Source organism: Asterias rubens, chromosome 2 (assembly GCF_902459465.1).
Source record: "Asterias rubens chromosome 2, eAstRub1.3, whole genome shotgun sequence".
Lineage (NCBI taxonomy): Eukaryota > Metazoa > Echinodermata > Asteroidea > Forcipulatida > Asteriidae > Asterias > Asterias rubens.
This window is the reverse complement of record NC_047063.1, coordinates 12639641-12711729: the sequence shown is the minus strand read 5'-3', so window position 1 is coordinate 12711729 and position 72089 is coordinate 12639641. Positions and strand designations below refer to the sequence as shown.

At 39.8% G+C, this 72089-nt stretch overlaps 4 protein-coding genes across 6 annotated transcripts in view; 1 reads left to right on the top strand and 3 right to left on the bottom strand.

Annotated features, from left to right (window-relative positions):
- The window catches only part of LOC117306810, a 2457-nt gene extending 280 nt beyond the window's left edge, over window positions 1-2177 (bottom strand). Inside the window, exon 1 of the mRNA XM_033791333.1 lies at window positions 1-2177. This exon is cut by the window's left edge and continues 11 nt beyond it. Within this exon, the coding sequence (XP_033647224.1) occupies window positions 277-2166 (1890 nt within the window). The 5' untranslated portion in view covers window positions 2167-2177 and the 3' untranslated portion in view covers window positions 1-276.
- Window positions 2178-2186: 9 nt separating this feature from the next.
- On the bottom strand, window positions 2187-6860 carry LOC117303277. Its single transcript, XM_033787440.1, has 3 exons — window positions 6654-6860; window positions 2320-6445; window positions 2187-2237 (listed from the first exon to the last, which is right to left on the bottom strand). Exons 2-3 carry the CDS (start codon window positions 6349-6351, stop codon window positions 2187-2189), a joined length of 4083 nt encoding a protein of 1360 aa, XP_033643331.1. The 5' UTR covers window positions 6352-6445; window positions 6654-6860.
- A 2669-nt stretch (window positions 6861-9529) lies between these two features.
- LOC117306851 (isoleucine--tRNA ligase, cytoplasmic-like) lies at window positions 9530-29794 on the top strand. The gene is made up of 26 exons (XM_033791406.1): window positions 9530-9702; window positions 10828-10964; window positions 11178-11334; window positions 12301-12420; window positions 12717-12851; window positions 13417-13501; window positions 13781-13926; window positions 14426-14496; window positions 14777-14837; window positions 15238-15333; window positions 16579-16698; window positions 17469-17659; window positions 18594-18794; window positions 19331-19423; window positions 20047-20151; window positions 20709-20879; window positions 21438-21582; window positions 22180-22300; window positions 23360-23451; window positions 23883-24082; window positions 25250-25436; window positions 26067-26360; window positions 26764-26859; window positions 27231-27404; window positions 27972-28275; window positions 29017-29794. Exons 2-26 carry the CDS (start codon window positions 10840-10842, stop codon window positions 29085-29087), a joined length of 3561 nt encoding a protein of 1186 aa, XP_033647297.1. The 5' UTR covers window positions 9530-9702; window positions 10828-10839; the 3' UTR covers window positions 29088-29794.
- A 7501-nt stretch (window positions 29795-37295) lies between these two features.
- On the bottom strand, window positions 37296-69757 carry LOC117307273 (plasma membrane calcium-transporting ATPase 1-like). 3 transcript variants are annotated; one of them, XM_033791984.1, is made up of 18 exons: window positions 69578-69757; window positions 67183-67368; window positions 65201-65443; window positions 63622-63747; window positions 61458-61592; window positions 60093-60278; window positions 59171-59373; window positions 58358-58600; window positions 57084-57325; window positions 56113-56347; window positions 55089-55268; window positions 54448-54642; window positions 53810-54001; window positions 53277-53490; window positions 50721-50932; window positions 49762-50046; window positions 47021-47029; window positions 37296-39425 (listed from the first exon to the last, which is right to left on the bottom strand). In XM_033791984.1, the coding sequence occupies exons 1-18, from the start codon at window positions 69747-69749 to the stop codon at window positions 39243-39245; spliced, it is 3441 nt and encodes a 1146-aa protein (XP_033647875.1). In that variant the 5' UTR covers window positions 69750-69757; the 3' UTR covers window positions 37296-39242. The 3 variants fall into 3 exon arrangements, with proteins under 3 accessions (XP_033647875.1, XP_033647877.1, XP_033647876.1); XM_033791986.1 differs by having other exon boundaries at window positions 37296-39401; XM_033791985.1 differs by lacking the exon at window positions 47021-47029.
- Between the last annotated feature and the right edge of the window lie 2332 nt (window positions 69758-72089).

Genomic DNA, 72089 nt, shown 5'->3' with positions numbered 1-72089 from the left:
ACGCACGGGACTTTGGTGATTAATAGAAGTGATTCGATGATTGGATTAACCTGGATATTTAGGAATTATTTGAGGAATTTACGTGATTAGTTTGGATTTGGACTTGTAAAATGGCGATTGGTATGATCATGGAAACATTGGAGATTTTGATTCAAGAGAGGGCGCTATAACAAAAACTGTCCTGATGCGGAGACTTTCTGACAGCCACCCCAAATTTAGGCTCTAAATTTTATCAAACAGAGAAAGTCTTCAAAAGTCCACGATAGGTGTCCAACTCTAGGGGTCTTCACTATCGGTGATCTCAGGTAGGCGTATCAGACGCGCAACGGGTCTGGTGTATTCGCGATCAGCGACTTTAACTCTGGCTGCTCGGATGCGATCATCAACTCCAGGAAGTGTCTCGATGACTCTACCAACTAGCCAATGAGCTCTAGGCTGCTGAGGGTCGGCAATCATGACAACATCGCCACAGGTGAGGTTACGGCAGTCCTTTTGCCATTTTGGGCGAAGTTGGAGGCTTGGCAGGTAGTATTTCAGGAAATGTGACCAGAACTGGTCCGCTAGTACTTGGCTGTGGCGCCATCGGCGTCGTCCTATCAGCTCGTCGACAGGGTATACTACTTGCGGAAGTGACTGGTCATGGCGTCCCATCAGTAGGATATTCGGAGTTATGGGATTGATGTCTGCAACATCAGATGAGATGTAGCCCAATGGCTTGGAATTGAGGATGCCTTCAATTTCTATCAGGACGGTGCGGAGTACGGCTTCGGTGACTGATTGGTCCTTGATTACAACCTTGAGACCGTCTTTAATGCTCTTGATCTCTCGCTCCCACACTCCGCCGAAGTGAGGTGCACTGGGTGGATTAAACTTGAATCTCACTTTCTGGTCGCCTAGTTGTGCAGCAAGGTCAGGTTTCATGGCATGGAATGCTTCCTGTAATTCAGTTTCAGCTCCCTTGAAATTGGTTCCGCAATCAGATAGCAACTCATAGGGCTTCCCTCGTCTGGAAATGAAGCGCCGAAAGGACATCAAGAAGGCATCGGTGTCCAGGCCTTCTAAGAGATCTATATGAATAGCTCTGGTCGTCATACACTTGAAGATCACCCCCCACCTTTTCTCGGAGCGGCGACCAATCTTGACATGCATCGGACCGAAACAGTCAACACCGGTAGAGTAGAAGGCTGGCTTAAATAGACGGAGACGGGACGGAGGAAGATCACCCATCTTTGGTACTTCGGGTTTTGCGCGCCATTTGCGGCATTCAAAGCATTGATGCTGATGACGACGAATTGCCTCCCTTCCCCGGAGTATCCAAAACTTGCGTCTTAATTCAGCTAGAATACGTTCTGGACCATAGTGAAGAAGCTTCTCGTCATAGTCACGTATTATCAGCTTGGTGATGTGGTGATGAGGATCAAGGATGATTGGGTATTTAACAGCATCGGAGAGGATTTCTGCCCTACGTAGTCGTCCTCCAACTCTGATGAGCTTTGCGGTTTCGTCATAGGCTGGGTCCAACTGTGAGAGCTTGCTCCCGGACGGTATTCCTCGTTTGGCCTTTAAGGCAGACAGCTCTTCAGGGAAGCTTTCGAGTTGACATTTTTGGTACAGAAGATTTTCGATGTCCTCCCGCAACTGTGCTGTGTCATCTCCAGGTTTGGCCACCCCGTGAAGGGATAGTTTGAAAGCCTCTACCAGAGCGTCCCAGCTGTTGTACTGATGGAGATCGGGCTGCAATGGGTTTTCTACAATGGCAGTCTTACCACAGAAGGTTGCTTTCTTCAGCTCTGTTGCATCCTCTGTAGGGTCAGTGATTGGACTTTTCGGCCACTGAGACGGAGGTTGACGAAGATAGAGTGGGCCTGTCTTCCATCGGGATTCTTCACTCAGTTCTTTGAGTGACTTACCCCTGGTAATGTCATCGGCAGGGTTGTTCTGGGTGTCCACATAGCGCCAGTCCTGCACATCTGTAAGGGTCTGTATTTCGGTGACACGAGTACCAACGAAGACCTTATATCGGCATGATTCTGACTTCAACCACTGCAGGACCGTGGTCGAATCGCTCCATAGGGTGACCTTGTTGATCTCTAGGGTAAGTTCCTTACGAAGGAGATCGGCTAGTTGTGCACCGGTGAGAGCTGCTGATAACTCGAGTCGTGGCATCGATAGTTGTCTTTTCGGTGCTACTCTGGATCGAGACATGAGAAAACTGACGCTGACGTTCCCCTTGTCATCTTCAGTGCGGAGGTAGGCAACTGATCCGTATACTCGTTCAGATGCGTCACAGAAAACATGTAGTTCTCTATTGGAAGTCACTGTGTTGACATCAGGCGGGGTGTAACATCTCGGCAGTTTAACCAGAGGAAGGTCGGAGAGCTCCTCCTCCCAAGTGAGCCACTGATCACGGATCTTTCCTGGTTCCAGAGGGTCGTCCCAGTCTCGTTTTGTCTTCCAAAGGTCTTGCACTAGCACCTTAGCACGTGCTGTGAAGGGAGAAATGTAGCCAATTGGATCATACTGGCTAGCAAGAATCTTGTAGATAGTTCGTAGGTTGAGCGTCGAGTACTCAGTTGATCTGTGTTTATAACTGAGTTCGTCTGTTGAACATTGCCATCGAAGTCCAAGGGTGCCTTCGGACAAGTCGTTCTGACCAAAGGCTAACCAGAGCTCGTAGCCTTCAGATCTGGCATTAGATGGAAGTTCATCAACTACTGAAGGGATGTTGCTGGCCCATTGTCTGATGTTGAAACCACCAGTTGAGAGTAGCTTTCGCATCTTCATAACGAGCTCCTTTGCTTCGGATATGGTAGGTTTACTGTCAAGGCAATTGTCGACGTAGAATGCCTGGTCAACTGCACTGCAGACATCCTTGTCATCGCTGACGTGTTTGCGTAGTGCAAATGTGGCACAGCATGGGCTGCACGTGGTGCCAAATGGTAAAACTTGCCATTCGTAGATATCTGGCTCAACGTCTCGGTTCATCTTACGCCATACAAATCGAAGGAGAGGTTTGTCTTCAGGGAGTAGTCTCACTTGATGGAACATTGCCTGAATATCCCCAGATATGGCAACAGGGTGTTGGCGGAATCGCAGGAATACGCCGAGCAGTGAAGCACCTTGTGTTGGCCCTGGTAGTAGGTGATTGTTGAGGATCTTGCCTTCATACTCGTAAGAGCAGTTGAATACCAAGCGGTGTTTTCCATTGTGCTCAACTACGTGGTGCGGAATATACCAGGACTCTTCAGTTTTCAGAGCTTCTTCGTTGCTGATGATTTTCACAAAGCCTGTGTCGACAAGGGTTTGGATAAGCTTGTTGTGAATTTCAGCTTTATCTGGGTGTTTTTGGAGGCGTCTTTCGTTCCGCTTCAGGTTTTGCATGACGGCTTCCTTAGTAGCTCTGAATTTGTTGTCGTCTTTGGTGCGAAGTAGAGGAGTGGCGTAGCGCTGAACTCCGTCAATCTCTATTCTGATGGTTTTCTCTTCAAGTGTCGCTATGGCTTGCTTATCTTGTTTCGAGCGAGTGACTTGCTTTTCAGAGTAGGGTAGGATGTCTGCTTGCCAGAGTCGTTCAACATTTTTAAGCAGATCTGTGGTTGGCTGAAGGGTTGTCGTGAATAAGCACTGTTGCTCTTCTGATTGGCTTTGAAGGAGATTGGCTGGACCCTGTAGAGACCAACCAAGTTTTGTGCATACAGCTAATGGTGCTCCTCTGGGGCCAAATCGAACTGGTTGTATCGGGTGAATGAGGTCAGCATAGTCTGAACCAATCAGGATTAGTGGGCAAGCCTTATTGATCGGAGGCAAAGGTATCTGACGAAGGTGTGACCATCGTTTCTTGAGGGCTTCAACAGGATACGAGTACTCAGAGAGGCACAAGTTGTTGGCAGCAAAGGCACCATTGATAGGATATCTGACGTCAGAGTTGTCCCTGGGTGACACTTGCAGGTTAACTGATTTTCCTGCACATAGGAATGGCTCACTGCGCACTGTAGCCAGGAGTATGTTGTCTTCTACCCCAGAAAGCTTCAACGCTTGAACAGCTGGCATTAGGATCATGGTTCGCATTGAACCGTCGTCAAGGATGGCATAGGTCTCTATCATCCCTCCTGGTCCGTGAAGCAGAACTTTTACCACCTTTAGCATAATATGATGTGGTCGGGAGGGTTGGTCGATGAAGAGGGCTTGCGTTACTGCTTCTGTGACGTAAACCTTACTAGCTCCGCTCTGGATGGCAGCATGGAGGGCAGTCAGGTGCTGTTCTTTGCAGGTGTTACAAGGTTTCTTCAGGGTGCAGTTTTCTGGCTTGTGGGAACGCCCACACCTCCAGCACCTATTCTTTTCCTTGATCCAGTTAATGATCTGTTCGGTTGTCAACTGTTTAAACTCTGTACAGCTGTTGAGGTAGTGTGTTGTCTCGTTACACTTGGGACAGTAGGCTTTGGGTCTGTTTGGGCCCTTCTGTCCAGAGTAAGTGGTGTTCGTCGATGGGGGCATCGTTGGTGTTTCGTTTGTGACGAATACTGCTGTTGCAGGAGCATTCCTCTTCTGAAAGTGTTTATCCTTCTTATCAGTAGAAGGGTTGTCACTCTTCTGGATAGCAGTAGCCTGACTGACAATTCGCCTCGCTCGGGACTTCGTTTGCAACCAGTTTGCAAAGTGGAGTAGGGTATAGGTGTTGTTGGAGTCTACCTTAATTATGTCTCTACTAATGCAGTGCTCCACAAATCTATCTCTGTAGCTTGATGGAAGTTTGCTTAGGAGTCGGTCGACATGAGAACCGCACTTTAATTCATAGCCATTCTCTCCCTCCAGAGATTTAAGCATCCCTACCAATGAATGCACGGAGAGGGAAAAGTTCTCAAAGGCGTCATTGTCGTTGTACTTCACAGGGGGCATACTCAGGATGGAGTTGATTTCACTCTGTATCAACTGCCGTGGTTGACCGTACCTTTCTTTCAAGGCTTGCAGAGCTGCAGTGTATGGCTTGGCTTCATGGATGAAAGCTTCGGCTAACCTCTTGATGTTCCCGCTGAGTTTACCCAGCAAAACCTGGTACTTGTACGGCTCGGTTAAGTGGGGATGAACGTCGATCAGGTTATCGAGTGCCATTTTTAGGAGGGCAAAGTCTTTCTCCTTTCCACTGCTGAAGGTAGGTAGTACTGGCCTTGGTATGCCATATGAAGAGGCAATCAGCATCTCCGTGGAGTTCGGCATCATCATTTGTGCTGGAGCTGGCCCCATTGGATGTGATGGAGCCGGGTACGGTTGTGCGAAGGGGTTTGGAAAAGGTGGTGCCCAACCAACCGACTGTGTTGGTGCAGTCATAGGGTACGGATTGGTAACTGCCGGCTGCATGGATGGTGGTGTTACTTTAGATGGAGAATAAACAGCCGGAGTGGTGACATCAACTACGTGTACTTCAGCTTTGTGCTTATGAGCTGCAGTATTGCTGTATGTAGGGACATCACTCAAGTTGTCTATGTGAGTATTCTCAGCACTGACTGTGATTGTTTGACCCTGGGTTGGTGAGTCAGACAATGTTGTTTGGTTGATAGAAGATGGGGTCACAGTTTGATGCTGTTTCTCTATCTCTGGTTCTGGATCACTGTTGACCATGGCTGTGATCAGTCGTGCTTCATTTAGCTGTTGTTCCACTTCTCGCAATCTTCTTTGTCTTGATAGTCGTGTGTTCAGAGACTCGCGCTGACGAAAAGCATTTCGCTCAATTTCTTCGGCACGTCTACGAGCCGCAAGGGCTTCTTCGTCTGCGTGTATCCGTGCGGCATATGCCTCATCGTCTAGCCTTTGTAACTCTTCATCTGCTGATTGATCTTCCTCAATCTGGCGTTTCATCTCTTCCAGTTCAGCCTGTTTGCGTTGCTGTTTGAGTTTCGCTGATTGGGAGTCACTCAGTATTGACTTGAAGGAAGATTTACTGTGACGGGACTGTCCGCTGTAGAGTGAGTTCGATGAGTGAGAACTCCTCCGTGAACGAGATGTTTGTGTGGTTACAACGCTATGTTCATCTGTTCTGCCGGAAGTTGAAGGATGGTGGTCAATAACAAAGTCCTGAAAGTGGGCCGGCATACGTCTGTCACGAGAGGACCGAGAACGGGATTGGACGGTAACAGCACTTGTCTGTAGTCCAACTGCTGCAGCTGTAGCTGTGCTGCAAACCCCGGTAGAGGAAGGTGAGGTCTCGACGATGGTGACAGTAACTGGGACTGGATGTGTACTGGTAGCTGGACTTGCAACTGGAATAGTAACACCGCCAATGGTAACTGCATGGGTATCATCGAGAGGGGTTGTCTGGTTAATGTTCTCGGTCTCCATTTCATTCGTAGCCATAGCCGTAGGTCGCTGGTTCAAATACGGGCTCGAAGGACCATGAAAAGAAGGTGTACTTGAACTTTGATTTATTGGTGATCATATACCCGTGGTTCTATAGAGAAAGCAGAAATTAACCCCAATCAATTATACATATTGGGCTGGTAACAGTAATCATCGTTATACATTATACGCTATGATATGGGCCTACATGCATTTATATGCATTGTCACAATGTGGATGTAAACAAATCGAAACGTGAATTACATGGAAAACCAACTTCCCTTAAAATCACCCTTTGTAATAATTAAAACAGTACTCACGATTAGGATGCACGCACGGGACTTTGGTGATTAATAGAAGTGATTCGATGATTGGATTAACCTGGATATTTAGGAATTATTTGAGGAATTTACGTGATTAGTTTGGATTTGGACTTGTAAAATGGCGATTGGTATGATCATGGAAACATTGGAGATTTTGATTCAAGAGAGGGCGCTATAACAAAAACTGTCCTGATGCGGAGACTTTCTGACAACTTTGATCAAGTTATTTGCCTCATTATACAACTACAAAAGTTGTGAAAAATTATTACAACAATTGGTCTTGATCTGGTAGGTTGCTTGATCAACAGTGACATTAAAATTAATAACTTTAATCAAGTTATTTGCCTTTAAAAACACTAGTTTTCATTGACATGGAAATGACACATTTACCAACCTGGTCAATGGCTGTAAGTTTGTAATAATTATAATAATGTTGAAGTGGACAAATTTTCATAAAAAAAATGAATTCCTCCAAGTTCCTTCTTTCATGACAATTCTTTCTTTGTTTTTTGTCCACTAATTTTTGTGAACAGTATTTCAATAACTTGAATTATGCACTACTGTTAAATTAAGAAAATTGTGTTCCATTGTTCCAATTCTCCAAATAACAAACTTTGGTTGTAGTTTAGTCGGGGACATATTTTGTAAACAATTTATATTTGTTCGAGTTAAATAACTCTTTACCAGACAAGAAATTCCTCCAAGTTCCTTTTTTTCATGACAACTCTTTCTTTTTAACTCTTTCTTTGCTTTTTTTCTACTTTTTTTAGTAAACAGTATTTCAATTACTTTGATTATGCACTACTGTTTCATTGATAAATTTGTTCAATTGTTCCAATTCTCCAAATAACTAACTTTGGTTATAGTTTAAGTCGGGGACATATTTTGTAAACAATTTATTTTTGTTTGTGTTAAATAACTCTTTGCCAGACAAGAAATTCCTCCAAGTTCCTTTTTTCTTTGCGTGTTTCTACTATTTTTGGTTAACAGTATTTCAATTACTTGGATTATGCACTACTGTTTCATTGATAAATTTGTTCAATTGTTCCAATTCTCCAAATAACTAATGTTTTTTAGTTGTGTTTTTTTGAGTTGGGAAATATATTTTAAATAACAAAATAGTTGATCGACAACAAATTAAATGGCTTCACTGCTCGGCGAAAAAATCATAATGATCGACAATATTGCTTGGGTGGAAATCAAATCAACAACCTTTCCATACTATGTTCAACAGTTGCGATCTACATCTACATCTACGCTGGTACTCCCTCCTCTCAACGCTCGAAGGGAGGAGGGTTAGGTAATATCACAACTACATGTTCGGGCCGTCTTCCTGCCTAGACCACCAAGCGAAGCAGAGGCAGTTTGATTTACATTATATTTTAGCAGGATGTAACAGTAATAATATTTTTATATAATAAAAATAAATGTTTCAGAACACCAACAAGAACAATATGATTAATATTATACATCTTCAAAAACTTCTTCAATAATAAGCATGCGTGTCAACATCAATTTTCCCAAAAGGATACATTATGATGTGAGAATGGTGTCCATATCCTCATTCTGCTGTCACTGAAGCAAAGTCTTGATGAAACCATAACGACAACTGCAACCATGACAACTGTCATAATGTGTGTATCACGGCAGCAAGATGCGTTGAACTTGAAGTTCGTAAGACGTAACCGTTTCTGACTGCCACTTTATAATCTTCCTTTTAATAAGTAAAATAACATCCGAAAATGTTCAGAATGAATGAAAGACTATGTGGAAAGGATGGAATTAAAAAATTGTTCAAAGTTGCGAAAAGTACAGCTTGTTTTGCTCTACGGTGGTCATTTGACACTCCATGGGTAGACGCTATATGTTTTAGTGTGTTGTTGAAACACGAGAGCGAGTGCGCGTGAGTTCCGATCTTACAACGGAAATGTCCGCTTTGATTTTCTCTTAAACTTTCAGTAAATTTCAGACATTAGCATTTCTTAAAACTCTACGAACCAAACCCTTACAAAGTGGCAGTCATGTGGAAATGGTTTTCGCAGGGCAGTGTCGAGTAGTTCCATCTTGAAGGTGCCCGGCCATTTTGTCACTGATGTTTGTACACACAGTATCATATTACACGGCGTCCGGTTGCTGGTTGGTTTCCAAGACCGAATCTGCATACAAATAGTGAATGTCTTTTGTGTTTTTGGGTGGACCCTGGATTGGAATTGTATGCCCATGTCAGAATAAGCGTGTATACGGCTTTTGGCTGCGGCTGTATCACGGCGGCATCATGCGTAGAAGTTAAGTATGACGGTCTTCATGCAAAAGTCGTAGCTTTGTTACTAAGTTGCGACAGTGTAAAAGAATCCATATTAAATTAAATTCAGTTGATAGGGTGGACCATACGTTGGACCCAACTGGGACCAGGGCCCAATTTCACAGAGCTGCTAAGCACCAACATTTGTTTATAGTTATAGTATGAAACTTTGCATAAAAAAAGGTTTCCAAACAAAATTCCATTTTTTGCATAATCCTGAGTACTATCTAAGGTTTTCTTATTGAAAACAACAATGCAAACAAAAATAAATTAATTGCGGCTCATTTTCTAACAATTTTTTCATTAATTCTCCTTCGTTTTTTGCTTTCAAATCATTTATAGTGATAAAATTGTCGTAATTATCATATAAAAATGTGTACTTTATGGCTTGTTTTTCAGAATTCGTTCGAGAAAAAAAAAACGGGTTTCACTCAGAAATTATCAAAATGTGACATTTAGTAACCTCCCTGTACTGTATGTGTTTTATTTTCTGTATACGCGGCTGGCTGTGTCGGGAACTAATACGCGGCTTGCCAGCTATTTCGGGCCCAAATACCGTGTTAGCTTCGCTTCAGTACCACCGGTTGTATTGTGTACACGTGCCGAAACAAGGTTAATGCAGTTTGGAACGATAGTTTTCGATGATCAGAAATGCACGATTTACATGAAATGCTGAAAAACGTAGTTCACTAAAACAAGAGATCCACCTACAATCGTTTGAGCTGAAAAGACAACGTTTTTCAAGTAAGTTGCATTAAAATATTGTTCTACGGTTGTCCATGTTGTCCACCCGGCCGGCCATACACAATAATTTCGTGCATGATGATGCAATCGCTGATCAACGTGATCAAGACGGCCGGTGATGATTTGTTGTAAATAGGGACTTTTAGAAGGTTTAATTAAAAAGTTAAACACAGTGGTACAGTGGTTAGACTGCAGGAATTGCAATCACAAGGTTGTGGGTTCAACTCACAACAAAAGCTTACCGCTGATTTCACAATTCCCAATTGAGTTTGATTTTGACTATCCACTACGTAAATGAAGTAGGCCTACCATACATAAACTTACATTACATGACTTATTATTATTCACAATCTGTTACTCGTATACCCAGTTACTCATTATTGTGCAAATCATAATCATACATAGACGCTTTAACCAATGTTTATGAGAGAGATTGGCTGTTGGAGTTGCTGCCTGCCAGCTTGGTTGGTGTTTTAACTTTTATGTAGTTGCGAGAACGTAACCCTCCTGCGGACGGCGAAGCCGGTGGCGCCGTCGGCAGGAGGGTTACGTTATCGCAACTGGGGGATGGAAAAGGAAAAACGAGATTGGGGATGAAAAACGAGAAGTGATCGATTCCTATCCATGATCGACGCAGGTATTCTCAGACACTGGACGCACAAAAGAAGAAGATAAGCAAAAAGGGATACTTGAATGTGATCGATATTTCTAAATTCTATTTATTAGAGGAACAAATCATTCATCAATTTTTAAAGATAAATCAAGCCAAAAGTCTGTTGTTAAAATATTAATAAATCCCCTAGAAAATGGTGGATTTTGTTCCACAAAATTAAAATCTCTACTGAACAAAACCTATGTTAACATGTCACAAGTTTTCAAGGACTTATTTTGTTTTTTCTGTTTTGTTTTGTTTTGTTTTTGGATTTACTGCTCCTTGAACACCCAGCAGGTTGGATATTAATCTTAGAACTATGAAGTTTGTTCCGCTATTGTCTCCACGTGGAGATGATTGTAGAAGGAACCTCATAGGTCAAGGAGTAGGTGGATATGTGCACATTACAATTGTTGTTTATTGTTATTATTATTATTATAATATTATGTCACGTCTTTGTTTACACTTGACAGGAAATATTCGGCATGGATCGTATGCAACCTGTACCAGATGTGATTAATTTCCCAAAAGAAGAAGAGAAGATTCTAGAATTATGGAAGAAACTAGATGCATTTCAGACGTCGCTGAAACAGTCAAAAGGAAAGCCACGGTAAAGATTCCTTCAACGTTTGTATCACTTTATTGTCTATTTCTAAATCAGTGTCATTTTCCTATTTCGTCAACATAGGGCTAGATTGCTCATTCGGTAGAGTGCTGGTACGTCAATCCAGAGGTCGTTGTTTCAAACTGCTCTGGTAAATGTGTTCAACAATTTACATTGGTTTACAGAAAGTTAACTCAATTGATGTTGTTATCTTTTCAGTTATGCATTCTATGATGGCCCACCATTTGCCACTGGTCTTCCTCATTATGGCCACATTCTAGCTGGAACCATCAAGGATATTGTGACGAGATATGCGCATCAGAGCGGCTTCCATGTCGACAGACGATTTGGCTGGGATTGTCATGGGCTACCAGTTGTAAGTCTTAAGGACTGAGAAATGTCCGAAGTTCAACCGAATGTCAGATTTGTTATTGTCTACCTGGTGACAATTTTTGTTACTGAGGTTATAAGAAATCCAGGGTCAATTTCACAGGGTCAATTTATTCATGTTTAGATATGGGGCTATCATTGCTAAAGTGCAATCTGGGGGAAATCTGTACTGGGCAGCACAGTGTATTTTGCTCAGCTAGAGTGCCAGCTCAAATTTGTAAGTTCTGGCATGGGCATGCCCGCCCAGCACTGCCCACTGTGGCTACAACACTGGATGTTATGCTTAGCGTAATTTGAACTAAGTTTATCACAGTTGATAAGTTTGACATTTGTCGGACCTATTGATGGGATCAGTTCAGCCACAATGGAACATTCCTATTGTTTCACTATTTATTGATTAAAGTCACCTGGAAGTGGTATTTTTTCAAAATAAAGCTTTTGTCACTAATACATGTGTTTTGATGAGTGGAATGTGAATAAACAGTTAACTAATGTTTAAAAAAATCAGTTCTTATGTTATTTACAAATGTTCGTGACGTCAATCGAGGCAGACTTTGCCTGTAATGCGTAGAGTAAACACAATTGCAAAGTACATGTACGGACCAAGTCGTGAGTTTGTACGTTTCAAAAAAATATGCCGACCAGGTGTATTGCTGCTGAATGCAGAAAAACACTTTTTGAAACATACCAACTCACGACTTGGACGTACATGTACTTTGCACGTGTGTTTACTATACGCATTGCAGGCAAAGTCTGCCTCGATTGACGTCACAAAAGGGGTAGGCGGAGTCAGCCCCCCAAACAACTTTATATATTTTTTAAACATACAAATCGTGACAAACAATTACTAAAAAAATTGTTTTATTGTTCGTAAGCATATACTCTTATGTTTGAATGAGAAAAAATTCTATTTCCAGGTGACTTTAATCATTATAACTCTTGTTATCTGCAGGAGTATGAGATTGACAAGACTCTTGGCATCAAGGGACCTGAGGATGTGGCTAAGATGGGAATTGAGGCGTACAACAACGAGTGCCGTAAGATTGTCATGAGATACTCCAGCGACTGGGAGGTAAGAGTCTACCGTTGCATCGCTAAAAAAGCCCGTTTCATACTTCATGCGAATGCGAGTGCGAAGCAAATTTTGATGTCACATGACCATTTTCCTAGCCAATGTTTTGCAGGAGTTGAGCACAAGTCATGACTCCAATTATTGGTTTTGAATTTGTGACGTCAAGATTCGTATTACTTTCGCAGGAAGTACGAATCGGTGTATATGGGTAAAACTGAAATGAAGATTCTGCTGTTGCTTCACTCTGCTGTTGTTTATATATTACTTGATATTTAATTTTGACGTATTTCTTGCAGTACATCGTTACGCGCCTGGGTCGATGGATTGACTTTAAGAAGGATTATAAGACGTTGTACCCATGGTTCATGGAGTCCATCTGGTGGGTTTTCAGACAGTTGTTTGACAGCGGATTGGTCTACAGAGGCTTCAAGGTAGGCATAAGGAACACACACGAATAAACTTTTACTTCTGGCTCTTCGGGAATCAACAAATGAATATCGGACACAAACATTATTTGATGATGGGAACAAAAAGTGTTAGGAGGGCCAGAATTGTTCCACTCTCCCAACAATTATACAGACGGTGTCACTAGTAATATTTCATTCTCAATTAGAGCAAACTGGTCGAAGATTCAAGTTTAAATTGGATCTTCTCAGAAGCACCACTACCCAAATATGATCTTTATCACATTGTCCACTGAAGCCTTAAGGAAGGCGTAAGGAACACACACAAGATTTGACTTCTGGCTCTTCGGGGAATCAACAAATAGGCCTAAATATATTTGAAACAATAAATAATTGATGAAGAGATCGAACAGTATTAGGAGCGGCAGAATTGTTCCACTCTTCAAATAATTATACAGGCATGGTCATTAGATAGTATTTCATTTTTAATCAGAGTTTCAAGTTTAAATTGTATCATCTCAGAACCGTCACTTCTCAAGACTGATCTTTATCACATGGTGTTGCCTCAAGTTTTTAAATCGTTTCTTTTTAGGTGATGCCATTTTCTACAGCATGTAATACTCCACTGTCTAACTTTGAGTCCGGACAGAACTACAAGGATGTTGTAGATCCTGCTGGTAAGTCATTGCTCAAGTCGGGGGTCATAGGTCAAGTTATAGGTCAGGCACAGGTCAACTCAATACCTCACTGAGTTAGTCCATTTCCACACTCTGGAACTCAACTCATTCATTGGCCAATGTGCCTTCCGCTTCCCAGTTCAAAAAAGCATTTCTTGAAACTCAAGTGTTCAATACAGTTCCTCTGTAGTTTTCATTTGTATGTTGTAGTGCTGTGTAACCTCTGGAAAATTGCTAAAAGCTGATTATCGATATCGCTATAATTATTACTTTGAACAGTGATTGTGAGTTTCCCATTGGATGAAGACCCGAATGTGAGTCTCATAGCCTGGACGACAACACCATGGACTTTACCGAGTAACTTGGCTGTGTGCCTAAACGGTGACATGGACTACGTCAAGATTGTGCATAAGAAAGACGACAAGGTATTAAACACCAACTACGTACATGTTTTGACTCTTAACATAGTCTAGTCGTTTTGAAACGCTTTCCACATAATCAAAGTTAATCAGTCAACTACAAATGTGCCGATCCATGGAAGGGCGCCCTCATACCTGATGGCTTCCCATTGGTAAATCTCCACGGACAGGTACTAACAATTAGCTATTTATGGACTGTCGTACTTATGGATTCCTAAATAACGTCACAACACAACACAAAAGCAAAGAAAAAAGAAATATTGAAATTGTTACTCTCAAGAATAGCCATACACTATCCTTATAATGACTGCCAGGCTACAACTAGTGTGTCTTGGTTATGTCAGCCAGGCTACTTGTGTCTAGTTAATAAAATAGGTGTACATGATAATGGAAGACAAGCTAAAACATTTGTCTTGTTTTCAATCTTAAAGTAAGCTTTGCTGGAAGCCAGGCTATTTGTTGTAATTAAAGATGTAACAAGTTAAATTGTGTGTCTAATATCTAGGTGTACATCATGATGGAAGCCAGGCTACCTGCGCTGTTTAAAGGTGAAGATGAATATGAGATACTAGACAAGTGAGTACAAATTTGTTTCATTGCAAATAACACTCACTAGAACAATATAATATAAAAGGGTAAAATACAACATGTAAAGGTCAAAGTTGAACTTTGATAATCTTAAAAAGCATGGCTTCATAAATTTAGGTACCTGCTGTCACCTCACCAAACGTAGATGGATTCAATGTTTGTGTGACAATACTGTGAATTTTTTTTGCTGTTTATAACTTTGCTTATAAACCAGCATACTTAAAAACAAAACAATCTATGACCCTTTCTTTAATTCTTTGCACCTCAGGTTCAAAGGCAGCGTGCTCAAAGGCAAGGGTTATAAACCGATTTTCAACTACTTTATTGAGGTAAGATTAGACAGTAAGGTCCATTATGGCAATCTAAGGTTGCGTTTGAATTAGTGGCTATGGCTGCAGCTGTTGCTATAGGGTGTTGCTATGGCCCTTGCTTAAACCCCTTGGTCATTTGATGATTAATCCGCAGCCGCTGATGAAATGCAAATCAAAGTCGGAAATACAGAACAAAGGATGAAAGATTGCATCAGAGTGAGGGTTCAATTTCTGGTCGTGACGCTTGTGTCCTTAAGCAAGACACTTAACCATGATGCTTCGTCTTTCGAATTGGATTTAAGTCAGCACATGCGATTCTAAAGCTTTCTCATACCTGTGTTTAAAAAAAATTACTCTCATTCCTCGTAAAGATGTCCGACTTAACATTGTGTTGTAAATATTATTCTTTTATCTATAGCTGAAAAAGACTGGTGCCTTTAGAGTTCTGACTGATGGATACGTTACCAATGACAGTGGTACAGGTGTCGTTCAGCAAGCAGCTTACTTCGGCCAGGTACAAATATGACATCATCTCTTTATACATTGTATCAAAGAAATTTTCAGTCAGGTCAGACTGATTGCTGATTGTATGTTTTGAGGTTTATTCATGTTCCACATTGTCAAAGTTAATCAATCAACCTCAAAGGTAGTTGAATTTGTTAGAAATTTGTTGATTAATTGAAGGGGGCCCTCATGCATGATGGCTTTTCATCGGTAATTCTCAATCTACCAAATTGACAGTCCTAACAATTAGCTGTTTATGGCGGTCCGGCTTTGAAAACCATAATGACACTCACTGTCAAAACCAGGCACTTCCTTGGTAATTGTCAAAGACCAGTATTCTCATTTGGTGTATCTCAACATATGCATCAAATAATAAATCTATAGTGAAAGAAAAAACATCCTTTTTGCACAAATTTGTGTGCTTCCAGATACCTAATAAAATGGCTAAGGCCTGGAGTCTTTTAATATTTAATGAGAAGTTACCTCTTTCTCAAAAACGATGTTACTTCAGAGGGAGCTGTTTCTCACAAAGTGTTATACTCTCAACAGCTCTCTATTGCTCGTTAACCAGTGAGTTTTTATGCCAACACTTATTTTGAGTAATTACCAATAGAGTAATTTACATCAGTATGGACTGTAAAAGGGGTAACCCTGTTTCAGCCCAACAACGGCCTCTGGAAAAAATAATTGTAGCCCACACTTTGAAGTGGCCTTCAGGCCTTGTGTGTCTGAAACTTGCATAAAAAATAAAAATAAATAGAGTCCACTGCCATTTAAAGGGTACATGTACTTTTTCCTAACAAAAACACAATGTCCACAGACTTACATTAAACTTACACAGTTTGAAGATTATGATAGTAGAAAGCTTCCATTGAAATTTTACTTACTGAGGTGCTGTAGTTTTTTGAGAAATGAGTAAAAGTAACAATTTTCATCTCAGTTTTAGCATGTAAAAACGTATTAACCAGTTATGCTATGGATTTGGTATAATATCATTATATATCTGATTAAGAGAATTTTACATGCTAAAATAATTTTGGTCTCATGAGCCCAAAATTAATTTGTGACTTGTTTTACTCATTTCTCAAAAACTACACAACCATAGTTAGTAATATTTGAAGGGAAGCTTTCTCCTATCATTACCTTCAAACCCTGTAAGTTTAATGTAAATCTGGGGACATTTTAAAAAAGTACTCAAATCCTTGAAGCGTTATATACTAATTACTTTACTCTACTCTGATTCTCTTCTTGTCAGGATGATTACCGCGTGTGTTTAGAGCAAGGGATCATTACCAAAGAGATGGTGGTGTGTCCGGTTGACTCTAGTGGTAGATTCACCAGCGAAGTCACTGATTTTGCTGGTCAGTACGTCAAGGTATGTCTTTGCTTTGCATTGTGTAATTACTGTAATTACATCTGATTTTTCAAGGGGGTGGGCATTCTGAACCTAAATCTTGCAATTTTGGCCTTAGCACGCTAAATTGAAATGAGGTCCTTGGAATGTTTTTACTTTTTTTTCTTCTTTTTGCTCAGTTTAAATGGATTTATGTTTGTGAATTTGATCTTAAATAAAAAAAGAAAAGAAAACGAGAAGAAAAATACATCTCTTTTTGATACACACTTGGCCCAGTTCACGCATATCGACTAGCAGTTCGCATGTTTCAGGCGACAAACCAGCCCTGCTTACTGCACATCTACAATTGCTGCTATGGCATATATGACAAATATGTATATTAGACCATAGGATTTCTATCGCTAAGCGATAAATACTATGAACCAAAATTAATATATGTGCACCAAATATATTTATTATCTCATGTTACTGTGTTACTTGGGTAATTTCAACTTAATGTGCTTTTTGTAATGAATTGCAGCATTGAAATAAATGTTACTGAATTAATATCCCCGATGCAAATTTAACATCAACTACTATGAAGTTCAAAATAAGAAGAAGAAAAAAACTGATGCAGATACAAGTCGATGTACAAAATGAAGGCAATTAGCTCATGAGACTATGAGATTTGACACAAGCTCACTCATGAGAGATGAGCCCTTATCTACAGAAATTAATTACTACATGCCTATTGAATGCTCGTCATTTAACGTGGATGCATTTTTTGACGACCATCACTTTTACCCCCTCAGGATGCCGATAAACAGATCATCAAGTGGCTAAAGAACCAAGGTCGTCTGGTAGACCACAGCACCTGCAAGCATAGCTACCCATTCTGTTGGCGCTCAGAGACCCCCCTGATTTATAAAGCCGTACCCAGCTGGTTTATTAGGGTGGAACCCCTGGTGGAGAAGCTTCTTGCTAACAACCAGGAGACATACTGGTAGGCAATGATTTTGTTAATCTGTCTTTTTTTGTTTGGTTTTGTCCACCTGCTACAACATAATCAAACAGCTTATAAACCAGCTATCAATTGCTATGTATGTGTGTGTGCTCATATTCGGTACCTACTGGAGACCAAGGACAAGTGCATGGACAAACGCAAGAGCAAAAGAATGCTCCACAAGGATGCATTTTTGAGAATGTGTGTATTTATATTTTGTATCGTTTTATATTTTGTAAATATAAAAAAAAAATCAGATTATTTTTATTTTTACAAGTTGAATAAACCATGAATAATAATAAAATAATATAACAATCTAACAGGTAACATAGTTTATCACTCATAACAACAATGGATGGTATTGAATGGTCAGAATGGTCAGAATGGTCAGAATGTACAATGATTGACCGTGTACTGTATAGATACGTCCCCCTGACATCATATTGCAGGCTGGCATAGTGCATCTATCATTAACACTACAGTGGATAATATTGAATGGTCAGACAGTAGGAGGGTTGACTGTGTACTGTGTAGATACGTCCCCCTGACATCATATTGCAGGCTGGCATAGTGCATCTATCATTAACACTACAGTGGATAATATTAAATGGTCAGACAGTAGGAGGGTTGACTGTGTACTGTGTAGATACGTCCCCCTGACGTCATTTTGCAGGCTGGCATAGTGCATCTATCATTAACACTACAGTGGATAATATTAAATGGTCAGACAGTAGGAGGGTTGACTGTGTACTGCGTAGATGCATACATATCATAATTGCAGGTTGGATAGTTTATACTTCAAAACTTTAGTGGGTGATATTGAACGATCAGACAGTAGGAGGGTTAACTCTCAAATGTGTAGACACATACACCACATGATCTCATACTGCAGGCCGACATTCTAAATCTCCATCTTGCTATTTGTTCCCAATAGGGTACCAGAGTTTGTGAAGGACAAACGCTTTGCCAACTGGCTACGAGATGCCCATGACTGGGCCGTAAGTCGTAACCGTTACTGGGGTACACCGATCCCGTTATGGTGCAGTGAAGATCTAGAGGAAGTGGTCTGCATTGGTTCCATCGCAGAGCTTGAGGAACTGACCGGAGCTAAGATCTCTGATATTCACAGAGAGAGGTTAGACTTTGAAGAAAGATTTCTTGTCAATCATTACTTTGGATCATTTAATTAAAAAAAAAAATTTTTATTGGAGTGTCTTTCTCAAAACAAAACAAAATTTATATCAGGCCTGATACTTCATGGAGGCAACAAATGTGATTGCCTCCATGCCCCCTGGTCATTGCCTTGATGCCCTTGAAATGCTCCAGCAGAAATTTACAATGTCCTCATAGGGTGCCCTTCAAGGAGAAAATGCCTTGGTGCCCTTGCCCTTTTAAAAACAAAGCAAACGGGCCTGTCATACCTCCTTAAAGCCACACCAATTGGAAGCACACACAATTGTTGATGTAGAGAGTACAGCAATTGAGTGGTTAACTGGAGAAGCCACCAGCTGTGCTCGATTGCATTGGAATGTGAGCCACTCTTGAAAGAGATGAGGTTTAATATCTGCTTCGGCAATTTCTGGCAATAACTTTGTTTGTTTTCACTAGTTGAATTTGTTTTAAAATGTTCTTCCGTTGCTTTTTTTTTCTGTTCTTGTGCGATTGTGATAGTGTTGACAAGCTGACCATCCCATCCAAGAGACCTGGTATGCCACCCCTGAAACGCGTTGATGAAGTCTTTGACTGCTGGTTTGAAAGTGGAAGGTTAGTTTCTATATGATCCATCTTGTAGATGGTGTCAGATTAGTTATTTAAAATCATGTAGATGTGGTCATTTATTTTTTTTGAGCGGCTTGCAGCCAATCTTTTGTCTGTTTCTTGTTCTGGCCAAGTTGTTAAGTTTCAGTCAAATCCGTCATTTGGAATCAAATTTTTAGTGTTTTCTTTTGCACAATTAGTTATATAGACGATGTGACCTCTGACGTCACTCGAAGACCAAGATTTGCGGGCATACCGACGGGCAAAACCTTTGTGTTTAGGCAGCCAGCTAGAAAGTGTATGTAATCTTACCATGACTACGCATCTTTTTGCCTGGCAAAACATGACATGTAAAGTGTTTGAATGTAAACATGGGTCACATCGTCTATACCTTCCAGAACAACCAGTTCTAGAGCATCCTTAAAATTGTTACAGCTATTTCATGCTTTACATGGGATCAGAAACACCATCATAATCAGAGTCAGGGTGTTGCATTTGTCAAAATGACTAAGGATCCTAGTATAACCACTCAAGGTTGTTTGGGTTAATTCATGCACAAGTACAGGGGCCCTGAATATGTATTGATTAAAAAGTATAATTCTATAATTCTTCTCCATGTTTGATTACAGCATGCCGTATGCACAGGTGCATTACCCATTTGAGAACAAGAAAGAGTTTGAAGAATCTTTCCCGGCTGATTTCATCGCTGAGGGGATCGATCAGACGAGAGGATGGTAGGTCCACTGGTATTTTTATTTTATTTCATTTTGCTTTCCTTTTGTTTTCATTTTAAATCTTTAGACATAAAGACAATTATTAAAAGTTGGACAGGGGTTGTCAAGGTTATAACAAAAGTATAGAAACTGTCATCTTGAGATGTGTACAACCAGACCCATGTCCACTATAAAAAATATGATATAAGTAGTCCAAAAGTTCTTTGGATAAATGCAGGGCTTAAAGTGTACGCAGGCGTGAGGCTTGTGACTTTAGCCTCTGACCAACTTAACTCATGCAAGTCCAGCAAGTTTGTGTTTTTCAATTCAGGTTTTTTTTTCAACAAGTCCTCCAAGCTAGCAAGATGTTTGTTTAGCTACATGAAGCTTCCATTACATTCACAAGCCTGCTAGGTTTTTTTTCACACACACTCCATTGCTTCAACCACCACAAGAATCAACTCTCCGCCTTCCATTTTGATTCTGAAACTTATTTTAATTTTGTTGTTAATTTTCGTACAAGAAACACACCCCTGCAATTCCTAACATCCCAGACTTTTACTCGATCTTAACCTTAGGTTCTACACACTCCTAGTGCTCTCTACCGCCCTCTTTGACAAGCCACCGTTTAAGAATCTTATCGTCAACGGACTTGTCCTGGCAGCGGATGGGCAGAAGATGAGCAAGAGAAAGAAGAATTACCCAGACCCTCTCGAGGTTGTCCACAAGTTTGGAGCGGACGCGCTCAGGTGAGAAATTGTCAAGGATTGTTTTTGCAAGTCAGAAGAGAAACCTTGCCTTGAGCTTCTTTAAATAATGTGATTCAAGGCAATAGGCAGTATTTTTTTCTCTTCAGCTTTTAACGGCATCTGCAGCGTTTCTTTTAGAGACATCAAATATTTACTGGGGGCTGAGTTACAAAAACAAAAAAAAGGGGTTCCAGTAAATAACAAATATTAAATAAACAACAATTAAATAAAAATAACATCGCCACAAAATCTAGGAAATCACCAAATTTCACAAAAATATAATTTTGTAACTATTATACTTTCGTTAACAATTTCCAGCAATTAAACTAAATTGTTTAAACCATTTTTTTTATAAAATAAACAAGAAATTAGTGAATAAATGAATTTAAATAGTAAGGTATAGATTCTATGTATCCAGTTTTGTAGTGCACTGTTTTAGACATTGTTTGGTACTTGAAGTAAAAATTTTAAATGAATTTTCATTTACATTTTATCTGTCTATTATATTAATGTAGGTGGAAGTGATGATTTCAATTGTTATTCTTGTTATCTGTGTAGGTTGTATTTGATCAACTCTCCAGTTGTGAAGGCGGAGACTCTGAGATTCAAGGAGGAGGGCGTCAAAGACGTCATCAAAGACGTCTTCTTGCCGTGGTACAATGCGTATCGCTTCTTCATGCAGAACGTGGAACGCTTTTGCAGGGTAACTATAACATTGTTGTTGTTTTTTTGGATGCTCACACCGATGTGTGATATGAACAGCGCCTCCCCTGGCCTGCTGAGTAAATCTAAAACTTCCGCTACATGAACCCATGACCACTTGCATTCTAGAATATTCCAAATTTCCGTAGCCTGGCTACATAGCAGTTAACAGTTGCATGGCTTCTGACTGGTACCTCTGAACAAAGATATTGACAAATAGGGACACCGCCAACATAGGGCTAGATAGCTCAGTTGGTACAACACGTTAATCTGGAGGTTGTTAGTTCAAATCCTGCTATTGTAAATTAACTGGGTTCAAATCGCCTCTCTAAAGGCTTAAGGTTATGGGAAAGTCTTTTTTCATGAAAAATACAACTTCTGATGGATGAAAATGGTTGTTTTTGAAAATCCTGATTCAAATGCAACTCTGGATGGTAGAACTTTTTGTCATTTTAATCTCTGTAATGTCTTGTCATGTTTATTGTGCTTAATAATTTTAACCATCCTGTTTTTGGCGCTTGCCCTGTTGGATGTGGCTGAAATAAAGAAACAATAGAAAATAAAGTCTGCATTTTATTTCCGTTGTGTATTTTGACAGGAGGAGGGAATAACGTTTCTCCACAATGAGCAGACTTTTCAACCGTCTGATAACTACATGGATCGATGGATTCTATCTGCTTGTCAGTCGCTTATTGTGTTCGTCAAACAAGAAATGGCAGGTACGCTAGTGGTCAAATAAAAGTCTTAACTATAGCTGGATACTACTTCCTGAAAACATGCACATGTTATCTCTGTCAAATTAATTAACCTCATTTGGACACAGACAACTAACTACCTGGGGATCAGGGGTGGATTTCACAAAGGTAGTACTAACTTAGGACTAGTCCAAGGCAATGCTAAGAGCTAGGACCAGTCCTCTGTTAGGATGAGTTACTGGTACTAACTTAGGACCAGTCCTATCTCTCAGCATTGCCTAGGACTAGTCCTAAGTTAGGACTACCTTTGTGAAATCCACCCCAGGTTGGCTTAGTGTTGTTTTACCCTGGCCTTTCACATTGGTAGACGCGGTTGGAATCCTGCCTTGTTACATAGGTTTCTCTAGTTTACTTTCTTCAGGTCTAACATTTCTTCATCACCTTGTCCACACATGTATCTCACAGGCCTGTGGGTCGCAGTGGTAGTAGATTTTGAGGGTCTTTAATTACCGGAAAGATTTGAAAATTAAAGCCATTGGACCCTTTCGGTTCAGGAAAAAAAAATAAAAGTTCACAGATTTACAAATAGCTTACAGGGTTTACAGAAGGCAATGGTGAAAGACTTCTCTTGAAATATTATTCCATGAAATGCTGAACTTTTTGAGAAAACAGCAAAACAATATAAATTCTTGTTAACGAGAATTACGGATTTATTTTAAACACATTTCATGACACGTCGAAACGCGCGGAAACAAGGGTGGGTTTTTCCGTTGTTTTCTCCCGACTCCGATGACCGATTGAGCCTAAATTTTCACAGGTTTGTTATTTGATATAGAAGTTGTGGTACACAAAGTGTGGGCCTTGGACAACACTGTTTACCGAAAGGGTCCAATGGCTTTAAATAAGAACATGTATAGATAAACAGCTGTCCAGATGCATGTTGCATCAAAATACAGCAAATAACTTTAAATGACTGGATGTCGCAAATACTCTTTATATCTGTACATGTAAAGCTAATTTTTGACATTATCTTCATAAAGTTGACAATCTATTTTCCCTTTCTGCACTCTATACTCCATCCAGCCTACCGTCTGTACACTGTGGTACCTAAGCTCGTCAAGTTTGTTGACACCCTGACCAACTGGTATGTGCGCTCTAACAGAAGACGAATCAAGGTAGGTAACACAGTGACTGCTGAATAAGAAGATTGATCCCCTCCCCCCACCCTAACCCAACGCCAACCTAATCCAAACCTAACCCCACTCAATCTAATTCGACCCAACCCTACCCTATCCTAACCCAACCCCATAACCCTACTCCACTTAACCCTACCCCATCTAACCTGAGCCTTACACACCCGACCCTACCCCCCACCACTTTAAGCTTGTAAACGCCTGCAACCAGGATCAAAACCTGTTTTGTTTATACCTTTTTTTCGCAACAGCTCCCATTGATTTTGTACTCAATCTCCTACTGTGGACCTTTCCCGAACCCTGGACTCTATTGTCCTCTTTTGTTATAGGTCCCCAGTTTGAATGTGTGTACCTACTCTTGCTGACACACTGCGGACATATTCCTCATCCTGTTTTTATTATCTACCATTCAGGGTGAGAATGGATGTGCAGACTGTGAGAGCGCCCTCCATACGCTCTACAGTGTACTCTTCAGCATGGTGCGTGTCATGGCTCCTTTTACGCCCTTCTTAACGGAGCAGATGTATCAGAACCTTCAGCACCTGTTGGAGCCAGACGCATCGCAGGGTCCAGACACGGCTAGTGTGCACTATCTCATGGTTCAACAACCAAGGTGAGCTAACAAAGACCCCCTAGGCTTGGTACAGAAACACAAATATTCCTTGAAAAGACTCTCTGGCCTCTGATAAAAACCAACCAGCTTGATAAAGACCCCCTAGGCTCTTTACAAAGACACCTTATTTCTTGATAAGGACTCCCTAGCCTCTCAAATATTACCAACAAGTCCCTTGATAAGGACCTATCAGCCTTTGGTAAAGATTATCAAGCCCCTCAAAAGTACAAGCAGCCACTTGATGAAGACTGATTACCCCCTGAAAAAAAATCCATAGGTCCTTCTTAAAGCCATTGGACACTTTCGGTAAACAGTATTGTCCAAGGCCCGCACTTTGTGAATCACAACTTCTGTATAAAATAACAAACCTGTGAAAATTTAGGCTTAATCGGTCATCAGAGTTGGGAGAAAATAACAGGAAAACCCACCCTTGTTTCCGCACGTTTCGCCGTGTCATGACATGTGTTTAAAATAAATTCCGGATATCGAGAACTGTTATTGTTTTAATGTTTTCTCAAAAAGTAAAGCATTTCATGGATTAAAATTTTAAGAGAAGTCTTTCACCATTACCTTCTGTAAACCCTGTAAGTTATTTGTAAATCTGTGAAATTTTAATTTTGTTTGTACCGAATGTGTCCAATGGCTTTAAAGACTCCCTAGCACCATAACAAAGACCCCATCACCATATTTAACACTCACTAGCCCTTGATTAAGACCCCCGAGCACCACAACAAGACTCACTAGCCCTCAATAAAGACCCCCCAACCCCTCTGTAATTACTCAGTTCTTAAAGGGAATGTACACTGTTGGTAATTGTCAAAGACCAGTCTTCTCACTTGGTGTATCCCAAATAAGCATAAAATAACAAGCCTGTGAAAATTTGAGCTAAATTGGTCATCGAGAAAATGATGAGAGAAAAAACACCCTTGTTGGACGAATTTGTGTGCTTTAAGATAGGAATAAAGGACTTCTGGCTAGAAGTCTTTTATTATTTTAGTGAGAAATTGCCTCTTTCTCAAAATATATGCTACTTCACAGGGAGCCATTTCTCACAATGTTTTATGCTATCAACAGCTCTCCAATGCTCGTTACCAAGTCAGGTTTTAAGTTAATATTTGTTTTGAGTAGTTACCAAATGTGTACCTTCCCTTTAAACCCTTGTTTCAGAGCTGATCTGACAGACGCGACCATTGAGAGAGCCGTTGGTCGAATGCAGAGCGTGATTGAGCTTGGTAGAGTGATCCGTGATAGGAACACAATGCCCACCAAGTATCCGCTACGGGAAGCTGTGATCATCCACACTGACCAGCAATGTCTGGATGATGTGGTGTCTCTGGACAAGTACATCAAGGAGGTGAGTCTCTTGATACTTTGGCTAGTAACTCCTGGCAATATGTCTTAAAGGGTTTCGGTATCTTTTGTAGATCTATGTGTATTGAGTGAAGATGTGCATGTATGTAACATAATTTAATTTTGAGGAAAAAAGGTCAAAATCACATAGCAATGTTTTCAGGAGGGTCTTGTTTTCAGGAGGGTCCCGTTGTACATGCTAAAATAATTTCATCTCAGAACGTTCAAGAAACAACAAAAATTTGAGAAGACATTTCATTCCCAGACAGAGAACAGAAAACGTGACAGAAAAATGTCTACACTTACAATTGTGCCTAAATATGTGGCGTTAACCAGGAAGTCGCAGCCTAGCAACACAGAAATAACAATAGTGAATTCTTATATTAAAGTGCTCATATCAATCACTCATTGACGCTCAAGGTGCTTCAAAGTTCAGTATTTTCCTGATAGGTATGTGGGACTATGTTTGAATTATGAGACCTACTCCTTTTACATAGCACCATGTAAAGTTTTACAAGTTGCTGTGGCGCAATATGCAGCCAATCAACTTTGAGCCAACATCAGTGGAAGAATTCAAATCAAAATAAGAATGTTTGAAATTTGACACGCAACTCGTCTTATCCAAACCCAACAGGAATTGAACATCCGTAGCGTCACCACGTCCCAAGACAAGGAGAAGTACGGCGTATCCCTCAAGGCGGAGCCCGATCAGGCCGTCCTCGGAAGACGTCTTAAAGGAGACCTAAAGAAGGTAGCTCAAGCCGTACGAGAGCTGACCGACGCCCAACTCCAGGAGGTCCGCAATGTGGGACGGATCGAGATACTCGGTCATGTGATCGAAGAGAGTGAGTTGAGGATGAGTTATGCATTTGCTCAGACGGGGAATGGAGGGGACAAGGCCAAGTACGAGGCACACTCCGACAACCAGGTTGGTCATTTAATTTGAATTTAGCTCCTATTCACTATATTGAAAGAGAAAGTTCACCCAGCTTAGAGGAACTAATTTTACAATAATAATAATAAACAACACTTGTAATGCGCACAGTATCTGATCTTACAAAAAAAGCCATAAAGCGGCACCGGTTTCAAAGTCAAAGGTAAAAGTCCAGGATTTAAAATGCTTGTTTGAAGAGGTGAGTTTTGAGATTTCTTTTGAAGATTGAAGGATTGTTCTGATTTCTGAGGTCAAGCGGCAATGAATTCCATAGACGAGCTGCAATGTTAGAGAAAGCTCTGTCTCCATAGCTAGCGAGGCGGATATAGGTACGTGGAGTGTGAGAGCCGATTGTAAAATTGTATTGTTATAAGGAGTTCATTGTATTCCTGTATAGATTCTAGTTCTACTTGACGTTACTCCAGACCAGTCCATGCTTGATGAAGGAACAGCTAGGGAAGTCATCAACCGCATCCAGAAACTCAGGAAAAAGGTAACCTTTAACAAAATATTTTCTTGTTTCAATAATTTGTAAGATAACAAATTACAGTGGAAACTGACTGGGTAAATTTAATTTGTATTTTGGGTTAACTCTACCAACTATCAAGCTGTAATATTCGCGGTCTCTGTATTTTGTCAGTATCGTTGTTTGGGGTGGGGGGGGGGGGTGCCAGCCAGAAGCTTTCCAACCGCGCGGCCATGGCTCACACCAAAGTTTACAATACAACGTGGGAAGCGGCAGTCAGGGGATCACCAATAGGGGATGCATCTTTTTATGTCAAATAAATTATTGAGTTCCACATTTGAAATATGGCTAAAGTTTTTTTTTTTTTTTGTTATGTGTTATCATTTATTTCCCATCAGGCCAAGCTAGTACCCTCGGATGACATCACCATCTTTACTCAAGTCAAGCCATCAACAGACCGCCTGAGTGACATCATCAAGTCACATGACCAGTACATCTATGCCACCATCAAGCAGCCTATTTATCCGTTCCCGGTAGTAGCGGGGGAAGAAATTATCAGAGAGACTTGCCAGGTAAGGTGTAACCTGACTAGTTGGGGTTGGGGTAAACCCGGTTTAGTTAAGGTTAAAGCCATTGGACACTTTCTGAACAGAACAAAAATTAAAAGTTCACAGATTTACAAATAACTTACAGGGTTTACAGAAGGTAATGGTGAAAGACTTCCCTTGAAATATTATTCCACGAAATGCTTTACTTTTTGAGAAAACGTTAAAGCAATTATCAATTCTCGATATCGAGAATTACAGATACAAATACACGGCGAAACGTGTAGAAACAAGGGTGGGTTTTCCCATAATTTTCTTCTGACTCCGATGACCGAATTAGCCTAAATTTTCACAGGTTTGTTACTTTCTATATAAGTTGTGATACACGAAGTGTGGGCCTTTGGACAATACTGTTTACTGATGTTGTGCGATTGCTTTAAGAAAAACCTGTTTAAATAAAGGTTAAATCAAACCCTGTTTAGTCACCATTAGGTTTAACCGATTTTAGCCACGTTTAGGTTAAACCCTGCTTGGGTTTAACCAAACATTATTTGTGATGCATAGTCAAATTTATTTTTTCATAATTTTTTTCAGCTCAAGGGAATTGAGCTCGAACTAGTCTTCATCAGAGGTAATGTCAAAGGTCAAACCAAGTCAATGTCAACACCTGCTGAAGCAACCGCCAATGGTCCGGCACCTTTCTGTAGATTTGTAAACATCGAACTTTGTGGTACACAACCACAGTGTGGAGCCTCATCAACGCAGGGTACCATACTCCTGGAGAACCCAAGGGGAGATTTCCCTCTTTCAGTTCCAGAGCTTGTCAAACAGGTCGGTGTGGTCTTCGGACTCCATGGCAAGAAAGTTGGACTGTACAGGTCAAAGGACATGACAAATGGTAAGTGGATAGCACTCCTGAAGACCATTAGAGTATACTAATTGAAACGTTGACTTGTTAACCACTGGTTCTTTTCAGAACTTGCACTACTCAACAAGAGATATTCACATGGTGTTACCGCAAACTGTCTCAGTTGATATTATTTGTTTTTTTAGTGTTCAAAAACAATAATACTACGGGGTATTATATAGCTGTATCACACCCGTTGGGCGTATCAAAGTGATTAGTGTTTTTTCCTGCGAGGTATGTGGAGATATGTATTCAAAATATGGGACCTGTTCCTTTATAGCACTTTATAAGGTGCTGTGGCGCAATAAGCAGTCGATCAAACCAGGAACACCGGGGTAAACCCCTTCTTTTTGCGATAAGCGCTCTGGGTTTATTTACGTGAAAAACAACACACAGGACTTACAGCTTTATGCAGCAATAATGGTTAAGTGTCTAGCTTAAGGACACAAGTATCACGACCGGGACTCAAACTGACACTCTGTCGATCAAACAATGAGGATGGTAGATGATTGCCGAGGTTTTCCTTTCTATTTTCCAAGGAACAAATTCGCTGGTAGCCCGCCACAGGCTGTAATTATAACATGGTATCCTTGACTGCACTGTAGATGATCATAGTTGAAAACTTGAAGTAGGATGTAGTTACTTCTTTTTGTTAGTTGATCTATCACTTTTTCCGTCACTTTTTCCGTATCTCTTGATTAAATATTTTTAATTTGTTTGTATATTTTTCAGAACTGATGTCTGTGAATCTACATGATGTATTTACTCTTCATGGTAGTACTGTCTACGCATTTGTGAGATGAACACAACAGATTCATTTCATCCATTGAAACATTTTATTTGAAACCATAATGCAATGAGATTAATTATATTTTACGTGACCTTTCACTAAAATCAGGAGAGGAGAACCTTCTGTAGCATTTTAAGATTTCTTCAGAAGTTTTGAAAATGTCTGCCCTCAGTTAACAAAAAATATTACGGTTCTACGGCCTTATACTTAAGAGCATGTAACATGTGACAACACATTGTCATCGTTTTCAAAATAATTTCTACTTCAAGTGCGGTTTTCTCCGAACATGAAAGTTTGGCTGCAGAGGTTAAAATGGTGACAACATGTTTCTCAAAGAGACACAGAGCCACAACAATTTAAAATTAACACAAGGGAAGAAAATAAAATCTTACAATTCATGGAATTATTTTTTTTATCAAATTAAATTTTGATATAAAGTAAAGGATTATTATCAGCGCTTATTCTAACCGTTCTTGAGTGTGAGTGGCAATTATGATACAAAATGTAAACATTTCTCATACGACAAGTGTACTATCTTGCCTGCCGGTAATGCCCTGGAATCGATAGGTCACACTATTTGTCAACAAGGTGAGAAGGTGTATGTAAACAGGTGATGGTAGGGGTGGTGGGGGTTCAACAGTATGGTTGTTTAAAGGCACTGGACACTATTGGTAAATACTCAAAATAATTGGTAGCATAAAAACTTACTTGAGTAATGGAGAGCAGATGGTAGTTTAAAACATTGTGAGAAATGGCTCCCTTTGAAGAAACATAGTTTTGAATAAAGGTAATTTCTCACTCAAATATTAAAAGACTTCTGGCATGAAGCCTTTTATTAGGCATCTGAAAGCACACACACTGTGCAACAAGGGTGTTTTTTCTATCATTATTCTCTTGCAACTTCGATGACCAATTGAATCAAAGTTGTCACAGGTTTGTTGTTCTATGCATACGTTGGGATACACCAAGTGAGAACATTGGCCTTTGACAATTACCAAAGGTGTCCAACGCGTTTAATTATGGTTTCCTAATTTTAGAAATAGGGTTTCTTAAATTAGTATTATATTTTCGTTAGATTGGATCAATCTGTTTCATAGGTTGAATTTGAAATATTTTACTCCTTTAATGTTTCAAAACACCAGGGCCCAATTTCATGGCTCTGCTTACTGCAGCATTCTGTGCGTATGGTCACAAATTTGACTTACTGTGCGAACTCTGAAATGCTGCACTAGCTGCACTAAGCGAAGATCGCCTAGTACGCACGCTCACAAGCAAAAATTCACTTAACGCACTTATACAACATGCATAGACATTGTGCCGTGTTAATGTGCTGGGTGTAATGGGGCATATGGCTGTAAAGTGTGGCCATTATCTTGTAGGTTCATCCTTTGATTTGCTCTTCCTTTGGTTTATCAGATATGGGGAACAATATGGGAGAACAATGGACCCTTCCCATGAAATATGCTAATTACATTCACGCATGCGTACAGACCCTGTTGGTTGGCAAACGCCATAGAGTTGTGCACTAAGCAGACGCGCAGACGCGCAGTCGCGTCTGCGTCGCGCACCCATTAGCCGCCATGTACAAAACGGCGCAATGTTCCCTCATTTTGCCAACCAAAATGTTAGTGCGCACGGGCTACGTGCAAGTTACATATTTCATGGGAAGGGTCTATTGGGGGCTAATTACTCTTACTATACGTATGGAGGTTCTTCCACAAAAGCAAGCCCCAGTGTACATTTGAAAACACTCATGCCCCCGCAGGGTTTCAAAAAGGTTATCAAATCTATGAATACTTATAGTAGTTTAGAATAATTTGAGATGAGCTTTTTGAGGCTGTCTTTACATTTTATGACAATGACCGTCTAATTTTACTGTAACAGATGTGTGTCAAATAAATATTTGATCTGTCGAAGCAGATGAAATTTAACATGAGATTAAATTGTTATGATTATTTGTCTCTTTGTGTCATTTTGGATGTTGGAAATAAGCGTTTGTTTTTATTCAAATCTTTGATGATGAACATTGGAAAGGTACTCTTTGTGTCTGCTCTGCGCGTGACTTTCAGCAATTAATGATCCTTTCAAGTGTACACGTTTCATCAAAAATGGCAACTAGTGCAAGGGGTCTACTGTTTATATGATTTGAGGCATTGTTGGTGAGGTATCGAGTAATATAACTTTGGTTTGCTATAACGCCATGTTCTGTAGAGAAATGTCTTTTTATATTCTACTACCGTGGAGTAGATTTATCGGATTGTTCGGGAGACTTCTCAGTTCTGAACAGAACTGCCCTGCTTTTAACTACTACCTGGGCGGAAGGTATAGAAAAATGGCTGGAAAATACTCTAGCTTATAGGATCGTTATTAACTGCACTAGAGCAGAGTGAGTTCTTAAATTGGTCTCAACGTTTGGACTAACTTGTTCTAATGTAGTCATCGTCGGGAGACTATTGTTATTATTTGGTTTTTACCTTACACCGATGTGTGTTGGCACTGTATACTCAGTACCTACCCCAGTTCTGGAAACCAAGTACTGAGTATACGGTGCTTAAACACATCCATGTAATGGTAAAACCAAATAATATTCTTTATCCCCAAACAAATTTAACATCCATTAAAGGATTTGGGTACTTTTTCGAAATGTTCATAGATTTACATTAAACTTACAGGGTTTGAAGATAATGATAGTGGAAAGCTTCCCTTCAAATCTTACTTACTGAGGTGCTGTAGTTTTTGAGAAATGTGTAAAACATTGTCATGAAAATACGTTTGTAAATGATTAAAATAATTTTTGTCTCATGAGACAAAAATTATTTTCATGACATTGTTTTACTCATTTACCCAAAACTACAGCACCTCAGCACGTAGTATTTTCAGGGAAGCTTTCTACTGACATTATCTTCAAACTGTGTAAGTTTAGTGTAAATCTGTGGACATTGTGTTTTTTGTCCTACAAAAATTACACAGACCCTTTTAAAAAGGGTCTATTGGTGTTTCATAATCTACAATTAACCTTTTCTTGATGTTTTCCGTTGACTCCCCTCACCCTTCATGAATGATTAAACGGTGAAAATTAAACGCACTCTTTCAACCCTCTTGGGCTTCTGATGATGAACGTCTTTCTTAACATCATCTCCGCTCTTTGATGAATCACTCTTAGACTGTAGTCCCTAATGGCTGAAGCATCATCAACAGACGACTCAATCTTGATTGATACCACTGTCTAATTGTTTCCTTGTCATAAATATTTAAAGGCATCCCCTTTGGCGGCCCCCTGGCTTTTTATGTCCCATAAACTTTGGTGAGATCCCTGGCTACACAGCAGTTTAAGGCACTGCAGCCGATTTCACGAAACGCTAGGATTAATCCTATCTCGAGTTAGGACGAGCACGGAGGTAGAATACCTCCATGGGACGAGTTACCTGTCCTAACTTAGGATGGGTTCTATGCATCCTAACATCCATGGATACGAAAATTAACTCGTTCTAAATCCTAAGGTTAATCCTAAGTTAGAAAGAGTTTGGAGAAATTTACACATTTGGTCATTGTCAACATACGCATAAAACCTGAGAAGATTTGGGCTTAATTGGTCATTATCAAGTTGAAAGAGAATAAGGAAAGAAAAGCAGCCCCTGCGCACAACATTGTGTGCTTTCAGATGCATAATTAAAGGCTTCAGTTGAAGTCTGTTATTTTTTGAGTAAGAAATTACCTCTTCCTGAAAAACTATGTCACCTCAGAGGGAGCCGTTTCTCAAAATGGTTTATACTATCAACAGCTCTCCATTGCTTGTTACCAAGTAAGTTTGTATGCTAACAATTATTTTAAGTCCTGTGCCTTTAAATCTCAGCCAAAACGGACTTTTAATGATGCCTTTGATGAATCGTTGGCTTGAGCATTGATGAGGTATCGTCGGTGAGTGTGTAATGGAAAAATGGGATAATTTCGCAGTGTGTCTTAAAACCTGTGACTTAATGTGCCCCACCTCTTGGAGACCAATAACGAAACAGAAAAGAGAAAACTAATGGTCTCCATAGACATCTTAAGACTGGGATGGTCCACTGGGAATTTGGTGTACAAATGTAAGGTTCTTAATTACAATGTACAGGGACAAAGGAAAGATGTCTCTACAGGGTATGCAACAAAATTATTCAAAGATTTTGAGCATTTTAGGAACAACATCTTTACCAACATGGTAAATGATGTATTTTGTTTGATTCAAAGTACATGTAGGCACACAACATGTACAAGATGAAGCATATGTATAGTCTGCAACATTACCAAATTAAAAACGCATATTAACTATAATAAATATCATGATAATTTGTTTTAAAATATTCATTATGGACCTTTTCAAGCCAAATAGGCCTTCAAAAGTGTCTTACAGTTTTATTACTGGACCCTCTCTAATCCTGTAACCATCCCAACTCCTTAGGAGTATGCAGCACCAGCAGCTAAATGAGTGCATAGTTTGCTCATCATTCAAAGCAACAATCTGTACCCTCACAGGTACCCATTTTCTTCTTGGTCTTGGTCTTGATCTTGATATGATGATTGATCAGCTCCTTACTAGGAACAACACTCAATGAGGTTAGGTCAGGAGAAAACTCCTAGTGGATTTTATGCATACCTACGAGTACGCCGAAACTTAGTTGGGCTAGTGATGTTGGTTGACAGGAAGCAATTATAATTAAGGTCTTGCTCATGGAGATGAGTGTCACATGGAGATGACGTCACTATCACCAATAGACCCTATGCACAGCCCACATACAAGCACGTCTACTGTTCGCCATTCTGTGTGTCAATAATTACGTTACAGTAACCTCGGGTATTGACATAGCATCTGTTTTATTATGCGCCCAGCTTCTATAGAATGAAATCTGAAGAGTTTGGGGCCTTCCTTCATAAAGTTTTAAACAATATTTAGTGTTTTTAAATTCAACAATGAATCCTATAAGATATTGTTTTTTCTTTGTGATGTGGGGGTGGGGGCTCAAAGAAGTGTTGGATGCCTAACTACATGAAATATGAAGCACCTATTCTGTTTATGACAAGGCAAATAGGTGATTGGGCGGGGGTGGGGTGAAGATTGGGGGTTAATATTGGGGTTTAGGGGTCAAGGAAAATTGTTGAAACTCGGACAACATTAAAGTCAAGAAACGAAGCCTGGTTGTGCCATTAAACAACTGCAAGTTTGTATTAATTAAATTGATATTCAAAACTACAAAGTAATGTTCTAGAGTCAGGCATCTTGATTGCAAAGTCTTAAATCACACTAAAAGATAACTTTGGCTATGTATAGGAAATTACAAAATAATTATAGAAAAATAACAAAGGAAAATTCCACACAGTACAAATCAAAAACAACCTGTCTGGGTACACAAAATAATTACGGCATAAAAAGATAACAACTTTTGAATTTAAAAACAAAACTAAGTCGAACATAAAATTTACAACAAAAATGTGCGAACAACTCTACTTCAATATAAAGAAGAAATTGCTGCTCTTATTATTTCATCACCAACAAAATTAAAAACAACATAAATAAATGTTTAGTCTACCCATGGTCTACCCTAGCAAGAACACATTAATTGCATCTGAAAATTTGAAGAATAACTTTGTTTTGTACAGCCACCACTAGTTTGAGGTTTCTCAATCGTTTTAAAACATCTTTAATACAAGCTGTAATCTAACTTGATACATGACTGGAAGTAGCAAGCAAAAACACATCTACCAAAACATTGTTCTGTTTTATCCTGGACTAGTATTAGAGGTAGATTATGGGCCTGTTTCATGGCTATTCAACACATCTATGATTATGTATGAGCATTCTGCATAATTAAACATATAATGTATTCGTGGGATAATAAGGATGCTAAAATTGTACATTGTAAGCTAAACATTTTCATGGTATCTTTGTGGTGCGGATTTGCTCATCCAGAGTAGTTGCCGACTGGGGACGTGTTTCCTTTATTCAGGGCGTGCAAGGTTGTTTTGAGATGTTTAATACGATGCATCCAACTGGGCTGCTTGTTGCTGAGACTACGGCTTCAGTGTTGAAGCAATAGTCAGCAGCCACAGCCCTTGCCAGAGCCAATCAGGTCAGACACATCTTATTCACGTTAAATTTTAAAATTGAATAAAGCTTGCAAAAAGTGTAAAACCTTTCAATGACCAGACACCATGACATGGCCTAGTAACAATGATCGGTTTTGGTTGAATAATCAAACCTCTTAATCTACGGCTCTGAAAACGCTTTCCATCATGATCTACCATCTTGAAAAAAAAAATCAAAATCAAAACGAAAAAACAAACAGACATAGGTCAGCTTGACAACGTATACATTGGACTGATATTTAATTGAAACATCGAAACTATTCAGTGACGTCGACCACTAGATTCTCTTCTACGTTCACACAATTACTTTTTATAATAAGCAAAAAACAGATCAAAGCTTCAATGCATCATTGTTTAATATGTATATATATATAATAGTATAAGCCTTTGAGCTTTAACTGTTAAAATTGAAACAAACCCTAGAATAACTGGCAAATGCCAGATCAACAACACAGGTTACCATGGTAACCTTTTTTCAATAATATGTACATACATTGGAAAACCTTTTTGTCACACTTAAGCTACTAGTTATGTTTTATTATCTTAAATCAAAAAACCCTACCTGTAACGGATAATACCCATTTTGTATAAATAGTTAATACATTTTTTAATTCTTCCAATACCGCGACTTCTTTCAAATTGTACACCTGATCTACTATTAGTTGACAATGATTACTAGATATTTCTGGCAGCATTCTTGTCTTGACACTCTGTTTATTTTTCTTAAAGTGTTTTCATGTCACCATGGAAACCTTAGACATACGGGGGGGAGGAGCCAACTGTAGCAGTAGAGTCTTCATTTGACCTTTGACCTGGTCTAAAACCCTATGACATTATCCTGTATGCACTTATGGCTCAGTGGTTTTCTGTCCCTGCCTTCCACCCATAGAGTTATATATAAGAACTAGAGGGCGCACTGGCCTATATACGCGCTCCGGCATGCGCGCAGGCAGCCATTTTTTAAGTTGACAAAACTGGCATCTCACAGCATGTGATTGTGCGGCCAGTTTGTAAGTTGAACAAACAGCATCGCGTGAGCGTTCAAAAAAAAAAACTCAAACGTGTATTTCATATTCAACGCGCGTGCAGAAGGACGCGCTTGTCATCTTGCAGTCCCGTGGCGTTTGTGCACAAAGCATCACTCGTGCGCCCTCTAGTTCTTATATATAACTCTATGCTTCCACCTCTCCGTGGACCCCGGTTCGAATCCCACCTCATACAGGAGCCTGGCATGTGGATTGGGTTTTCAGTCTCTACCTATTACTGGTAGCCTAGGTTTTTTCCTATGGGGTTTGCTCTCCCACGTCTAAAACTGTAATATCTTCATCGGAACTTTAAAACAGTTTGTTTTAAGTTTCCATGCTTTGCCGCCTAAATAATTCAGATTCAGACACGGATAAATATCATGTGATATACCTGATCATTCCGTGCTTATCGGTAAACATGAAGCACAACTGGTCAGATACATCATTGGAGAATCAAGCAAACAAGCAAGGAGAGTGTCACACAGGGAAGTGTCATTGGTCTTTAATTTACTTCCTGAAATGCATGTTAAAATCTGATTGGTCAGGCTGCACTGGATATGATTGGTCTAATCCAAGCACAGACATGTCTTATTGGCTAAGAACACATCATAATCTCAGTGTACTGGACACCTGACCTTGCTTCTCATGAGCCAAGTCAGCAGCATGGACACATAGTGTCACTCCAGTGTAAAACATTCAATCTACCACCGGTCCTCCCCCAAAGACGTCAAACTTTGAAATCTACGGCAGAGTAGGAATGGGGTGCGGTCTTCCACAATAGACCCCCTACAGTGTAAAACATTCAGTCTACCACCGGTCCTCCCCCAAAGACGTCAAACTTTGAAATCTACGGCAGAGTAGGAATGGGGTGCGGTCTTCCACAATAGACCCCCCACAGTGTAAAACATTCAATCTACCACCGGTCCTCCCCCAAAGACGTCAAACTTTGAAATCTACGGCAGAGTACGAATGGTGTGCGGTCTTCCACAATAGACCCCCCCACACCATGGAATATGGAACGGGGAAAAGGGGGACAAAGGTGACCACCTGAATCCACTACTTACATGTAGGTCCTATTTTATACATCACTTATTTTGTCTCACGTTCACACATAGTTTATACACACAACGAAAGGTCAGTGGTAACAGAGTACTCCATTAAGGAATGCTGGCTTCTTACAAGAAGAGAAAAAGGTTATGTACATTGTTAGTTCCCTCCAGAAAAAACACTAGCACTAATAGGAGAAACAACATTATTTAATCGGTATATAAAAAAAAAAGCAAAGTTTGTGCACAGAATAATCGTTTATGTCAATTTTGCAGTTATTCAATGAAAATACACAAAGTTAACAATTTCCATTTATAATGCCTCAAACCTATGTGACTAAAGTCTACAAACTCTCTACTTTTTTTTTTTAAGGAACATTAAGTTGGCTTATTTGTAATGAAGTATTCATAGTTTCTTTATAGTGTGTTGTTCAAGTAGTGCGAAAACAAGAAATGTGAGAGAACTCAGCTCTGACAACGCTCAGTTCCTTCAGAACTTTCCTTTCATGAATGTGGTCCACGATACATGATCAGCGTTATCAATACATGATCAGCGTTATCAGTCCCCCAAAAGACCTACTTGGTTGATGATCACACTCATTTGGGAGTGATTACTCGGGATCTATCAGATTGAACTAAATATTCATCTTGAACAAACCAAGTAAATAAATTAATGAAATAAAATACTTAGTTACTGGGCCTTTGGGTCTCTGTGCCCAAATGTATTTTTATATGTCATTTGGTGTTACCCTTACACTAATGTGTATCGAGCACTGTATACTTAGTACTTTCTCGAGTTCTGTGAAGAAAAAAAAATTCACAGGCAGGTTACTCGAGTGGGATTCGAACCCAAGAGTTTTGCCATTCAAGAACAGATGTCTCTCCAATTAGACCAACGCGACTGTCTGGTAGCTCTACAGGCATTTCACATGTATTTTGTTATTAAGTTTTAGGAGCTAAACAGTCCCCGACTGCATCAAACAGATTTGATTTTTAAACAGATTTATCACGTTGATACTACTACAAAGCAATGAAGCAGTAAGGTTTGAAAACCTATTGACGTCCAACAACAGAATTGAACATTTCTTTATTTCAAAGTAATTGTTAACTTTTTTTGGTTTTTCCTTGTAATTATTTTTTCTTTCAAAAACTTGATCACAGCAAAGACCCAATCACTACACAAGAGAAATACTGGCTACATGCTCCAAGCTTGATAATACTCAACACCCATACAAGAGAAAAAAACAAACAGTTTACCTGAATAATGATTAAACTGTCCAAAGATTTAAAAATTGTTCTTATTATTACAATGCAGGCCACACCCATAAGGGCGTGGCAAGTGCCTCCCTGATGTCTTAACGGGGGGAACCCTCTCCATCTTCCTTTGGGTTTTGATATCTTATGCATCCAATACTGAAAGACGGCATTTGGCTTCCTTGGTGCCTGTTTATATACAATGCTTTTCTTAATGAGCATTCTCCCCAGCATGACACAGCAGCATTGCAGTTTTATTTGAATATGTACAAATTGCAACCAATGACAAACCAGCGTTTTTCCTTCACACCCCCTTACACTACCGATTACTCCCACACCCCCATTCCCCACTTCAGCACGTTCCTTAAAACCCTCCCACATTAATATCTTACACCATTGTTTCTCCTTTCACAGTTGAAACCTGTTTCCGTTTTTTCTACTACTCAATCTCCATTCCCAAACAAACAAACTACCGGTATCCGCTTCTATATAAGTAGACCACTTAAAAGAGTAACGAGTCACGGTCTGTTGATAAAATTCCCTGGATACGATGTCAAAGGTCAGGTTTCTTGACCAACCAACACCATCTTTATGTGTCATGTGACTGTGTCTACGAGGCCATATCGGCCACTCTCCAGTCAAACACAATGGTGAAGCTTTCTAGTCATGATGTTGAAAAACCCGAACCCTGATGATGGCAGATTCCAATTCCTGATCCCCGGTCTACAGCGTGGTCTCTACGCTATGAAAGGAGACCGTGGGGGCGCTGTCATCGTCCTTCTTGGTGTGCTCGATGTCGTACGACTCGCCAAGTGGTGGTGCCATGAACTCGTGGACGGAGTTGCTCAGGCTCTTACGCTCGATACGATGATTCACCCCTGACTGGAAGGCATGGACCACACGAATCTACAAGAGGGGATCAATCAAAGTGAGAATGAGGTTGAAAGAAAGTGTCCACATCAGATGGGATGTTAAATTCATACAGACCAAGAGAGACAGAAAGAGAGATAGAAAGAGAGGTAGAGATTGGGCGTTTAGAAACTATTGAGGGGGCACTTCATGCATATAGCAGTGGCCTTTACTCACAGAGTGTATCTCTGGTTAGCATGCTTAGATGAACATGTATAAACTAGTTTGCGCAGTCCTATTGGTTGAATGGTGGTCAGTGAGTGGTCTAATGACTATTTATAGTTCCTAGTTTTTTCTACAGTTGTTTTTGCTTTTTTTGCTGTTTTCTCTGTATGTTTGTTTGATTCTAATGTGTGACAAAGGGTTCCCATTTAGTGGTCCTGCGTGTCTGTTCGGGGGTTTCCCTTTTGCAACACATTATACTATAATGTTTGTGCAATAAAGGTAATAAACAAGAACTGAACTAGATGCCAGGTTCATTAAAGTTATCACATATCGTTATTGCAATGTATGGCAATTTTTTATTTCAAAACAGAATTTGCTCTCAGACAGAATAAAATATTTCCAACAGGGGAAAACCAATTTTTTTTTTTGTACAAGATCATCAGCAACTGCTATGACCCTGCAACAGCCACTGCTGTTATAAAGAGCGCCCTCAAAGTCACAGATAAGATAATAAAAGGTCAACAAGACTTTCAGAAATAGTCAAAGAAAGAAAAAAGTGTAACAAACAGCAGGTCGGAGAACCAGAATTACACAAATCACACCAAATAACTTCTTTTCTCTTTTGGGCAAACTGTGAGTTAAAGGGATACAAAATCATCTCAAATTAATTTGAACAATAAACAAATATCTATGCTGCAACACTTTCAATGTCATGCACAAACTACCAGGCACTACAAAATGTATGGATGCATCAATTTAACAATATATTATTCCCTTGTTATAAGAAAGGGAGATCGTTTAAAGGACTTCGAAAAAGGTAACCCCTGGGGGTAACAGAGTGGTCCTTATTAAAGTACGCCCACCCAAGGACAAACTTTTGCAACGAGCTTCGCCATTAATAACTGCTAAAAAAATACTTCCTAGCAGTGCTTGGGTGCAGTTGTGCAAAATCTTGCGGGTTGGGGTAGGGTGGATTATTAAGGGAAAAACATTCCAGAGCTACAAATCATAAAATGTTTTTTGAAAATGTTGACGATGGAAAGAATACAACATGTGCCTATAGAATTATGTAACATCCATCTATAAAAATCTTTCCACCAGTGGAAAATCCTCTGAAAACCTGTCAGAGTCTTAGAGTCTACATTGAACTTGTCTGATTTTTTTATATATATTTTTTAATGAAAAACATGTCATTTAATTGCAAACTATGGTACATTGTAAACAATTGTGGCTTAATAATTTACCCTGAAATTACATTAGTTTGACTTTGGATACTATTGGAGAGTAGTAATTGCATGTACATGTATCCCTAGAAGTTGACGATAGCCTTGAGAGAAGACTATTCATTGTGCAGCATGCAACCTGGGTCAATTTCATAGAGCTGCTGAGCACAAAAACTTGCTTAGCGTGAATACTCTTCCTTGATTGAAACAGGATTATCGAACAAATTTCCTGCATTTTGCTTGTTGCTGGTATTCCGCTGTTGTTTGCTTATCCTGAAAATGACTTGGAAATTTGGTTGGTATTCCTGTTTTTATCAAGGCAAAAATGTTATGCTAGGCAAATTTGTGTGCTTAGCAGCTCTATGAAATTGGGCCCTGTTTAGAAATGATGCTGAAATCCCCAAATGAGAAAACTGACTACATGTGCTATACAGAAACATACATGTGATAAAGTAGTCAGTCCTACATGTGCTTTGTACTACAATGGAGTCAAGTGAATTTTACTCAAGATATCTAGGTGTCGTTGAGATCCAACTACCGGAACTTATAACCTCACAAATTGCCTCACTACATGTATGAGCCTTACAGTAGCCTCACTTCACCTCAGTGTACTAATGTACCTCGTGTGGTGAGGTATCATTCACCGTTAGTGAGGTTTGTGCTTCACTAGTGTCATGCATCTTGGGTAGATCAGAGGTCACATTTATTGTTAAATGGGTTTTTCAAAGATAATGCACATTTTTTGTTACATGTTAAAATGTAGCTCATGTACCAAAACTTGAAATGCGCCTTATCTTTACTATAGGGCTACAGGAATAAGGGGCGTCAATACTGGACATAAGTGTTCTTGGATTGTGCAGACTAGAGTCAGGGTACCAAACCATGCAAATAAGGCTACCAAATAAGGCTACCAAATAAAGAGGTCATGTCAGAATTAGCGTCTACGGCTACATCGCTGGGTCATCATGCATTCAAGCAACACCCTTAGCTACAGTCATAGCTTAGCCGCCAATTTGGATACAGCCTAAAACGGTAATGGTAACAACTGAAGTTGCATTCGCAGAAAATAATGAAGGCATAAATGATCAGCTGTTCGGCTATGACTCCCGCTACCATTTTGAATAACAGTGCTCATAGCACACATCTGCAATATTAGCAAAAGGAGGCACAGCTATAATAGCCAAGCCGACGCTCTCAGAAAGTCAACGCTGTAGTTTGAATCTAAAAACAGCCTTCCAGAAAGATGTTACTCTTTCAATCTTAATGGTAAGATGTCACCAGGGACCAATTTCAAGGCTCTGCTTGCTGCCAAATTCTGCGCTTATTGACCAACATTCTCTGCTTGCAGGACAAGCTAGCTGTGTAAGCACACAAGCCTAAATTCCCAGATAGTCCATGAAATGCGCTTGACATAAGCACAGAAATCCCTGCTTCTGCAAGCGCCGATTCTTTGCTTACAGTAACCAGAGCCATGAAATTGGGCCCAGGTGCCAAACTATTAAAGGTTATTTAGTAGCCTTGAAGAGTCAATCTAATTGGGCATTCCTCCACTCGACCTTTGACCTCCAGACAGTGAACAATCACGGGTCAAAGACTAGAGTTCAATGAGTATCCAATGAGATTACATCTTGATTACTCGTTATTATCAAGAGCAACAGTGGAACGCTGCTTTATGGGGGGGGGGGGGGGAAGTTGGGAAAACTTTCATCACTTTGTCAGGGATAAGGGAATAAAACAAAAGCCAAAAATGAAAGGGTTTTCAAAACGCTCTTCAAACAAAACGATTATGTGGAGCCTCTGTCCTATTATCTAACTCAAGGGTAAGGGTGTTAAACACTCAAATTGGATCATTGGTGTGTTGGGTGCAGAGAACTTGCAACACAAGAATACAATGTTGTTACCTTTTAGTACGGGTGCCGAGTTTTATTTTTTGTTTTCAACAAGGCAGATAATGAAGGTTAAAGAGTCAAATATGTAAAGAGAAAAGCAATTAAGACTGAGGCAACAGAAACAGAGCATTTATACATAATGAGAGAAGACACGAAGAACACCAATGAAAATGTTTAAATCAACCTGATATTTAAAGATGAATAAAGAGAACTGAATGAAATCATACATAAAGAAAATGAAAGATAACGTATCACAAGAGAAACATTAAAAGATATAAAAAAGCAAAATGCACCACACCCGTTGAAAACAAGAAAGTCAAAAGGACCAAACGCAAACGTAAATTTAACTCAAACTGTTATATTCAACTTCAAAAGAAGGGGTGAACATATTAGGTTAAAATTTGCAGGTACACCTACTGATTCCCAATACTTGATGTTAAGTATCAAATGACATGGTGGAATAAATCTAGGAAAGGTATGTTGTTTCTTGTCAGAAGAGGCAATTTTTCTTAGCATCACAGCCCAATTTCAAAGAGCTGCTTGAGCAGAAAATATTGCTTAACATTTCGTTTCGTTCGGGATATACTTATTGGCATTTATTGGAAATATTTTCACCCAATGACCTGAACTGAAGTTTTTGACCAGAATGCTAGAGTTCTTAATTGTAAAGTTCTTTCAGGTATGTTGCATATCATTTTCTGTCTAGGAAAAAGTGTTGCCTCTGAAAAGTAAGAAGGTTTCTGTTTGTTTGTTTGTTTGTTTGTTTGTTTGTTTGTTTGTTTGTTTGTTTGTTTGCTTGTTTGTTTGTTTGTTTGTTTGTTTGTTTGTCTGTTATTCGGAACCATCACTTCTCTTCAGAAGAAATACATAGGGTGTACCTTACAAACAAATTGATTATCTCTACCATGCAAAGTCAAATCCTACAATAGCCTAGATTGTATTGCTACATTGTAGCTACATGTAGAGGATAATTCACAACTAAACAATCCCAAATGATAATGCTATATCCCGATTGGAATTATAACATCATTGTCTAACGAGAAAACTGCTTTGGTACTGAAAGGAGCTTTTTTGAACCCAATCTCTGACTCAACCTTTTGTCATAGAAGCTAGAAGCCGAGTCTAGATTTGACTTTTCGAAACAAGTTATCGATTCAAGCACCGTCAAGGAACGGTTTCAGACATCGGTGTAGCAGAAACTCTGTGTTATCCCATCACAACTAAACACAGTTAGCTGTACAATCACATTGCATTCTAGTTTGTTATGCGACCCAGCAAAGTTAACCTTCCTGGATACTGCAAGAAAGCCCGGTTCATACTCCTTTGCGGATGCGAAGCAAATTTTGACGTCACAGCCCTGTTTCCACAGCGAATATTTCGCAGGAGTTGAACACAGTTCAACCGTTGCTATTTTGTGACGTCAAAATTCCTGTGGCATTCACATTCACAGGAAGTATGAACCGGGCTTAACTGTGCTTGAAATGCCCTTAGCATGGGCCCTGTCTCTCAAACCTTCCCTGTCGGCTTGAGGACAGTCAAGGTACCATACTGACCAAGGCGGTAAAGTTTTTAAGCCATGAAATTGACAGAGTTTCTACTTCATTCAGTTGTTTAGAAATTTGAAGTCTAAGATTTGAAGAAGCCTCTTACTACAGAGTCACTTCAATGTACATGTAATGGGCGTCGAATTTGATAGTCATGTATGACTAACATACAAAAATACCAATAGTATATTTAGGTATGAGAAGGTGATATCATTGTAATATACCTACCAATAATTGGCTATGACAGCTTCACACATGCATGCAACATACTGATACACACATAGGGCCTCGTTGAAACCATGGCTTCGGCTTTGGATTAGGCTTCAAGCTCCATCCTCGCGTCTAAGCCCTGACTGCGTAGGCAAAACATGTGCAGTTGTCAAAACAACTGCGGGGCCAAGCTAGCCTGAGCCGAATCCAAAGCCGAAACTGTGCTTTCGAAAAGGGCCATAGTTAGTTTAGTGCTGGTGCAAAACCAGTATGGTATGGCCATTTAACAGTATTTCCATACTGGTTTTTTCATACTCAAAACCATGTGTGTTTGGTGCTTTTCCAGCCAGCAGCATTCCGATCCCTTATGCCACCACATTCATACAGACGTCAAATCAACATTTTTAAGGTTTGTGCAAAAAATACTGTAAAACAGCCAGAGATAAAAACACCAAAATGAAAGACCTCATGGGTGGGGGGTGTAAAAGCGAGGTTTTCATCTTTACGATTGTCAACCATGCCTCACTCAAACACAACTCAATAAAAGATGCAAAACTCTACAATCATCCAAGGGGTGTATCCAACATGGACATGTGCAGGAATCGAGAAGAACAAAAACAACCGAGTAGGCCATGAAAAAGGCTAATGCTAGGTAGGGGTTGTGTGTCTCTCACATAGCTGTGATCATAATTTTGTTTCTTCTTGATAGTTTAGATTAACGTGACTTCTTTGGCGGTTCAAGGCTATACTGTCACAGCTTGACCCATAAGCCATTTTGAGAGATGGCGGACACAATGCTGCGACACTATAACATGTAGGTTTGGGTGAATTTTACATTGCAAAAACCACCCAAACCAAACAGTGAACTCTTATAGTGTCCACCATTAAGGCTAATAGAAGCTGATTGAAGTTGTTACTTTGCATTTTCTTTGTCCACTTTAATCTGAAAAACCATGATTTGTTCAACCTATCAGAAGACACTTATTTGAAGCATTAAAATAATTGAATGGCTATTTTTTTCGTGTTTGACAAATAAAAATACTTAAACATGATTTTGATTTTGATTTTCAAACATTGTACAATGACTTGTTGATATCCATTGGTCCAATCAGATCCTCTGTTATTTTATAACTGACATCCTGTGACATCAACCAGTGAACCTGATTGGATGAAATAACTTTTTCAAGGCGGGGCTTTCTGACAGTTTTAACTTCCAAGGTTTCTCAATCGCTGTAATAGGGCATGGAGTCAATCACTAAGGGGTAGGTACAACACAGAAAAGAGCAAAGATACACAAACAAATTGTACCCAAACGCACACATTTTGAGAGGAATTTTACCAAGTCATCACTGAATCCGTTAGGTTTGGACATCACTGTCAGTAACCTCATGTGTGCTTTTTCACAAAAACTTGCTGGTTATTTATTACTGTCTAGTTGAAAAATTAAAAACAAGTAAAGTATCAAATACCAAGCTGCCACCAAAATAAAAACAAGTGAATTATCAGATACCGAACTGCCATGATTGTTTTCATCGATAACAAAATTAAGAAAAGAGATTCACCAAATTTTCATGGTCGAAACATTTTCTGTGTAATTTTTTCTTTTTTACAGACTTATCAGTCTGGTTTTTTTTTTTCCTGTAATTTTATTGTTTGTAATTTGCAGCAATTTTTTTAATGAAATTTGTGTGTAATTTGAGCCTTCGAACATCCTCAGATGGAGATGGCGCAAAATAAATGTTATAACTATTATTATTATTACTTGCTGTTCTAGCATTTCGTTCACAAGACGGCAGCAGTTAAAAAATGTCCCCCGGTATTGGAGACTTTAATTGATAAAGATGAAAAACAAACCCAAACCAATGTTGTACCATCCCCTTAGCAAGCCAATGAAGGCTTGGAAAGCAATTGGACATAAAACACTGTGCCAATATTTTTGGAACGACTCAGACTTTGAAATTCTGTTAACACGCTCCGGTGTCTAGCATTAGCCCATGTCCCAAGACTGTGTTCACATATAAACTGCCTGCACGTAATAGCACCTACATGATATGACAACAAAAGCCTAAAAATGATCCGACGATCAAAACATGACCACAGCTAGAATGACAGACAGGCAACGATTTAAAAAAATAAAATCAAAAACCAAAATTACAAATCCGTGCAGGACAACCTCAGAGAGAAAAACATAATGAAGGGAGGGGTACACAATAACGAAGGAGAAAACGACAACTGACAAAAATATGCTGCACAAGCAAATGGACTAAAAATTGATGAATATAGAGCTGGGTGATGTACAAGCGGAAATGGTTTTCAAGCTACATGAGATGATGACTAAAAGCCACTTGATCATGAAGATGGGAAAGAGGGATTCAGCAAAAAATTACGGGAAATGAAATGCACTGGTATGATGACACTCAAAAAATTATAACAGAACTTTTTTTTTTTTTTTTTTTTTTTGGGTTTGCAACCGCTAGTCGGCGCAGCGTGTTTGGTTCTGTTAATCTAGTACGACCAACTAATCACAGCAAATTAAGATGTAGGCAGTATATGCTACTCACAGCACGGGACTTCCAGCGCAAATTGAGAACCAAGGACAGCGTGAGAATTTCGGAGAGGGGAATAAAAAACCACATAAGGTAAAAGACTGGAAGAAAATGGCCGACGACGATGACGATGGATCAAATACGACATAAAAGTGAACAATGGATAACAAGAGGTCCAAGTAAACAATGGCATGGTTTTTTGTTTTTTCCTTCTTAAAAAAAACAACAACCATTCAGACGACACGACGGAGGAGGTTGAACAATAGGGGAACCTGTTTTGGATTAAACATTGTGATTACAAGTCAACTCTTCGCATACAATACATGACTTCATACTTCACACTTGATCACCGTACAATACACAAATCCACATAACATTCAAGTGGTTTCAGTTATATTTGATTATTGGTTTGATAAACAAAAGTATCAATTGATTTTTTTTCTCCTTCTGTAGATAATGTTGTCCACTTTTAGAAAACATCTCGCCATAACTTGCCCCATTTGGAATAAATGTCAATCCATGAATCTCAAAAAGGAAAAACAAAACTACTAAACATTTCTCCATGAACCAGAGAACTGAAAGTCCATGTTGCAATGTTCCTCAGAATCGCAACCTCTCTTTCTTTTTGCCAAGAAAAGTACTTTCCCCAGGAAAAAACCCACCCACTTTCCCTTTGATACAAGTGTAGGAAACAATCAGTAGGCAATGAGTACATGAATAGTGAAGACATCCACACAAACAACACTCACACGATATTGTATAAAAAATACACACACCTACAAACATACACTTTAAAAAACCTGCGATGTTAAATCATTACCCGTCGACCCAAAACAAACCCAAAATCACTCAGTTCCTTCAGCTACGACTTTTCTTCAAATTTTGAGTTCGATTGTCATCAGAGCTTTTAAACCTGATGTAGGAAATCGGCTCATTGTTTGCAAAAGATCCCTTGCGTATGACGTGAAACCCAAACAGCGCCCTCATTGAGGTCAAAAGAAGAACCATGATTGGCCGAGTGTTGTGCGCAGCGTACGCAGTTTCCATTGTTAGGCCTCAGTCATAGTCGTGGCCAATGCAAGGGGTTCATGGTGAACTTTGTTTGGATGATTTTGATTTGTTAGTTTGTTTGGATTTTTTTATTCATGAAAAATGACTACCCCTTTTCTTCAAAGAAAAATACACAAAGAGATTTATTCTTTGAAAGTTTGGAGTCATTGGGAAACTTAGGAGAAGAACTGAGAGAGTTGAACAATGGGCTGAAAATTGACTCTTGAAATTTACTAAATGTTTGCTGCCCTCTGTTGTACTGATACTGTCATTAGGGACTTTTCGTTTTCGACGACGGATGGTTCTGCGACGGTTGTTCAGCTAAACGTTGTCGTTTTCAGCACAACGAAGATTCATCCCAAGTACTGTCGTAGAAATTGAGGGACGACCGTCCTCAAAGCCGACGCATGCGCAGATGACGCCAAATGTCATCTTTACCGTCGCAGAACCATCCGTCATCGAAAACGAAAAGTCCCTATTCCAAGAAGGGGGGGGGGGGACACCAACATGACAAAAATACTGGACGTGACCGGACTCTGGAAGTACTGACTGACATTGAACTTGGTGGCAGCCTACAGGTAGTGAAACCAGGCTGGCATTGTGCTGGTGCAGGGGGGGGGGGGGGGGGGGGGGGGTTAGTATATATAGAGAACGACAGATTGTGCATCTTGGTTTTCATGATACCACCATCAGCATGTACATCATAATAGAGAATACAGGGCTAGCCTGGAGTGCACACACATTGATCGACTAGAACAAAGTGTACATCATAGCTTGAAATCCATCCTTTGATGAGGGACCTCCTCGTGGGATATAAGAGTACGTTCTAGTCCCTGTCATGCTTGTGGTTAAGCTTACAGTTGGTAGCTGTAGCGATCCCAATGGGGCTAGCCTGGGATTCATTACACTTGGTTCCTTATGTGATGATAGTAGCTAGCCTAGAGTCCATGCTTCATATGACATTGGTTTGCCTCCCCTTACAAATAACATTAGTTATCTAAGGAATTTATCCCCCACGGTTCCCATACGTGAAACATCAATACTAGCCTGGAATACATCCCACACAAAATGGTCTCCGTACAAATATACACAAAGCCTGGAGTCCATCCCCCCCACGGTAATCATACTTTCTTACAATCGCACTTTCTCCCCAACCAGTTTAAACAAAACTAATAATGTGAAATAAGTCTGAAATTCATATCATGAAATTTCAAAGAGTCAAAGTTGTCAGCCAACAATATGGTACTGGTTATTGAACGCATCTGAGTATACATGTACATATTAATCATGTGCAGTTGCTTCATTTTCAGTTGATACAACTTAGCGGATTGGTGCTCATGAACCCATCTTTCAATAATGGACCCAAAAGGACACCTACCCGCCCCCCATCCCCAAAAAAGAAAAAAGAGTGCGAATTTGTTTATGAATTCCTCTCCTTGCCACACACCAACCCAAACCTCGTCCAAACCAAATTTCATGTAATTCAGCCTTTGGCTGCAATGTGCTTTAAGCAATAAGCCAGTAATTCTAATTTAAAAAAACTACATGTTTCCAGTGCAATTGGAAGTATGACCGAAGCGGAAAGCAAAAAAAACCAAGAAGACAACAAAAAAGTGATAATTTTTAGTGACCCCCTCCCCGCCACATATTAACCCAATCCCACAGATTTCCAAAGTACAGCCGAAGCAGACAACAACAAAACCTACCTGTTGTTGAAGGCGTGTCAATCCCCTCATCCACAGGATCTGTGCCCTCTTCAGCTCCACCCTAGAGTCGCCTCGATCGATCTCGTCGATCTCCGTGATATTGGGCAGTTGCTCCGAACTACTCCCGCGGCCATATGCGCAGTTCGGCAACCAGTGCGTGGGGAACGTCATGATAATCTGATGCCAGAGTAGAGAGCCCATGCCCAGGAAGAAGCACCACGCCCACTCGTCGAGGCTCAGGCCAGTGGTGCTGAAGACGATGGAACCAAACTCAACCAGTATTATCTGTCGTAAACCAAATTTAGCGCTCGATTAAGGCCTGAGGGAAATCGTCAAATCTTCAAACTCCATTAAAGGCACTGGATGACTCAAATAAGTTGTTGGCATAAAAATTTACTGATGGCAAGCTGGAGAGCTGTTGATATAGTTCAACACATTGTGAACAAAAACTCCCTTTGAGCAAGAGGTAATAGCTCACTAACATTTTAAAAGACTTTTTTTTTTTTTTTTTCATTTTTCTTTGGCAACTACGGTGACCACTTGGCTCAACATTTTCGCAGATTTGTTATTTTATGCACATGTGTGGATACACCAAATGAGAAGACTGGTCTGACAATTTCCAAACATATCCAGTGCCTGCAAAGGATTTTTCTATTCTAACAAAATACTTTTGATTAATTTCAATTCTTATTCTTATCCAAAAGGAACACACCCCCGTTACCCTGGGGAAGGGTTACAACGATTGAATTTGTCTCAAAAACGAGACCACCTTTTTGAAATAACATGTTCACAGATTAGTTGTATTGTATAAGTCTACATGAAATAAAATGTTCACAGGTTAGTTGTGTCGTATAAGTCTACATTCATAGGATGAAAAATAATCAACCGGTTAAAAAAAACACTAACTCATGCCCAAAACCAAAATGGGCCCAGGTTTTAGTCTGTACCCTTGCACCTACCTGTACACCAAACGTGCCTATGACAATGACAAGAAACGTCGGATTGGTGTGGATGCCAGAGAAGACGTTTCTCTCTCCGTGAACCTTCCTGGCGTTGATCTCATTAAACACTTGCATCAACACAAAGGTGTTGAAGATGATGGTGAAGTGAACGGTAGCCGGGCCGGTGGGACCAATCGTTGAACCGTCGTCTATGTCGAATAAAGAAGGACCTACAAAGTACAAAAACAATAACATTGATTTCAGAGGTGTGTTATGTCTGATACAATGTGGGTACATATTAACATTTGATTAAATATATTGAGGAGCAGTAAACAGAATGTTGGAAAGCCTTTGGCTGCAAAGTTCGACTGTTTAAAATAAACCAATAATAAACATATTGTACTTAACGACCATATGTACATCTCAAATTGAATCTTACAATACAACATCCTCGGATCATGTTTAAGAATTCCGACTCCCACTCCCCCTATAAACTAGTACAAGATAGAAACATTAAATAATCCTAGCAGTGGGTAAACAAAATAAAAAATAATAAAACCCTGCGACACAAAAACAACTAATATTCTAATGAAGTATTTACTAAAAAAATTACTTATGAACCTGTTATTTAGTATGGTTTTGCACTTACACCCGATGTGTCACCAATCATGGTTGATTGTAGCAGTTAAACTATCTGCTCTAGAATGCTAAAAGGCCTGGGTTCGAATCCCACCTCAGGAGTTTGTTTCCTGTATTGCTTATCACACAGGCCTGATACTTCATGGAGGCAACGAAGGCGATTGCCTCCGTGTCCCCAGGTCACTGCCTTGGTGCCCTTGAAATGCTCCGGCAGTACAAATTTGAAATTTCATCATAGGGTGCCCTTTACCAAGATGAAAATGCCTTGGTGCCCTTGCCCTTTCAAAAACGAAGCATACAGCCCTGTCATACATTGGTGTTACACATTGGTGCAATTGTAAAACATAGCATATTCTTAATCCCCAAAACACAATCATTATACCAACTACTAACATTTAAATAAACCAGTTTGCCTTTAGCAGAACCTCCTACAAAGTACAAGTTACACAACAATTGTTGACGAACATTTTGATAATATTATTGTGGTAATTTATAGCGCCCATTCTCAAAAAACTGATCCTTCTTGAGCATTATTTTTCGTCATTCCTTTATCCCTGCATTAAAACAGTTTCCCATAGACTTTGTACAAACAATTTCCTTGGGGAGCACCCTATTCTTCTAATAGAATTCACCTCAGGAGTCCTTTTGTTCTCATGATTTGTTTTTTTCCCTTGATCTCTATAAGCTACTGGAAATAAGCATTGTCACTTTTCAACAAGTAAGACCTCGTCCGAAACAAGCAACTTTGGCTGTGGCTGTGGCTGCTATGGCTATTGGCTATGGCTGGCTATGGCTATCGGCTACGGCCGACCACAATCAAGAGCAGGGCCGAATTTCATAGAGCTGCTCAAGCACTAAAAGAGGCTGCTAAGCACAACAAAATTATGCTCACCAGGAAAAAGGTTAGCAGCCAAACTACCAAGTCACATGTAAAATTTTTTGACTGGTAACCTGGTCATTTCTGCTTAGCCGAAAGCAATATGTTCTGCTCAAGCTGCTCTATGAAACTGGACCCTTTGAGCGATCCGGCCACAGCGGCTGATGCCCAATCCATCAATGCAGACACAACCACAGAGTTGCACGATAACGCTTGAATAATGTCTAAATGCCAGAGGTATATACTATCACATCAACAACTCATTTGCTAGTAGCTTGAGGGGGCAACCACATGAGTAGATGACCTTTCAAGTGGTGTCCCTTCATGGTGCATGTCATGTCAGGACAAGTCTCTGGGTTTCAGTTGCAGGTGTGTGCCTTCAGGGTAGACGAACATTCAATTTGAATCAATTCAGTTCAAAACAACAGTTATTTCCATACTTTCACTTCTTTCCATTATTATGTACATCAATTTAGATTAAAGGAACACAAGAACAATTTTATGGTAGACATCTCTAATTATAGTAAAAAATAAATTAAAAAATAACAGTAAATGGTGAAAAGTATGGGGCTGTTTATAGTCAAGCCGAGCCTGTAGAGAGAACATCCTATACAGACATTAAACGAAAAGCACAAATGGACAAGGAGATACAATGAATAATGACAACATGTAGAGTAAATGAATGTGATTGATAATCTCTACATGTTGAAAACAAGATGTGTGTGTTTTTATTCTTCAAATTCTGAACTCATCGGCTCGTTCTCTATACTTTTTAAAACTGAAACCAAACAAATCTAGGTCAAATTATTTTTGGAAAGCTTTTATTTTTTACTGAGGCCGTGTCCGAAATGGCGACTTCGGCTACAGCTACGGCTAGAAGATCAGTGCGTCTGCTCGTGTTGAGGAATGGGGAGAAGTGCTCGAAATAGCCGTAGCCGAAGTTACTGTTTGGGACATGGCCCGATACTAATGGAAACACCAACATTTGTATACAAACAAAACAATACAAAACCCGCCATTTTTAAGAAAATTTTGTGAGAAAAAGAAACCAAACTCACCAGCAAAGAGAATGGTAAATATGACAATCAACTGGTAAACAGCATGGCCTAAGATGGACTTGATCATAATTTTGGAGATGAGCGCTTTGGTGCGGCCGTACGGCCTTCGATTGAGAAGCGATGCTGTGGGTAACTCTGTAGCTAGGGCCAGAGAGGCGAAGGAATCCATGATAAGGTTGACCCATAACATCTGGATGGCTCTAAGTGGGCTATCCTGAAGATACACAACGGGGTAACAACAAACAAATATCAAGTTAAAGTGCAGTGACCTTTTATAAGCCCTTCTCACACTGTATCTCTTATCTCCGTGGAATACGGCCCTGGGAGTTTAGTACCCCCATGGAACTAGGCTCAAATTCTAGACAAAATCGTTGTAATCAAACTCAAAAAGTTTCCGGAATAGCTGAAGAACCTTTGCATGTACATCAAAACAAATTAACAGGTTTACAGATAATATTATATAAGAGCTACAACAAAACTTGGGCACTCAACTTTGCTTTAGAAAAAAGAAAAAGAAAAAAAAAGGAACTTACATTGATAATACACGCCCCTGAGAATGCTACGATCACAGCTACTAAGTTAACCGTCAGCTGGAACTGTAAAAATTTAGAGATACTATCGTAGACATTACGTCCCCACATGACGGCTTTGACTATACTGGTGAAGTTATCATCCGTCAGAATGATGTCGGAGGCTTCTTTGGCGACGTCAGTTCCAGCAATTCCCTGAAAACGTGAAAATGATGGTGCGGATTAAGTAGCAAGAAACGGAAGTGTCTTTATTGGAGTACATTTTTAAATTGATTACATAAGGATTAAAACATATTTTTTAAGTTGAAGAACCTGAAGAACCTTTGCATGTACATGTAACCTGGTTTACACTAAACACAGTTAAGCAGTTCTTTTAGCTTGAGCAGCTCTATGAAAATGGGCCTTGCTCATGAATGCAGTAGTTTGAAAAGAACTTGGCCCAATTTCATAAATCTATTGAGCAGAAAATACCACTTGACAAATGCTTAGCCAAAATTGCGTGGGGCACCAGTCACAATAATGTAAACTTAATGTATTTTTGTCTGGTATTAACCTGTTTCTGTTAAGCAATACTTGTCTGTGCTTAGCAAACCTTTGTGCTTAAAAAATCAGCTGCATGAAGTTGGGCCTTGAAGACTCACCATTGCAAAACCAACATCAGCCTTCTTCAGGGCTGGTGCATCGTTTGTTCCATCACCGGTCACCGCTACCACTTCACGATGAACCGATATTTTACTGTCGATAATTCCTTTGACTAGTGTGTGCTTGTCGGTTGGAGATGACCGAGCTAGCACTCTAAGCTGGGGCCAGACCTTATCCAACAGGCGTTGCTGGACCTACAAGTGGAACGTGGATTTTAAAAAAAAGTCAACTAAATTTCTATCCCGCTCATCTCCAGATGCCCAAATTTAAGAAATAGACAATTTAAAAGACAGTATGGACACTAATAAAACACACCTTACAGAATAAAAGTACAAGATTAATTGGAAAAACAAATTAAGAATTAAATAATTAATTATTTAAGACTAAAAAGCTCATAATGTGCTTTTTAAAATACAACCTGTGCAAAGAAGAAATTCTAGTAAATTACAATGTAAAAAGCACTATGAATATTGAGAATAAAAACATTCAGCAAGGTATTTGTATGGGCTCGACAACACTGTGGGACAGTTTGGTCAAGGGATATTATATTATAGATACCCATAGATTAGTAAATCAATCTATCCTTTTCGGAAAAACCTGTCATTATCAGCTGTTAAGACACTGAAGAAAATGCACCCACCTTTCCGAATCTATCTCTAATTCTTCTGTTAAACTCTTTCCCTTCGAGGACGAGGAAGTCTTCTCCAGGGACGAGAATACCACATTTAGTCGCGATGGATCGAGCCGTGTTTACGTTGTCACCAGTCACCATGCGTACAGTGATACCAGCTTTCTGGCACTGGATGATAGCTGGCGGTACCTGAGCAGATGTAAATAAATGAGATTAGTTGGTAAGACACTAACTGGTAATTGTCAAAGACCAGTCTTCTCACTTGATGTGTCTCAAACATATGCACAAAATAACAAACCTGTGAAAATTTGAACTCAATTGGTCGTCGAAGTTGCATGATAATAATGGAAGAAAAAACACCCTTGTCACACGAAGTTGTGTGCTTTCAGATGCTTTTTTTCGGGACCTCAAAATCTAATTCTGAGGTCTCAAAATCAAACTAATTCTTTCTTGCTTAGCTTATTTTTGTGCTTCAGCATCTCTGTGAAATTAAACCTCAAAATCAGAAATTAAAGTTGGTTGAAAAACATCTCTACAATAGTAGGAATTGAAACTTTGCAGGGTGGAAGTACAACTAAGCGGTATTGCCATGTGAATATCTCTTTTGAGCAGTGTTGGTTCTGTAAAGAACTGGTGGCTACAACTCAACGTTTCGATCGGTATGCTCTGATCATTCTCGTCAGAATGCTGGACTCTGTTGCACTTCTCAAAAAAGATACTCACATGGTAAGAGCAACTATAAATATAACTATGAATAGTAAACTTGAGGGTACAACCATGGGTAAAATCTCTTTTGAAGGAGTGGTGGCTCTGAAAAGAGCCGGTTTGGTCTCGACATTTCGAAAAGTATTCTCTTCTCCTGAAGACAAGCAGAATATACTTTTTGAAACCTCGTGAGCACACCGGCTCTTTTCAGAACCACCACTCCTTCAAAAGAGATTTTACACATGGTTGTACTATTCATATTTATATTTATAGTTACTCTTGAACCTCTCTTAGTTAATCTCTACAAAAGGAAAAGTGACTGCAATACCTCATCTCTGACGGGGTCCTCGATCCCGACGATGGCGACGCAGTTCAGATTAGTCACGACGCTGTTCTCATCTTCCCAGTTGACCTCCTCTCCCGCGGCGAAGTCACGATACGCCAAGGACAATGTACGTAGACCATCCGAGGCCATGGGTTCAATCACGTTCTTGACCGTCGACTCCTTGTCTTTCATATTGAAGGGCTGCAGTTGGCAGTTAGCGTCTACAATCTGTGTGCATCTGAATCGAGATGATAAATAAGAACATGTCTTAGACAGAGCTGCCATCATTTGCATCTTACAATCAGAGAGATTCGGTACAACGGTCAGTGAGTTACTTATAACCATTTTGCGACAGAATAGCAACAAATTTTTACATAATCAGAAAGAATATTTTGAATTTGTTCATTAGAGCATGGAAAGTTTGGGCTTATACTCAGGGATCTTTCTGCAGAATCAGAGAGAGTTGGCATATCTGCTTAGATGTGGACTACTAGTACGGCAGGTAGGTGATGGCATTGCGCCCTTTTTCATAAATCAAGCTTGGAGCTTTGCATTCTGTACATCATGAGAAAGATATTGGACTGGACTTTTCTCAAAGCGAGCACAGAAAGTATTCAGACGATCAAGCAGTGTGACATCATGTGACACGGCCGCATGGGAAAAATTATGCTGAAGTTTCTCATACAGCTACTAGATGACAGCCTGTTCAAATTGGGAAGTGGATGAGCCAAGGTAAAGTACACAAACACACACAAGTGTGTATACGCATCCAACCCTGAACTTCTCATTGCCAATCTTTTCTTTAAACTGTCCAACAGCTTCCATTGTGTTTGTGCAAGTTTTCCAACCGTGGACCTTTCCCGAATCGTGGACACCTGTTGTCCTCTTTTGTTATAGGTCCCCGGTTTTAATGTGTATACCTACTCACCGACACACACTGGTGCCAGTTATATTTCCCCGGAAGTTGAACTTACTTCTTCATAATGATTTCACTGGCTCCCTTGGAGTATAACCGGAAGCCACCACCCTCCAGTGGTATGACGGTGCTCATGGACTTGCGCGTGGAGTTAAAGGTGTAGCAATGGACGTAACGCTCCACGGGCCACCGATCTCGAATAGCCTGGTACTCTTGTTGAAGTCCAACGACCAGACCAAGGAGGGCACACTCTGTCTTGTTGCCGACCTGCCTGGCCAACTGACCTTCTTGCTCCGGTGCCTGTGAACAAGTTAGGAATGAAAAGAGTAAAGTGACTTGACAGTTGGTGGTTTGTTTCCAGCCTTCGATTTCACCAAACTTATCCTAACTTAGGATTAATCCTAGGACTTAGGACGAGCAAAGTTCCGTATCCTTAAACGTTAGGACACATTTAACCCATCCTAGGTTACTCGTCCTAACTCGAGATAGGATAATTAATCCTAGCATTTCGTGAAATTGGCTGCAGGTAACTCATGAGGAATTCAATATTGAAAATATTTGAAAAGAGTGAGGAGAAATTCGCCTATTATTGTCGTTGAACAACCTTTTGAGCATGGAGTCTAAAGCCGTATCCAAAATTGGCGGCTACAGTATTGGCTATGACTGTTTCTAAGGGCGTTGCTAAAGACATGCTATATTTCAATGCGTAAACCTAGCCGTAGCCATAGCTGTGGCAGCCAATTCGAACACAGCCTAACACTTAGTAATAGATAATAAATAATAATTATAACAAGTTCTTATATAAGCGCTTTTCACCAAAGCGTCTCAATGCGTTTTACATTAGTGCCCTGGTGGTCATTGGGCCAATAACATTCTTTGAATCTTTGTTATTGATGTTTCTGGGGAGTATTACAGCCCTGAGCTGATGTGGTGCTCCAGTGGCTTTTTCATACAAAGTATCAACCTCTAGCTTTGCAGCTACCCATTAATAACACTGGGTGAAGAGAAGCAATTATAGTATGGCTTCTTGCTCAACAACACAATTACAATTATCATGGTCGCGTTTTGAACCCACACTCCTACGACTTAACCTTGAACTTGATGCTCTTAACCGGTCGGCCATGCCACCCTACGCTTCACTGTGTTTGGTACAAATCATATAAATGCAACTCAGAGATGGCCGTGTGTCTAGTTAACTGAGTTAACATACTTGAGACTTTGAGGCCATTCGTTGGCACTGCCATTCTTGAACATTGGCAAAAAAAGTTATCATTTCTAATGGGTATTGGGAGGTTGTTCCACATTAGGGAAGCAATATTACTCTCAACTGACCAGCAATCTGGAAGCATAGCTGCTGTTAACAGAGACGCCTTCAGAAACCAGTTGTATCAGGTCGGCACCAAACTCCTCATAGCTCGGTATCTTCTTGTGATGATTCAAGCCCGTGTAAATTTGGACGACCGTCATCCGGTTGGTGGTCAGGGTACCAGTCTTATCTGAGCATATAGCAGTGGCGTTCCCCATCGTCTCGCAGGCATCAAGATGCCTCACGAGGTTATTGTCCGTCAACATTTTCTATAAACAAAAAGACAAGTTTTTCAAAGTTAGATCTGGCATGTTGCTTGGACTACAGGACATAAGCATTCTCAGTCAAAGGGTATCCTAAATCAGGGTAAACTTTGAGAGGGTGAGTGCAACAAAGCTCGAGCACAAGAAGGCAGGTGACAAAATGCAAGGGAAAGAAGAACGGATAGTTGGACGACTAGTGAAATTTACTACTCCACTAGTCGTGACTCAAATAGTTGCGACTTTGACACTAGTCGCGCCTAATTTTTAATTCCCAAGATGCATTGCGACATACTGTTTGCCGCAGGCGCAATATAGCAAAGTTTATGCTGGAAGGATTGACGAATTGTGTCACTAATATCCGATTGTGTTTCGTAAGTTAATTTTGTTGTTGTGAATAGTGGTGAGCAACACAATTGTAGTAGTCGTGGCGGCCTGATAAACGGAGTAGTTGAAAAACGGTAGTCGCAACTCGACAAAGCAATCAACGGTGACACTTGTCGCCCAGGCTTAAGACTTAAGTTGGTAAAGCCAAACATCAAAGGGTTGAATGTAACAGGGTTAGTATCCCTCCCTCACCTTGACCGAGTAGGCCAGAGATATAGTAACAGCCAGGGGTAGACCCTCCGGTACAGCCACGACGAGGACAGTCACACCAATGATGAAAAAGTTGACAAAACTTTGCAGATGACCTGTCTCCCACGGTTGCTTGTCGACACCGTAGGTGGTGATGCAGAAACGAATGATGAGGACAAGAGTGGTGAGAACAGCTATGGTGACGCCTGCAGGAAATGGAGAGAAGAAAAACTTTGTTTAGTATTTTGTTTATCCTGCAAGGTATGTGGAGCTACATGTACGTTTTGAAGTATGAGACTTATTCCTTTAGAGAGCACTGTGTAATGGTTTAGTGGAGCATTATGCAGCAAGGAGAGGTTTGCGGTAACAACATGTGGATATCTCTTTTTGAGTAGTGTGGTTTCCGAAATAAACTGGTGGTTAACGACTCATTGTTTCGATCAGTATGCTCCAATTGTCTTAAGACAATCAGAACTTGGCGATAGTTAACCACTGGTTCTTTTCACAACTAACACTATTCAAAAACAGATATCCACACTGTGTTACCACAAACCTGTCCTAGTTGTATGTCAACCACACAAAGTTTTTAAATCCTACTTAACATGCATCAAATCGAACCAGAAACAACGGGGCAAACCCCTTCTCTTTTTGAGAAGAGACTTACGGCTTCAAATCCCATCTGAAGGTTGCCGCGATAGTGGCTAAGTGTCTTGGTTAAGGACAAAAGTGTCACTTGGACCCTCAATCTGCTGCTCAGAAGCACCAGAGCTTGAGTCTGGTGCTCGGCCATGAACACCATTTACTAGGGGGATGTATTCATTGAAATTGAGGCATTTATCCGAAGTGGCGACAGCAGCTACGGCTGCGGCTGTTGCTAAGGGTGTCCTATACTTAGCTATAGCCGCTAATTGGAACACGGCCTTACCTGCATAACCAATCTGGATAGCTAGCTTGGTGAGTTTGCCCTGCAGGACAGACTTGCCCTCCATCAGATTGGAATCTTCCTTCTCTTGCAGCATGGCTTCCTTCTCTGGGTTAGGACCACGACTGTTGGCGGCCCCCGTTGCTGATTCATCAATGTTGTTACCATCTGCTGGTACTTTGACAACGGCTTCAGGAGAGAAACAAAAACATATCCTCATTAGCTATTGTGACAGTTTCAGTTGTTGCTTGGGAAAAAATAGGACAATTTCATGTTCATATGGTGTAGGCTTACGTAGCTTTTTCAGGCTAGTTGGTGAAAAAAAAATCTGATATTTCCGTGAGCAAAAATATCCAACCAAATAGGAGAAAAAATCATGCCTGCAGTTTCAAAGCATCAGTTATGCTGAATGGAGAGAAGACGAGGAATGAAGTTTCAGTTTTAGATGTAGGAGGAAAACACCAAATTGTTCTAGAGAAAACCCACGCAGTCAGGTAGAGACTGAAAACCCAATCCATATAATGCCCCCTGCGTGATTCGAACCAGGGTCCTAGAGGTAGAAGGCGAGGAAAGATACAACTACGCCAACCCCACCACCCATTAAGACATTTCTACCTTTCTATACACCCCTGAGGTTATAGATTTCTAGAAGCTTTTGGACAAAGTTTCCTCAGCATTAGAGAAGTATATAACAGAATAGTATTTCCATCAATCAGAAGTAAATAACATCTGGGTTTTATTTTTCAACAAGCAGTCTGAATTCAGATACAAGTCTGAAATGTATCATCCCTGAAGCTTAGCATGAAAGAAGTGGAATCTAAAAATAGTCTAGGGTTGTCTAAAGTCACGACAGCTGAAACAGTCATCACAACATTGGGTCAAATCGTGGTCAAGTCACTTAAGGCTAATTAAGGCCCTTTTTCCAAAACCACGGCTTCGGCTTTGGATTCAGCTTCAGGCTCCGTGCTCCGTCCTCTCGTCTGAAGCCCTGAGCTGGTAACCAAACCCGTGGTTTTGAAAAGGGCCTAAGCGAGCTGTATGAGTATAATCGATCCCTAACCCTAAGGTAAATGGGTACCTGAGACTAATCATGAAAAGGCAAAACAAAGCAGATCAATGCTGGAAAGATAATTGTTGCCCTTTAGTCATTTTACCTTTTGAGAAAGGCTCTGCTATGGTCGAAACATCAGGCCGTTAACAGTTTTAAAGTGAAGGTCTCCATGACCTAGGCTTCACAAACATGTGGCTACACTGGGCCCACAATTCACAAGAGGTCCGGTTAAATTCTCAAATGCAAAGAAAAATATCAGTGTACAAGAAGTACGTCATTGAGTTTGATGATTCCCTCTAAAAACTGCCTTCACTTACCTCTATCGGCAACACCATCTTCCTCCGGCTTTTGACCTTTGACACCAAGTAGCAATGAGAAGATTTGACCTGTTTGTGAATTGAGGCCAACTGCTGTTACTACCATCTTACCACTCCCCTCCAAAACATGAGTTCCTGTCAAATAATAAAAAAAATCATACATCAAATAGTTAAAATAATAATGAAAAAAATTGCTTCAATAAGTGAAAATAATAAGTTCCCTTATGGTTGTCCTCAAGCAGTGTTGGAAAGTAACTGAAATGTTTATAAAAAAGATGAGTCTTCAGGGCCGTTTTTCAAGTGTCTTTTGTCTGGATGGCTCTGATGGAGTTTGGCAGACCTGGAAAGAACGGGATCCTCATGAAATATTTCCAGCATGTTCCACAACAGTGATAAGACTGCAGGACTTGCAATTACAAGGTTGTGGGTTCAAATCCCATAAGCTAACTGCCGATTCCACAATGACTAGAATATTTATTGTCGTCTAGTTAATTAATCAAAATGTTGTCACTTATTACCTCCAGAGAGAACTAACACTTGTAATATGCAACTCCGAGCAGCTTCGACATCTGGCTTTTACACACCAAAATGCAATACTGAGCGCTACGTGAATCGAAGCTACCCTCTTTATCAAGAAACTTGAAATAAATGTTTGGGTTGCTGGGTAAATTTGGTGTGTGTGTATTGATGTATGCTTTTGCCCCTTTTTTTATATTCTTTGTTTGTATTTTGATGGCATGCTTTTACCAGTTTATGCTTAATTTTTATAATCTCAAAAACATGTTGGTGTTTGTGTATTGATTTAATCTGTTTATTGTTAATTTCATTTTTCTTAACTCTGTAAAAACGTTGTGAATTTGAGTGTTGTCAACCTTTTGCTTGTTTTTTATTTAGATTAAATAAACCATTAATATAATATACGCAATTACATGATTTGTTCAATTCATAATCAACCAATGTTTGTATAAGAGAGATTGGCTGTTGCCAGTTTGGCGTTTATATCCCCTTGTCGGAGTTTGCCAAACAAACAAACTAACAGACCAGGAAAAAAACATGTATACAATTACTTCTCCCTGATTCTTTGTCGTCAAGTCTGCACAAAGTCTAAAGGAACAGGCAGGTATCTCATCAGACCGTAACCACAATTTAGTCAAATGACTCTAACTTAATCATCTGTATACCGAAGAGCATTGGTTTTTAATTCACCACTGTCATGATTACATTACAGTTTGATTTAAAAATAAATTGACTTTACCCGGGTATACAATTTGATTTCCCGGGTAATTAAATGGAGACGAAAAAAAAATCGGGCGATTGGCTTCACAGAAATTTACGTTAATAGAAATGGAGTCTCCTGACGATGACTAGAGCAAGCTAGTCGAAACGTTGAGACCAATTTCAGAACTGACTCCGCGACAGTACAGTTAAAAATACGATCCTATAAGCTAAAGTAGTAGTCCAAGTCTATTTTCTATACCATCCGCTCTGGTAATAGTTAAAAGCAGGAAAGTTCTTTTCAGAACTGAGAAGTCTCCCGTACCCCCGATTATCTACTCCGCGGCAGTAGAATAAAGCAAGACAGTTCTCTAAGAACCAACTCTACCTGGCAAGTAGATACACACACGGTGTTACCGCAAACCAAATATACATTGTTACCTCACCATGCAATGCCTCAAATCCTATATACATTCTACATGCTAGGGGAAAAGTTTCCACAATTAGGAAGATTTTCAAATGTGTTCATCAGAACATGGCTGGTATCAGCAGAGTGCACTACCTTCCTAATAGAAGACTTTTGAGACGCTGGCGGCAGCAGACATAACGGTCCTTATTTGTGGCTTTGAGCGTGCACGCACATGCTCAGTATTAGCGCGTAGGTCTGAGCATGCGCACTACTGTGAAAAAGGACTGTCTAAAAGTCTTCCATTGTTTACAAAGCAATTATGGTTAAGGGCCTTGCTCGTGGGCACAAGTGTCGTGATAGGGTATCAAACCCCCACTCTGCTGCTGACACCAGAACTAGACCACTTGGCCACAAGACGCCATTGAGATAAAGAAAGAAAGAAAAAGGGCGAAAAAAAAACAAAGAAAATACTTCTCAGGGTTTTGTTAAATTTAAGATAGATTTATTCTAAGATTAAGACAAAAAATGATTGTTGAATACCTGAGAGTAGTGCTGGGTCCTTTTCAACACTCTTTTTGATGGCATCGGATTCACCCGTCAATGAGCTCTCGTCAACTTTGAGGTCATTACTCTGTATAACAATACCATCGGCTGGTAAAAGGTCACCTAGAGAGGGCAGCAAACATATGTTTTAATACATTGTTATAATTGTACACACAATCTAGAAATCTTTGTTCTAATAGTAAAAATCATTTGTTATTCCACCAGTTTTTACCAGGTCATATGTTGAACGCAGCTTCGCTCACGATGCCTAAACCTCATGGAGCAGTCTTCCGAATTATTTGAAAAAATATTGATTAACACTGATAAGTTTAAGATCGCTTAGAAGAAACACTTAGCATAGCAACGTGTTTTATCACTCAGTGTTATGTGCTTTATAAAAATGGTTAAAGGAACATTACAGAATTGGTTTTACTAACAAAACAGTTGCTGACAGTGTAAGCACTTTATGTAATCCACATATACATAAACTGACAAACATGTAGAAGTTTGAGATCGATCGGCCATCTGGGTCATGAGAGAATAGTGAAAAAAGGATTACACATTTTGCATGACATCGATGGAAGAAGAAAAAAAACGCTCACTGATCGATAAACTCCAACACAAAATTAGATTATTTATTTCTCACCAAATAATATGACATTTCAGTCATTAAATATTTCAAGGGATGTTTTCTACTATCATCATCATTAGACTAGACAAGTTTGATGTAAAATCTGTGATCTTCACGATTTTGTTTCTGCCCAATTCTGTAACGTTCCTTTAATTATCATTATATATATTATAACACATTTATTTGTTTATTTCTTGTTTGTCCTGTGGAAATCTTTCAGTGACACTCTTGTTTTTCAACTGGCACTTCCATTGGAAAATCAAGAGTCTAAGGGAAATTTTGGTAGGGGCAACAAGGCCGAGACCAGGGGCAAAAAACATGTAGGCCGCGACCTCTGTGTAATTTCAGGCCTGAAAAGTGCATTTTTTAGGCACCAAAGGTTCCCACAACTAAGTGAAACTTTGCATGGTATGAAGGAGTTAAAGAATAAACTATAAATAATAATAATAATAATAATAATAATAATAATAATAATAATAATAATAATAATAATAATAATAATAATAATAATAATAATAATAATAATAATAATAATAATAATAATAATAATAATAATAACAACAATAATAATAATAATGACGTCTTCTATAGCGCCGGTATCCACAAAAAAGTGCTCATGGCGCTTGCTCCAATAAAATTATTCCCCCTATGGTTGTTCTCCAGCAGTGCAAAAGAACAAGAACAATTACAAATTCCAATGTCTAGTAATTGTTACTGAAATGTTTTTTGAAAAAGATGGGTCTTCAGGGTTGATTTGAAAGTGTAAATAGAAGTAAACTTGCGAGTACAACCACGTAGTAATTCTCTTTTGAGGGGGTGTTAGCTCTGAAAAGAGCTGGTTTTGTCTCTAAGACAGTTTGACATGACAAAAGGGGGGGGGGGGACAAAAGAGAAAAAAAAAACCTGTTCGAATATACACACGATACTTCTTCTTAAAAATCTCACCATATCTTATCATACAGACATCACCGACTACAATTTCAGTAACTTTGACTAAGATGGCTTCCCCAGCTCGTATGACGGTGATTTTGTGCTCAGACTCAATCTTGTTCTGCAACCCTCGGAATTGTCTCTCCTTGGACCAATCGTTGAAAGCCGTGACTAAGATGACAACCATAACGGCCAGGAGGATGGCAAAACCCTCGATCCACTGGGCTTCCGTCTCCCCTGCTTCATGGTGTGATGAGGCTGGAAACAGTAAGGGTGGAATGTTAAAAGAAAAATCACCTTATCTGACATTCCTGTCAAACTTCTAACTTCCTTAAATTCTGTGTCCGTTCCAATCATTGATGAGGCTGGAAGGGAATAATAATAATAATAATAATAATAGTTATAAGCATAAAGCCTTACTTGGTAACTAGTAATAGGAAGAGGTTGATAGTATAAAACATTGTGAGAAATGGCTCCCTCTGAAGTCATGTAGTTTTCGAGAAAGAAGTAAATTTCCACGAATTTGATTTTGAGGCCTCATATTTAGAATTTGAGGTCTCGAAATCAAGAATCTGAAAGCACACAACTTCGTGTGACAAGTTTTTTTTTTTTTTCATTGATATCTCGCAACTTCGACAACTGATTGAGCTCAATTTTCACAGGTTTGTTATCTTATGCATATTGTTGAGATACACCAAGTGAGAAGACTGGTCTTTGACAATTACCAATAGTGTGCAGTGTCTTTAAATCAAAAACATCATTCAGTTTTTATCATTTGAAAAAAATAAGGCATAAACAGCCACAAGTACATGGATAAAGTGAACACATCTTCACATTCACACAATTTGTCCTTGTTTAGATCGAGGCATAGTGCAAATAATCTACCTCACTTTCGTTTGCCAGTGAAACTGACATCACCGTACCTACGGCAAAAGGACTGTGATCAATTCTAGAAAGTTAACACGACCGTTTCTTAATGTGTGTTTGGTCTGCACAGCCCAAAAGGCCTGTGTATCCACTGCTCTGACGGATGGCCAGGCTGATCTCCGCTGATGATGATGAATGACATATTGCGTTTTAGATAGGGACACAGAGTAATGGAGACAAGATTGCTGTGGACACGATCTTCCGAGGAACTCCATCTAACTTTTTAAGAAGGGGGGGGGGGGGGGGGGGGAGGGGAAAAAACACCTCACACTTTCAGTGGCAGTTGGCTTTCATTGCTATGGGGCACTGCATTTCAACCCTACACCCTCAGGTTTGGCAGATGCGTGTACTAACTGGCTATATTATTATCAGCTAAGGAAAGTCAGCACTTTTTTTAGCAAAATGAAATTGAAAACCTTGTCAGAGAATCACACTTACACATGTACACAATTAGCACCTCGAAACACCCACTCAAGAAGAAACTCTCACTCAAGAGTTTAAGGTACTCGATTGTAATCATTTGAACCCAAACAGCTACATGTAGCTGTGCACTCCAAAGCAAAAAAATTGCCGCGGACCAGTCAAACAAAATGTCATCACAACCATGACATTCTGAAGCAGGAAATCTAAATTTGTTTAGCACATCTACAGACTCTATGGATGTAAGCTTAAAATTTAAAGCATTCACTCTGGAGTTGCTGACCCTGCCAAAGTCCAAGGAACTAGCTATTCCCGGGAAAAAACAGCTACCTCTAGTACTGTACGTAATTTTTCCCAGGAAAATTGCATAGTCCCAAGATTATAATGAAAGAAAAAACACCCTTGTCACACAAAGTCGTGCGCATTCAGATGCTTACAAGATTTGCAGACCTCAAATTCTAAATCTAAGGTTTCGAAATCAAATTCCTGGAAGATTACTTCTTGCTAGAAAACTACTTTACTTTAGAGGGAGCTGTTTCTCACAATGTTTTATACTATCAACCTCCATCAATCAAGACAGGTTTTATGCTTATAATTATTTTGACTAATTACCAACAGTGTCCACTGCCTTTAAGACAATGTGTACTTACTTGGTAAGAAAGCTAGTCCTAAGGAGATGAAAGCTGCTATAACAAGCATGATAAGGGTAGCATCTTGAACGGCCTCCCACATCAGCTGTATAAAGGACTTGGGTGGCTTGGGAGGGATTTCATTCCGGCCATATTTTTCCATCCTTTGGTCTAGGTCAAGTTTCATGCCCTGGCTACCGCTTATACCTGTTGGTAAACAAGACGGATCAATGTAAAGATGTTTAGCAATAGGAAATATAATAATAATAGTAAAAAGTGGCTTCTTACATGTAAATTATAGCGCACATATCCGTCACACAGTGATGCTCAAGGCGCTTTAACATACAGTATTTCCCGTAAGGTATGTGGGACTACGTTGGAATGATGAGACCAACTCCTTTTACATAGCAACATTTTTTGGTTAGGTGGAAGTCGGTCAGATCTGGCAGGCATTTGCAGATGCGATGAGCATTTTGGTACAAGCCATTTCCAGCCACTATAAAGGGTTAACCTAGGAATGAGTGTTCCTTTTTACAAGCCTTTTTGAGGTATGGTGGGCACAATACTATGACACTATTAGGTTTGGATAAATTTGTCTGTATACACCCAAACCAAACAGTGCACTCATATAGTGGCCACCATACCTCAAAAAGGCTAATGTACCTGAGACAGGCTCTTGGCCTTTTTCGGGGCAAAGTTGCATAAAAAGGGTGTTTATATCATAATCTTTCTATTACAGAAATGTTCCCACACAAATCCTAAAATTTAATTTAAAGTGCCACTTAACTCCAGAGGTTAGTGACCAAACCTCTCATAAAATGCACACTTGGATTTCTTAAAGCAAGGTTTTGCAAGACCACAGATAACAACATTCTCTCAGATGTTGCAAAAACCCTCTGCAATTTTGTACCTTTTGTTTTTTTGTGGGTGTCGGTGGCCTGGTTTACTTTAAAGAGGAATGGAAATGTCAAATGTTAGACGCATTTTTCTCAGAATGATGTCATCAGATGTTTTGGGTGTTGACAACATTTGTACTGGAAGAGTATCAAATGCAATGGCAGACTGCACAATTTTAGCGCGAGGCTAGAGATTTATATTTTTTTCCCCCCACTAACGTGAGGACTCTTTTGGAAAATGACTAGTCCTAAAAATGACTGTCACAAAAATTGATTGTTCATTTCCTTTCCTCTTTAATGGGACTGTAGCACTTAGAAAATAAATATTAGCGTGGTATAAATGTCTATTATTATTACAAATGCAACAAATGACATGCAGGTCTTGAAATACTCCAACTGCACCCACAGCAAGTGCCCTGATGCCCTGTGCTTTTGCTGTGGTGCCCTTTGAAAGGGTCCAATAGAAACGTACATGTAGTTATGCATATTTTGCCCATAAAAGGGTCCCTTACCTGAGGAAAAAATGCTGTGCACCTTTAAGAGCACGATACCAGTCACAAATTCTACACGTGAAATGGTAATTTGGCTGGTAACCTTGTTAGGGTTTTGAAACATAGTTTTGGTGTGCTTCTAGCTACTTTTTGTGCTGAAGCAGCTCTAGGAAATTTTGCCCTGGATACGTAAAAACAATTTCTCCAAGCCATGAACAAAGACGCATGTAACACTTCACAGGTTGCCTTTTAAAAAAAATATCCCTAAAACGCCAGTGAAGTGAATACCTTAGGTTCAGTTTTATCAAAACAAAACAGAAGCAGAAGTGGACAAATATATCCATGACTGCATCAGCGACTATCAAAAGACTTTAACAGCGCGGTCTGTCCTTGACTGACATAGTATTTCTACACTGAGTGACGGCAATGTGTCAAGAGCAAACTGCAAGGTGGGGAAACTGGTAGTCTGTCAAGACGAGTACCGGTCACAGTAATTAAATCACAAATTTGATAGACTGACGTGTCTAATTGCGCTATGGGGTAGTGTGTTGGACTGCACTAGGACAACATCGTATGCAGACCTGTTGGCTTTGTTTTGAAAGGGCAAGAGCACTAACCGATTTTCTCCATTGTAATGGGCCCTACGAGGAAATTGTAAATTTCTACTGGAGCATTTCAAGGGCACCAAGGCAATGACCAGCCTGTGAGTGACCAGAAGAGTGACCAGAAAAGGGAACCAGAAGAGGGGCCTTTTTTTCCTCGGCCTTTGGCCTCGGGAAATAGGTCCCTCTTCTGGTCACTCAAAGTCCCTCGGGAGAATAGACGTTCACTAGTTACCTCATTGCCAGTCAATATTACATCCCCATCAATATCAGGAATGCTCCTAGCTTTTTCTTGTCTCTCATCTTTTTCTGTTCAGCGATTTGATTTTTGATGTAATGGCGCTTTATAAATACCTTCTATTATTAAAATTATTACATCAGACTGGACGGATAAACAAGTAGGACAAAAATGAACTGACTCTCTTACCATGTGTTGGTGATGTGCGTAGTTTTTGACATAGTCCTATATTGTCCGTGTATTTCGTCTTAATTGTCTTTGCGAGTTCCGCTTTCCTAATTTCCATGAGCTGCCGTAGCTCGGAAACGGGTATGGTAAGTGCCAGACCATCAACTTCTTCCTCCGCCATATTGCTATACATTACCTAGGATACCTGCAGATAAGGAAATCAAAATAGAAGAGAGAAAAAACACAGGTTTAGAAAACGGAGCAAACATCAGGGGCAAGACTTCTGCTCTAGCATGGCAAAGGTTGTGGGTTTGAATCCCACCCGAGTGAATATGTCTGTGGTGTCATTTCACAGGAGCCAGGCAAGCACCAAATGTACAGAGCTCTTAAGAACGCTGTGAAAGGGCAAAAACCAGACACAAGACAAACCCAACACTCTTTCAGGAAGAGAAATATTCTTTGAGTGATACATGTGGTGTGTAGCTTCATATATTTTGTGGAAAAGACCATGTGTAGTCTGGCTCATACCATGTGTATGTACATTGTAGGTAATGTTAAAAATAGTAGAACTAACTAGCTCTCATAGCACAATTGAATGGGCTTTACGTATAGTTGCCCTGGGCCCAATTTCATAGAGCTGCTAAGCACAAAAATTTGCTTAGCATGAAATTTCTTCCTTGATAAAAACAGGTTTACCAACCAAATTTTTATTTGTTGGATAGTGCTTGTTACTGGTATTCAGCTGATGTTTGCTCATCCCGAAAATCATGTGACAATTTGATTGGTTATAATAATTGTTTTTATCGAGGCAGAAATTTCATGCTAAGCAAATTTTTGTGCTTAGCAGCTCTATGAAATTGGGCCCTGGTCATTGGGCCAATAACATTCTGGTAATCTTTTTTCAGCTACAGTGTACTTGGGGAGGATACATGTTATCTCTGATACATCTTCTGCTTGTCTTGTTCTGGTATTTCTAACATTGTACCTTCTAAAAAGTACATGTACCTACAGTAAATACGCACATATAGGTACCTTTAGTGTACAAACACATTACTCTGTACTCCTCATGTAACATGTACATGTACCTACAGTAAATACATAGGTACCTTTAGTGTACAAACACATTACTCTGTACTCCTCATGTAAAAGTACATGTACCTACAGTAAATACGCACATATACATGTACCTTTAGTGTACAAACACATTACTCTGTACTCCTCATGTAAAAGTACATGTACCTACAGTAAATACGCACATATAGGTACCTTTAGTGTACAAACACATTACTCTGTAGTCCTCATGTAAAAGTACATGTACCTACAGTAAATACGCACATATAGGTACCTTTAGTGTACAAACACATTACTCTGTACTCCTCATGTAAAAGTACATGTACCTACAGTAAATACGCACATATACATGTACCTTTAGTGTACAAACACATTACTCTGTACTCCTCATGTAAAAGTACATGTACCTACAGTAAATACGCACATATAGGTACCTTTAGTGTACAAACACATTACTCTGTACTCCTCATGTAACATGTACAGTATATGCATGATAGACACTTGTTATTATACAAATCTGTCTAATCACATAGAACTTTGCACCCTGAATAAAATTAACAAAAATTCCATTAAAATTAATTATTGAATCAGTCCAGATGAACAATCTATTAAGCCGACGTACACATAAGTTATCCTCAATAAGGAGACAATGTACAAAAAACAGTGACCATGGATCAGCCACGTCAGTTCAACATGTCCAATCTTCCTAGTATAATTGAGTTGCCAGTAACAATGGAGACTAATGTACTAATTTTTGTGTCCACAACTCATCAATAATTGGTTTTTATTCTTCTTCAACTGTAGAAAAAGGAGTGGAGAGAAGTCCCTTGAGAGTAAAAGAACTATCAGCGTGTTTGCATTCATCATTGCAAGTTTGTATTGTTTAGTCCTTGCCTGCAGAAAGGGACAATCGAGCTACTGAGATCTTCTTAAATGGCGCAATCAATGAGTATGCATCTGAAGCCATCATTTTAAACATTGTTTCCTCCTGTTTGCACTGCACTGCTTTGTCATGCTTATTTATTTTTATTTCATTTTTTAAGCTAATCACACTACAAGTATAGTATATGATAAACGCGACGTTCAACAAGAAAGGTAAGCATTGAACCAGCCAAAGCCCGACAGATTAAATAAAAAATAAACAAAGCTTCTGTCCTGGCGACTCTTCTAAATCTGGCACAAAAAAGTCCACTAACCGAGGTTTACTAGGCATTCTTTGATTACACAGTTAGCACAGAAATTTGATGCTTGCCTGTAAGCGGCGAATGGTGATCATAACAAAGAAATCAATGCAAGGTTTGCTAGCTAACTCTAGGTGTGCTCATGGAGATAGTGTGCTCAATCCTGTTGTCGAAGATGTTCAAAATAATAGCATACATTTGTACATGCGAAAGATGTAATGCACACTGATTGCTATACATAATGGTCGAGCCAGTAACTCACCAAATCAAACATGGAGGAA

Bases quoted from the DNA above. Each gene is read 5' to 3' on its own strand.
- LOC117303277 (XM_033787440.1), bottom strand. From the start codon at position 6,351: ATGGCTACGAATGAAATGGAGACCGAGAACATTAACCAGACAACCCCT. The intron at 2,238-2,319 runs GTGACTTCCAAT...TCCGCACTGAAG, and splicing joins CCCCGCCTGATGTCAACACA to ATGACAAGGGGAACGTCAGC.
- LOC117306851 (XM_033791406.1), top strand. From the start codon at position 10,840: ATGGATCGTATGCAACCTGTACCAGATGTGATTAATTTCCCAAAAGAA. The intron at 10,965-11,177 runs GTAAAGATTCCT...TTATCTTTTCAG, and splicing joins CAGTCAAAAGGAAAGCCACG to TTATGCATTCTATGATGGCC. The intron at 23,452-23,882 runs GTAGGTAACACA...TCTACCATTCAG, and splicing joins CTAACAGAAGACGAATCAAG to GGTGAGAATGGATGTGCAGA.
- LOC117307273 (XM_033791984.1), bottom strand. From the start codon at position 69,749: ATGTATAGCAATATGGCGGAGGAAGAAGTTGATGGTCTGGCACTTACC. The intron at 67,369-69,577 runs GTAAGAGAGTCA...GTTTACCAACAG, and splicing joins ACGCACATCACCAACACATG to GTATAAGCGGTAGCCAGGGC. The intron at 53,491-53,809 runs GTAAGTTCCTTT...GTGTATCTTCAG, and splicing joins CAGGGGCGTGTATTATCAAT to GATAGCCCACTTAGAGCCAT.